Source organism: Bicyclus anynana, chromosome 16, assembly GCF_947172395.1.
Source record: "Bicyclus anynana chromosome 16, ilBicAnyn1.1, whole genome shotgun sequence".
Taxonomy (NCBI): Eukaryota; Metazoa; Arthropoda; class Insecta; order Lepidoptera; family Nymphalidae; genus Bicyclus; species Bicyclus anynana.
Genome location: NC_069098.1, coordinates 5,481,165 through 5,537,928, shown reverse-complemented (window position 1 = coordinate 5,537,928; position 56,764 = coordinate 5,481,165). Strand labels below are relative to the sequence as shown.

Genomic DNA, 56,764 nt, shown 5'->3' with positions numbered 1-56,764 from the left:
ACTGGAGGTGCAAGTGGTACTAACCCGACTGGTTTTGTATAGGTCTACCCGTCTACCATACCTACCTACCTATAGTCTTCAACATATTGAGTTGAAATTTTGGATACTTGTTCAAATTGGATGATTAAGTTGAAAGGATACTTGTTCAAACTTTGTGACGTCATTCCAAATACAACATGGTGATATAGTTATGTCATTTCGCAAATGTCGTTGATGCATACCAAGTCTACTGGAGGTACAAGTGGTACTAACCCGACTTGTTTTGTATAGGTATACCATACCTACCTATATTGCTCACAAACTACCACTGGAGCGAAGCTCATCTTATTAGTCTGTAGGTAAGCTTTGACTAGTCTCGTATACGCTGACGATAATGCAATGATTGCTAAATTCAGTGGCGTATTTTAATACCCATGGCAAGTTCATAGGATGGAGCCCCAGAAAAACCTACTCGCAGCAATTTTTAAATGTTTGATTACGTTAGCTCACACTTTCGGGTAAGGTGCCCTTTGCATTTTGCTAGTCATGCCACTCTGTAGTTACATCACTTGCTTTATTGAATTACTTATGTCTAAAGGGATAGTATGTATCAAACTTCTATTCGTGTCTGAAGTTTTGACTTTTAACACAGCAACCTGCGTAAGTAATAAAACGCCACTGGGATGTTTTGATACTGCACGGCCTTATTTAGTACTACTTTAATATTTTAGTCGAGTACCTACGAACAATTTTTGGGATTTGCCGCCCAAAAATCGTTCGTTCTCGTCTAAAATACTAAAGTAGTCCGAACTAGGCCTTAGGGTGAGGCCAAACGAGCTTAATTTTGTGAGTTATCAGTCGCGTAATTTCGGTTGCAGAAATTCGCGTGTAAGTGTTCAAGTGGCAACTGCTACCGACGACTGTAGTGCCGTCGTCGCCTGCCGCCGAGACGTCGCTGACTGCAGTCGACTGCCGCTGGTTGTCGCCGTCTGCAGTCGTCGGTAGCAGCTGCCGCTCGTGTAAATGAACCATTTTGTATGAAACCAAATACCTACAACAAAAATTACGCGACTGATGATAACTCACAAAATTACGTTCGTTTGGCCTCGCCCTAGTCTGGCACTTAATATGAGTATGTATGTATGTGTTTACAAATAAAAGAAAAAAATAAACCACACAATAAGAAACATTTATTTATTTTTCATTTTATAATAATTGTAACATTCGTGCATTTTAGAATACTGTTATGCTTTCTAAAAGCTTCAATTCACTATCACAGACTATTAAATTTCAATAATGAAATTATTTTTTTATGAAATAAATAATATTGGTACGTAAAATAAATACACAGGCAAATGCAAAACAACCTTAACTATTTCTGTCTTTATTTTGTAATTATATTTAATAAATATATAGAGGTAGGTGATATAAAGAATTTAGCTCTTTTGCTGTTTTTTTTTATTTGACAAATTCTGAGATTCAATACAAAAATTATGACATTTTATTTTACTGGTACGGATTCAGCTTACAATGTTTTAAATCCTAAAAATATTTATATTTTATGATGGAAATATTTTTTAAACAATCTTTAAAATATTTTCAAGTTGCAATTCAACAATTAAGTAGTTACTATGTATATATTTTTATAATACATGTAGGCAAGAACATTAACAATTACCTATTGACATAAACACAGGATACTTACGTGTTGTTTATTATATTCGTAATAGTCTCGATTTGGTCAAATCCTTGGTCTTTAGGATATAAATATATTTAATACATCTTTGTTTATTGAATGTTATGTATTGACTAATAATAAAAAATAAGAGATCGTCGCACCCAAAATTTAACATAAATTGAACATCATTTCACTTCATATTTTTTTTTAATGTGTGAGAAAATATATATTGAAAAAAAAAAAAAAAAACTCGACTCTCCTGTGTACTAAGTCACATACGTCAATACAGTAATATACACTAATTACTGTAGTTAATTTGAACACTTCCTTAGATATAACTCATTCAATTTACATAATTATAAGTATATTACAATGCGTAATTGCGTACATTCTGCGGTTCTACCCTCCTTATACAAATATCCATTTAATTTAGACATATATCAACATTTACATAATAGGTTTAAAACAATATCTATCTACTTTTTACAGCATTTTTATACAATGTTTGTATAATGCACAATACTATGCTTTATAAGTAGACGCATTTGTTATACAGAAAATATATCAAAAATATTATAGATATTACAAAAACATTACATAAATATCGCATTAAAAATTGTGATGTTAATAATGGTAGAGACACATTTCACACATCAATGCAAATCAACGACTAGCCGTGTTTGCACACGGTTATAAAGGTATATTTTCCTAGGCAGGTACTTATTCAATATACCAAAAATAAAAATATAATACTGATATACTAACTATTTCGTTATTGGTAATACCAAAAAAGTTAAAGATTACTACTTACTTGAAGAATTAAACATTTTGTTTCGACTTATCGTTTTGCTGTGTTTGCTCGAGTCTTTATTGTGATGTATCATGTAACTTACAGTATAGATATATATAGATCTTTGGTAAATTCTCTCGCAAAAAAAAAGGATAACAATCTAATACGTCAGTAGGTAATAAAAACATCTGCTGTATCCGTATATATAAAAAAAAATATTGTAACAAATCTAGGTAACAGATTCGCAAGAACATAGTTAGCTAATATATGTTAGTTTTATTTTTGATTTTATGTTGATAAACATTGAATATCGAGTTTGACTTTTAGTTTATTCAAATTTCCTTTAAATGTGGGTAAGATTTTTAGTTACCTATGTAGTATGAGATCTATGCCATTACCCTAATGGCATAGATAGCACACATATCTACTCAGAAATGGATCATCTTCGAAACAACACGATATATCTTTGTATGAAACTCCGTCCTTTAACAAGCGTTGCCAGATTTTTTTGCAATGTCGGGATTTACGAACTTTTTGAGTGAAAAAGGCGTGATTCTTTCGTCAAAAGCGGGACATTAAAAAAAAAATAAAAATAAAAAAAAACAGAAATCTAAATCAAAAGTTTTATTCATTACGAAAAGGTGGAGTTCCAAACAATAGTCTGAGAAGTGTACTACGCACGGTTATTCCCGAAAAGCGGGACTGAGCGGATCCGCGTGGGACATTTAATTTTGATAAAAAAATCGGGACGTTTGGCAACGCTCCCTGAAATGCACACTAATCGGAATCGTAACGTAACCCACTCGCATAAAGATAAGCTCACGAACTGAAACGATACGGTATCGATACCTTTCCGAGTTAATATATCCATTTACTTAAATTGCTTATAGGCTAATCCAGGACTGGATATAATGCTATAAACCTATGGCTTATCGAATCAGGAATGAATTGAAAATAGTATTGAATAAATATTGAACATTTCAAATAGGAAAGTATTACATAAGTTGTATTTGTTTAAAAGGCTTATTTTCTTTCACATAACATTTTGTTAATAAGCTTAATGTACACCCTTCATTAAGTGTACTAATTAAAGTATACCTACCTACCGGCAACGACGTACCGCCAAGCGAATTAGCGTTCCGGTACGATGCCGTGTAGAAACCGATAACGGGTGTGGATTTTCATCCTCCTCCTAACAAGTTAGCCCGCTTCCATCTTAGATTGCATCATCACTTACCATCAGGTGAGATTGTAGTCAAGGGCTAACTTGTAAAGAATAAAAAAAAAGTACAAAGTAACTAAAATAATTAAAATGATAATATGTGAAAAATTAAAATGTGATGTATAGTAATTAGTATAACATAAAAAACATTAGCATACCAAAAATAAAATTAATATAAGTAAAATTTTCTAAGCTAAATTAAATTAATTTATTAATTTTTTTTAACAAGCTGCCAAATAAAATTAAAGTTATATCTATCAATAAGCTTAAGTTTTTAATTTTTATCTATTTTTGTAGTCGAATATTTGAATTGGATTTGTAATCTGAATACTTTTAATCCATGCTCCATACTAAAACTATAAATGCGAAAGTAAATTTGTTTCTGTTACCTTTTCACGGCCAAACCGCTGAATCGATTTGGGTGAAATATGGTTTAGAGATAAATTGGACTTTAGAGCAGGACATACATAATTATTTTTAGAAACGAAAATAATTAATGGTTCCCCCCCATAGAATAAAGAATAATGCAGAATGAGTCTTTAGAAGCCGGTGAAACCTATAAAAAAAAACAAACGTCACGTCTCCTTGACATCCGCATATAAACTTTTTTCATAATTTGTATTTCAAAATTTAACACTAACAACAATTACGTAATTTAATACAATAATCACTAATTGCTAATAAAAATACTCCTTCTTTATTTCTTTAGTTTTTGTGTACAGTTTTTAAAATATTTAAAAACACAAGACGCCATTTTTCTTGAATAATATTGAAAATTACTGATGCGACGCTTCGTGTTGTACTGACTCGAGAATGTATTAGTTTTTGAATTTTATATTTGGAACTGCTACAACACCGTCGTGTTCCGTGAGCTCTATCTGCATATTATTCTTTAATCTGTGTGGTTCCCACAGAATTGGTAAAAAACAGATTTCCAGACGAACTGAGTCGAGAGCGTCCTCTAGTTAAATTACAAAGTCAATCTTTTTCACTTTAATTCTATAAAAAAATATATATAAGCTAATAATTTTAAACTTATTTCGTGGTTGTTCATTATGTATTATTTAAACGGGTTCATACCACGATAAAACGACGAGATTTTTATTTCTGCCCCTAACAGCTGTTTTCACTTCTCATCTCGCAACTTCAGTCCCGTCGTGACCACGATCCATGCAACTGGGTCGAAATATCGACATTAAAAATCTCGTCGTTTTATCGTGGTATGAACCCGTTTAAATAATAGTACTATATACATATATATTTATATATATTACGAATAATAATGAATAATAAGTATAGTCAATTAAGTTGATAATTATATAAATGATTAGTGCACAACCATATTATTAAGAGTTCAATAAGCACTATGGGTTATATTTGAAAGTGATAGAATCTAGACTATATGATAGAGTGCTGCAATTTTATAACATTCTACAGGTACGAAAAATGTGCTTATTTTTCAACTATATTTGTTTGTATTTCATTTCCAGGCATAATTGAATTATTAAATAAAAACATACAAATATAATAATAGCTTACTTTCTTGAATACGTATATGTTTATTAAAAGTAAAGGCCTGCGCACATAATAGAAATGACTTGTTGCTGCATATTACAGAAAATATTTAATAATTAATTAATTTTGTAAAATGTATATGGAGTATACTATACCTGTGGCATATAATAAATTATATTGTGGATTGATTTTTTCAGTATGTTTTTGTCACTTTATACGCGAGGCTTTGATAAATAACAAGTTTTATATTTTAGCCGATAATTTTAATACATAAATAATAGTATCCAAAGATTTGGCATTATTTTAGGACTACCACTATTATAATTTATTTATCAAATATACATTTAGTACCTAATATTGTCACTCATAGACAAGGAGCAATTAAGATCTTGTATTTTGATAATAAAGATTTGGTAATTGTCATTTATTAAGGATTTAACGAGGTTTTTTACTTAAAAAAATATGTTTTAAAGGCAAAGTGTTTTTTTAAATATGTTTTAAACTTGTTGTGGTCTCCTAATACTTTCAGGTCACTCAATAAATAAATATATATTTTAGCTTTGGCAATCGTTTGCCAATATACCATCAAACTATTTATCCCTTTACGTACAGATATGTAATTATATTGTGTAGATAGATAAAATAAACAAAATATATATTTTACAATTTCAAGTTACATAAATGTTTTTGAAGTTACAAAGGAACTGTTTCACACAGCCGTATAAAAGAAAATACTTAAAAAAACTCGTTGAAGTATTATTTAAGTACATTGACTATTTTGTTTTAATTGTGCTATTTATATCTATCTTCGCCACCTAAGGCCCGATACAAACTAATGATTTTGTGTCATACAAAAATTCATTTTATTCATAAAAGCTGTAAGTCTTGTCATCTTTAGTAATAGTTTATATATGTCCACTAATATCACTCGTTTGCGTCGGGCCTAATTTTAATCTATGCATTAGGCACAGGCATCACACATTAAGGTCTAGGACCTAGTAATACCGCAGAGGCCGCACATTCATAAGTGATTGTTTTCGGGGGTAGTTGCATGATTTTCTAAGTCGAGCAATTGTTTTATACGTTCTATACACAGTTTTGAACCTTCGTTCGCTTCTTTGGCCATCTGTAAATAAATAATAAATATTCTAAACGATAATCTTGTAAAATTTATTTTATTTTATATTATCATTCATGCAAAATATACTTCTTCCAGCAGTTATTCGATTATCATAATGTCGTCCACTGCAGGACAAAGGCCTTTTGTAAGGACATCCATGATAATAATATATTGTTTTTGGTTCTAGCGAGGTTATTGCGTATTGAGTACCACAACATCTTACATAATACCTACTTAGGAGATAAAAAATAAAATGATTTTAAAACCCCGTTATTTCCTAGATATATGTTTTCATCTTTCAATATAGCAATTGTAAGGTAATTTTATTACATTTGTATAATAAGGTCTCTTGGTATTTATTTCTTTTGGAGCGATTTTAGAACATTTCTTCCATCTCCCAGATATATACCGACATAGACAACTAGCAATAGACGAATGGAAGAACTTACCAGAGAGAAATTTAAGAATCCATGTGGTAAGCCCTCTAGCACGTCGATGCCGACTTCGTTGCCGAGACCTTTTAGTTTCTTAGCGAACATAACGCAGTCGTCTAGGCAGGGGTCCAGGTGAACAGTCTGAAATTGGGATGTCGACAGTTCTTCAAATTGTAGAGTATGCTAATCATTAGTATCATTATCGTGCTATTAGATTGAATTAAAATTCATCACATTTTTTTGAGACGTGATTACATAAAATTTCAACTTTTAAATATTTTTTTGGCTCGTAGCCAACACGCTGTCGGCCATGATGCCATTCCATTTATCGTTTCATGACGTCACGTATACACTAAACCTTAACCAAACGATTTAGCGAAAAATTTTAGCTTTTTTTGAATTTTATCATATCTGAAATGAATCTCTTATAGGCAGTTTTTATATGATTTTTTCGGGGAAGCACCAAATTAAGTGACATTGTGGATTTTTTGCTTTTACACACACGTCATCATATCCGCCGATGGACGTCCACTGCAGGACATAGGCCTTTTGTAGGGACTTTCAAACATCACGATACTGAGCCGCCTGCATCCAGCGAATCCCTGCTTTTACACGTAAGGGGCACCTATAGTCCGGGGGCTTCGTATCATGGATACTGCTGATACGGCGGTAGCTACGCCCTGGTATATATATATTTGATAAATATATATTTATATATTTGATAAACGTGCGGACGCCCGTGACTTCGTCCGCCCTCTTTAATCCAGCCCTTACAGTAGTATCGCTGTAAAAATGGAGTAACTTCACCCGTTTTCCCAACATTTCCCTTCACTGCTCTGCTCCTATTGATCGTGGCGTGATGAAAAGTATACTATAACCTGCCAAGGAGTATGAAGAACAATTGTACCAAGTTTTGTTAAAATCAGTCGAGTACTTTTTATTACTATAAAGAACATACAGACAAACAAAAATTTTACTGATTGCATTTTTGGCATCAGTATCGATCACTAATCATCCTCTGATAGTTAATTGACCTCTCTACATTTTTTATACAAGTATAGAAGATGGATCACTTAGTATGGGTACAATCTCTAACTTGAGTATCTCAGTATCTCACCAGTATCCTGACAGGAGGGAACTTCTTGAGCAATTGCTCCTCTGCCCAGTACGGAGAAAGCAGCGGGTCCTTCGGCACGGAGAATATGAACTCGTCCGAGGGACTCCTCGCTATCAGAGAGTCTAGATTAGTTCGCACCGCCAACCTGGGGACAAAAACAGCAATTATATCCTACTAATATTATAAACGCGAAAGTTTGTATGGATGTGTTTGGTTTTTTGTTACTCTCGAATGCCGCAACTACTGAACCAATTTGGCTGAAATTAAGAATGGAAATAGATTTTACTCTGGATTAACATATAGGCTACTTTTCATCCCGAAAAAATCCATGGTTCCCCAGGGATTTGTAAAAAACTAAATTTCATCCGGACATCGTCGCGGTCGTCAGCTAGTATTTAAATAAAAATCCGTTCAAGCTTCGCTATGTGCACTTCTTCCCTATCCCTACCCTACCCCTAAATTAATTTGTTACAAAAAATGTTATAAATGAAGAACCGCTCGACCGATTTTGTTCAAAATACACATAAACCATCTACTAAATAGTCCGAACAAAACCTAAATACTTGGTTTGTATAAGCCTGTTCTTAAGTTATAAAATTACAACAGAAAGTGGTATTGATTTTTATATATAGATAGAAGATTCCATTTTTGACATATAACTAACATAAAAGTCAATAACAACCACATTTTTATTACTCCGTAAGTTAAAAAAAACAGATTTTCAACTGGGCAATAACCATTACCTATTGTATGATATCCACGTAGGGTTGCCATTGACATGACATGACATGTCATTTTTTACCTATAATACCAATTATGATCATCATTTACAACCTCAACAGATCATCATCAACCAGCTCACTGAGCACGAGTCTCTTACAGAATAAGAGGGGTTAGGCTAATAGCCCAATTGGTAGACTTCTCACACGCAGAGAATTAAGAAAATTCTCAGGTATGCAGGTTTCCTCACGGTGTTTGGGACACGTGATATTTATTTTCTTAAAATGCACATAACTGAAAAGTTGGAGGTGCATGCCCTGGACCGGATTCGAATGTACGCCCTCCGAATCGAAGGCAGAGGTTTTTTTTTTATTCGTTACAACTTAGCCCTTGACTACAATCTCACCTGATGGTAAGTGATGATGCAGTCTAAGATGGAAGCGGGCTAACTTGTTAGGAGGAGGATGAAAATCCACACCCCTTTTGGTTTCTACACGGCATCGTACCGGAACGCTAAATCGCTTTGCGGTACGTCTTTGCCGGTAGGGTGGTAACTAGCCACGGCCGAAGCCTCCCACCAGCCAGACCTGGACTAATTAAGAAAATCTCAATCTGCCCAGCTGGGGATCGAACCCAGGACCTCCGTATTGTAAATCCACTGCGCCATGGAGGCCGTCAAAAAGGTTATATCCACTGAACTTTTTGATGATAACTCAAGTATTAACAGTGATATTGAAAACTCAAAAGAAGATACTTGAAGAAGATAAAATTTACTAAAAAGAAACTAGTAAAAACTGCAATTGTGACTTAAAAAAAACAACGCCTTCCTCGGAAGTTTATTCCTTGTCAAATGAGGTATCGCTTGTATTTTTCCTTCCATTCCAACGATTATTCGCAGTTTTATTTGTCATTGACTAGACGCGGATTTTGAAATTGCTTTAACTTTCGTGTGCTCTTTTTTTCTTGGTCGATATTGACATTTTTTTATTATTTCTATGTAGATCAATAAGGATAGGAGGCCCACAGGGCTTAATAACTTAACTTGGTTCATTATCAAGTTAGCTTAATCCGGCACTGCCAGGACCTCTGATCCCAACCCACATAGTGACATAGGCCAACCACTTGAGCAACACGGTAATTGGCAATAAGGCCACCATTATGTACAAGTACATTTGCTTAATAACTTAATAAATCAATATACTCGTATCTAACAATAGATCAATGAATGTAAAACAATTCTGCAAATAAGCAGCAAATTATTTAAAATTATGCTTTTAAAGAAAATAATTAAAAAAAAATACCAAATGTATATACTTACTCTTCTTGCGTGGGTCTTATGTTATTTGAACCCGTTATATACGCTAGGCGAGACGACATCGCACTCATTATACCAGTGGCCGCTTCATTTATACTACAGACAGAAAATATACGCACACATCAACACATAACACGCACATACACAATTAAATACAATACACACAAGGACTTGACACATAAAGTAGGATAAATAAAATACAGATTTTACAAAATCCACCATTACCAGCAGGCTTATTCACTATCTTTGACGAATGCTAGTTGACATGTACGAAATTGAGATTCTGTGTGACAAATGTCATCCGGTGCCTATTGGTGGATATCATACAGTATGTAGATGACATTTTGTCAATTGAATTGACGTTTATTTTAACAGGTTGATAATAAAGACCAAAACAGTGAATAGGCCAGCAGGTATACAAAACACATACACAATAACTAAATAAATAATTAGCTATGGTCTTCGAATTCATGGTCGCCTCGAAAATTGATATACTAAGTACTTTTCTTATTAGAACCATATTTTTGAAATTTACTAGTTCTTTAGGGCTCAAATGAAGGATTTTCCATACAAACTTTCAACCCCTATTTCACCCCCTTCAGATTTTATTTTTGCGACACAAAGTATTCTATAACTTTCTTCGTATTATGATCTGAAATCGTCCCAAGTTTCATTTGAATTCACTTAGTAGTTTCAGCGTGATGCCCGATCAACAAAAACACGGACAGAGAGACTAAAAAACAATAAAAAAAAAATTGGCTTCAATATCGATTACATAATGCCCTACAACAAAAATTTTCAAGATGTCTCCAATGTACAGAATTGGACCTTATTATAAATACTAGCTTATTGATTTTAATATTTGCCTCTACGGTTTTTTCATTGCGTAGCATGGCTATTGCGTATTTATTATATCTTTTGTATGTTAAAATGTTGATGAAAAACCAACATTTTGACAAACAGAAGGGACCAAAACAGTTTCCTATGGTAGTTGAAAATAATGAAAACAGGCACAGAAAGCAATTAGCCATTTGAAATAGTAAAAACGGTCACAAAAACACTGAAAGATACAATTTCTAAGACATTTAGGAGCTTCAAGACTTCAAGTTTTACAAATTTTATAAATAAACAATTATTTTTAATTCAATCCATGCACGGATAGCAGTCTGCATAAATCAAACTTTCTAAAGACAAAATAAATAAAAAAATCACATTTTTGTCATACAAAATACTATAGATATTTACAAATGGGTATATATCTACGTATATTTGATACAGTTTTTTGCAATTATCAGTTTCATCATCATCATCAGCCGATGGAATGCCGACTCCTTTAAGGACCTCCTTATATCACGGAAATCAGCATCCAGCATCCAGCGGCTTGAAGTCATTGGTCTCTACCTATACTAAAGCCAAACTTGATGTGGAATGTTTATCAACAAACAAATTAAAAATGAAGGTAGAAAATGCATGCAATTTCATATCCATTTTTTTTATAAAATGTAAATTAAAAATATATTCCTTTACAAAAAAAAAAGAAGGATATTTGCCATATCTTTTGGAAAAGACTATTAAATGTGGGTACGACAATAGACCAACGAGGCGGGGATCGAACCACCACCTCGGTGATGAATCCGACCGCTCTTACCGTTGAGCTATTGAGGGTTTAATTCTAAACATATTTAATTGTTCTGAACTTATTTATCAATATTATTGTCATTTATTTAGGAACAAGATAATTAAAGTTATTATTTGCTGTCACAGATTAATCAATAATATACAGATGGAGCGTAAGGAACACGACGGTGTCGCAGCCGCTCCAAATACAAAATTTAAAAGTAATACATTCTCGAGTCAGTACGACACGAACCGTCGCATCAGTAATTTTCAATATTATTCACGAAAAATGGCGTCTTACGTTTTTAAATATTTTAAAAACTAAAGAAATAAGATGGAGTACTTTTTATTGGTACTTATTGATTATTATATTAATTTACGTAATTGTTGTTAGAGTTAAGTTTTGAAATACAAATTATGAAAAAAGTTTGTATATGTGGTTGTCAAGGAGACACGTGATGTTTGTTTTTTTCTAATGGGTTACACTGGCTTCAGTATGTTGCTTGTAAAGAGTCACTCTGGTTTACTCTGTGTTTGCTGTAAAATGACTAGCCAATTATACCCTAATTATTAATTTGTTTGTTGATAAACATTCCACATCGTGTTTGTCTTTAGTATAGTGGGAGGGTTTAGCAGTTTAGCTTACAAAAATATTATAATACAGTGAATATCTTACCGACTTTTAATCCTTTTTTTGTCTGTATGTTCCAAATCTTGTTTCAAAGGTGTTTCGCCAACCAATGTACTCGAATTTTCCGACTCCGGTTCCCTAAATTAATGAAAGGAAACATTAAAATTAAAAAAAAAAAATCACGCACTACTAGTTACTATTTACATTTGACATTTTGATTTTTTTATTGTATTTACATAGCGGCATAGCATTTCATATTATTTAAAATGAGGCTTAACACAAAAGCAAAGCTGACGGCTTCACTTTTTTTATTTTAACATAATGTATTGTTAAATAAAAAAAAAAAAAATTATAAAATAAAATTGATAAGCACGCAAGCAACATTAAGAATGAAAGCCAAATAAAAATCTATAAAATAAACATATTTTTACTGAAATTGAGTAAATAAAATTTTGTGAAAGACAATTTTAAAAAGATGAGTACCATCAGATTATAATATATATCTCATAATCTGTATTGCTTGCACTCTGTTGCTATAATGCCGTTAGAATTTATATTTACGAGAAATTTTGAGTATTTGGTTTGCACATACTTGTAAATCTCAAACCACAAATATAGGCAAAACTATAAGCAGATGTATCCACTCTCTTACATTACAAAGAAACAGGGTAAAGTTCAGCCGCTCAGTAATTGCGTTTCTGACAGGGCGATGTAACTTCGAACTGGCGTATAAGGTTGTTGAACTGTACCGTTTCAAGGTTATGCCAACTGTTAGCTTTGTAGTGATGATACAAAATAATGAGGCAATTGTAATTGAATATTGTCCCATTCGATCACGCCCTGTCAGAAACGCAATCTCTGAGCGGCCGGACTTTAATGACGACCTATGAGAGAAGGAGGAGAGAAAGAGAAACTTGTATTCTTCGTTCATTGAAAGGTGAGGTCAAGGTGCGTGTTTATGCTCGCAACTCTCTCGCTCCCCTTTATCATCACATTCTCACGTACTGCGTGGACGATAAAGTCTGGCCGCTCAGAGATTGCGTTTTTGACAGGTGGGTGTTGTAACATTCGATCACGCCCTGTGAGAAACGCAAACTCTGAGCGGCCGGGCTTTCACTTTAACTCAATTAAGCAGTTTTCCCAAAGGGAACTACTCTAGCTTAGGTACACACTGTGTATTTACAAGGATTTACTTCTCTCACTAGTGGGAAATCAAAACAAAAATGCAACAGAAAAGGGCGATAAATCAATCAACTGAAATAACTCTTGGAAATCGATCAAAATGGACTATGCACTTAGTTCGACAGCAATTTCAAGACTACACAAATGCATTTAACGTTTGCCAGCAAAACCAGGCTGCTTGTATTAACTGATAAACTAACAACGAAAAGTTATAGACCACAGAATTAAGTAAATTTGAAAATTCCAATTCCGTAATTTTGTTTGCCAGTTTAATTCGTTGTTTGAATTTCAACCATCAGCTGCGACTCTCACTAGATGTCACCTAACTTCAAGTGAGATATAAAAGTATACCTTTAGAATATAGAAAGATAGATTAGAAATTATCAAATAGAATTTTTTAAATCATCTCATCTTTAGGGTTCCAATTACAAAAACGGGTCAACAAATATTTGGTTTAATTTGTCTTGCAAGCCACTAACTAACTGGAGTTAGGTTGTGTTGGTTAACTATCGTATCTCTGAGAGGGTTTTAAGCCCTTAGTCAAGCGCTATTTGTCTTGCAAGCCACTAACTAACTTGAGTTAGGTTGTTGGTTAACTATCGTATCTCTGAGAGGATATAAAACCCTTAAAAAGCGCTACAATTATATCCGGGTGTTGATGTACCGTCTATACGTGAACTCTGTAAAGTTACAGCACTGTGACATTGTCCGTTTTACATTTCAATTTTAGTTCAAAGTTCAAATTCTAAGACGAGGAGTATGATATACCGGAATCGCAGCCCTCGCATGCGAGGAATAACATATCAATAATAAGAGAAATAGACAATTTTCAGCCGATGGCGGCACAACCACAAGTACCGCTACCTCTCTTTGCGTTTGAACGAAAGACTTGGGACTGGGAGAACTCCTTCAGTATCTCTTCATTTGGTCGTTTGCTACGGCCCCTGGTCACTGATTAATAGTTTCAAGATGAGATTGACCAAGTCTAGAAAGGATATCCTAAAGACAATTATATATAGTACTAGCGGACGCCCGCGACTTCGTCCGCGTCAAACTCGATGTAAACTTTCAACTACCCTTACCCCTACCCTACCCTTACAATATTGGTTTGTAGTACATGCTATGTATCAGAGATGGCGCTGTATGTGAAAAAAGATTTTCCCGCTTCTCTGTTGAAATTTTTCCTGAATTTTCTTTGCTATAAACCTCACGGAGCCCGAGATCTTTAAAACGAATGCAAAACCGTGGAAATCGGTTCGTCCGTTCTGGAGTTATAGCGTCAGAATGGAAAACCTGACTTATTTTTATACAGTAGACTAGTATTTTTAGACACCACATTTTGTGAGCTGCCAGCAGTTAGTTTATCAGTTAATAGCACTAGTGCCAAAATTACACAGGAATGGCTGCACTATCCACGTTCACGTCAATGGGTACCTGTGGGAGAGGTCTCGTTTGTTTGGCTTAACGATTGGGAACCGTCGTCCCTCCGAGTCCGTATCGCTGTCGAAAACGTACCGCTCAAGGAAATCTGATACGTACTGTTGCGACTTGTCCTCCGTTGGTGTTATACCTGCCAACAAAGTGTTAATATTGATTTTTTTTTAACATCACCATCATAGTTAGCAACCCATTATCATTAGCACGAGTCTCCTTCAGAATGAAAGGGGTTAGGCCAATAGTCCACCAATCCAATGCGGATTGACAGACTTCACAGACGTAGGATTTCCAGACTTCACACACGCAGAGAATTGAGAAAATTCTCTGGTATGCAGGTTCCTTACGATGTTCCTTCACCGTTTGAGACACGTGATTTTTAATTTCTTAAAATACACATAACTGAAAAGTTGCAGGGTCATGCCTCGGACTGGATTCGAACCCCGCCCTCCGAATTGGAGGCAGGGGTCATATCCACTGGGCTATCACGGCTCTTTTTTATTTAACAATCCGATATAATTAAACGTACAATTAAAACAATTAGATGTTGAGAAACATGTTTTTTAGCCAGCATTTAAATTTTCGTCTTCTGCGAAGAGTATCGAATATGTGGTCCAAAGAGTAGATACAGCTTCGATATTTATTTAAGAGTTAAATATAGAAGAGAAAAATTTCTTCCGTAAGTTAATCTACTCATTTTTCTTTTCTACACTTATTATAGTTATTTTTCGCATTAAATAGACGGTTCTCGACGTAGATAGCAACAGATTAAAAATCATTTCCATTTCCATTTCTTCGATCACAAACTAGGGTCAACATTATCACTAGATGAAGATATTATAACAATGAGCTCCCCATGAATCTCGAATCTTAATTCACGGACATAACGAAATCTCGAAAACCGCACGTACAAAAATGATAAATGGCAGCGAGGTAGTTTATAGTAAGTCCGCCAAATTTTGCGACATGGCCAGAATAAGGAGGTCTAAGAGAAGACGAAATTTGAGCAGTGTGATCATGAATAAACATTTTGTTCATGGGCCCAAGTACCGTTATCAACTCCCTGCGCAGGGAAGTTGAAGATTAAGTGTAGGTACTTTACTTTTTTTTTATTATTAATCTGCTCTTTATTTTTTTACTATTAATTCTTTGCTCAATATTTTTCTTTGTTAATTTTTGCTTTCTTTATTAATTTATTTTTTGTGATAATTGTTGTTTATATTGTTTTAAAGTGTGTTTTTTTTGCTTACATCCTAAGTATTTCTGTGTCTACTGTACAAAATGAAATTATCGTAGTAAAAAGATGTTACCCGTAGCAGTGTGTTCGCTCTGAAGCGACGCAGCGCTTATGGTGGTGTCAGATGACTTCCTTCGTTCGCTGCCAGACTTGTGCGCCTGCAGCTCCGCTAGATCCGACGGGGACACCTCTTCGAATGATGACGGACCTTCGCTTATGCCTTCTACAAGTTAATTCAGAAGTTACAATAATACCTTAACCATAACTGTACACATCTAATCGAAAATTTAATCAAAATCATTAGAAAAAAACTGACGGACACTATCCATGGACAATTTAATTGTTCAGTTAAATTGGTCAGCACGGGTAGTAAGTCAGACGAATTTGATGAATTTATTTAGTGATCCGTCAAATGGTCTAGGAATTTGCCAAATATCGCTTTTTATCACAACATACAAGTACATCTCTAAGAAACCATAACTACAGTCAGACAGTGATAAAAAAGGTTTTGCAGTATAAAAACTAAACAATTACGCATCGCATCCCACGGCTTGGGCTATCTGCTAAACGTGAAAAAATAGGTATAATTTTATTCTTATTGCATATTTTAAACACAAAAAAAAATATCCATGTTACCAACCTTGTGATGGGCTAACTTTAAGAAAGCCATTTCCTTCAACTGGCGTCGTTGCGTTCGACGAGGTAAGCTCTTTATTTGAGCGTTTGTCATCTTTGCCACCTTTAGCGTTTGGACTCGCATATGCTAGAAAAAATATTAGGATCATCATTTTAAATAAATAAGATTAAGGGCTTGTTTCTCTTCTTGAAAGTGTTGGATAGTATAAACGTCAGATTTGTCACTTTCTTGCTTTGAGACAAGAGACAAAGACAATATTTGTGAACAAGCTAAAAGCTATCCGTCACTAGTTAGAAGGTAAAGCAGGCCCTAAAGATATTTCGCAGCATTTTATGCTGAGGTCATTTACTTGTTTTTTGAAAGTTAGACCTACACCCTAAGGACGTCGTTGCATTTAGGTTGTGTATCTTTCATAAGCCTCAATAGCTCAGCAAGGCCGGACTCATCACCGAAGTCGTGGTTCAATCCATGCCCGCTGGACTATTGTCGCACCCACTCCTAATACATCTTTCCATAAGTCACATAAGTCTTTCCCGACTAGTTGGAAGGTAATAGGAATATTGGTCATATTTAAAAGAGGCAAATATTATTTAAAACAATTGATATTTCATTACATTTAGGATAAGGAATTTTCATTTGTTTTAACCTTACTATAATTTTTCGGGGTTATAAAGGGTACTTTCGCAATATCTGTATCTAAATTAACGAGATAAATATTTCAAATGTGCGATATGAAATGCGGCAGAACCAGTAAAGTGACCACACGTCGTCTCTGCTTCCCACCTAGTAAAACACAATGCTAGTATTTGTTTTTAATAAAATATTTCAACATATGCGGGCTACAGGACTTCAGGTTTTGCCTGTGCAGTTTTGACTGTACAGTTTATCTAATCGAAATTTCATTCGAAAAAACTGTACAGATCTTAGTCTGCGTTTTAACTCAACTCAACACGGACGTTTTAACTGAAAAGTTCAAATGTACAGTTAAAACTGCAGGTCTGCAAACCGCATTAGAAATCGAAATATATCACACCATTTGGCAGTTCTCTTTTGTTTATTCGGTGGAATAACATTATGAAAACAAAAGATTTTTTTTAAATTTACCTTTAAGGCACCTCATCATAAATCCAAAAGGCAGTATGGGGTCCATCAGGCAAAGTAACCTTGCGGGGCTCGGTATGAAGCTGACTAGCAATGGGGCATACGCCATGAATAAACCATCAGGCGGTCGTAAGCCGGCACTCAATATTTTCAGCGTACATCCCGCTATTAAATTAGCTCCTGCAGAATCACCGGCGAAAACTATTCTTTTACCTATAAATAACAATAATCTGCTTAAAATCAGGAGTATAAGTAATGGAACTGTAAAATATAACTATTGCTCCAGATGTTAGACTGTGAGACTGTGTGGTTTCAGATCAAGAGGTTATCGGTTTGAATCCTAGGTAGAATGAGATATTGAATTTTGTGCAATCTAAGAAATTTTCAGTTCAAATTCTCAGCCCAGATAAAAGATATAATGTGTATATTCAACAAGTTTCTGCTATTGAAAAGATCTGATTGTTAAAAAAATAGTGTAAATTTTGTTTAATAACTTGGCTTGGCACCGCTTTCAAACTAACAAAAAGATAAGGCGAGTGTGTACGGATATGTTGGAAGGGTAAGGCCCAGACGAACGTTCTTAGACCAAATCTAGGACATTTTAAAGGTCAGGTCAAGACAAGAGGTCCTAAACCGACAAATTTGTATGAAAAGATTGATCAGAATGGAAGAAGCAAGGGAGATATGCCAGAATCGTAGTAAGTACATAATACAACAATCGCATACCCCTATGGGAATAAGGAGTGATGGTATTAATGTATATAGATTCTCTTCATATTATTATATTTAACGGTGACTTACCAGTTGTACCCATCTCTTTGAAATGGTTAATCATCCAACAATAAGCGTAGAAAACCTCCTCCAAAGCCCTTGGGAACGGTGCCTGCGGGGCCAGACTGTAGTCAACCGATAGGATGGGCATGCCAAGCTTGGCGGCCCAGTCCCTTAGGTATGTTTCATGGGACTTTGAGCTTTGAGCCACGAACCCTCCCCCATGGCAATGGAAGAGGATGCCATCTGACGCTGGTAACGATGATGTACCTTCACTCACCTAAATAATACAATAACTGTTATTAAAATGAAAATACTATGTACAAAAAAATTCAACGTTGTTACTAAAGATCTAAGCCCCACCCCCCTCCCCCTCTCTATGCCGAGCTTTGCCAAACGACCTCCACAAGGTGGTTGGCATCAAGCGGTGGGATGCATAATGGATGATGATGATGACTAAAAATGTATTGGTAGATGCCATTTTTATGTAGATGATGTCTTCGCCAAAGTATTAGTCTGATTTGAAGTTGTAACACACTGCAGTAGGCAGATAACAGCCCCACTGTTTTTGTAGTCATACACCGTTGCCTACTCCAGCCTTGTGTTGAAAACTTACAGAGTGTTAACTAGTTTTAAAAGACGTCTTAACCCTACGTCCATTGGTCACAAGTCCGGGACTTCGCTCAGTATTTTTATCAGCCACTCGAGCGTTTAATGGTGGGAATTGTTAGACCTGATAAACTTTCGTTTGCTCATTAAATCCACTTCTGATGTCAACTCGCTTCCGACACATGCGTAAAGTAGTTTTATTTCAAAAAGTGTCTCACCATGCCAGCTCGCTTATTAACACTGATCAGTCTAACGTTCAGTCCCTGCAGGCCTATATGTACGGTGGGCGGTAACACGGTCAGCTCTTTGCCCTCAGTAGTGTTGACCACGAGCGGCTCCGGGGCTATTGTGAACACTTTGTTCACGGCCACCGTTGACGACATTAGACTGGGCACCCGCTTCATTATTTCTGTAAATAAATAAATAAATATATTTAAACAATATACACCGAGCCTTAAAGAAAGAGTACAGTATAGCCTGTTTTAAAATCAGCTATCTTAGTTAGCCCGCGACTTCGTCCGCGTGAAATTCGATGTAAACTTTCAACTACCCCTACCCCTTAAATTGTTTAATTTTTTTCTGTCACAAGAACGTTCTCCTGACAATAATAAACACATAAAAAAAAATGTGAAATCGGTGTCAGCCGTTCACGCGTGACAGCATGACCAAGGACCAATACATGGATTCATTTTTATATATATAGAATCTAGATATTTACATACTACACATAAATACTTATACAGGGTGCTGGGGAGTATTTCCCATAACTTCACGATGTTGTTGTATCCACTTATAGGAGTCAAACTGCTTAACTAATATTTTTTTAACTAAAAAATATTTTTTTTTTATGTTTTTATACAAAGTAATTCAAATAATTCCGACAATTCATGTAACACATGACTTCATTCAGCCTTGGATTTTAAAATACGTAAAACGTGACTACACCATAATTATAAGTATGCATTTTCACATTTTAAAATCTATTTACAAAAGAAATATTATTTACCCCAAAAATATTAATTTCAGAACACATGTTCCTTGAACATCTTTAATTAATTTTCGGTAAAGAATATAACCTCAGAGTTATGGGAAATACTCCAAAGCAGTCTGTATAATCTATACTTATATTATAAAGAGGAAATATTTGATTGTTTGTTTGTATGTTTTGAATAGGCACCTACTGAACCGATTTGAAAAATTCTTCTAAATCATTGTTGGAAAGCTACACTATCCCCAAGTGATATAGGCTATATTTTATCCAGACACTGAAAAACTGCGCCACGGCTGTCAAATGAGTATTCTTGAAATTCCCTAATTCCTTTTGTTAATTCAGACAACCCGCTTTAGAGGTTTAGCCAGGCTAACCAACAGCGACTCATTACATAAGATAAACACTAAAGTTAAATATCTTACCACTTTCAGCCAAAAACCAAAACGCCTTGCAGAATTCTATGCTAGCGGACTGTGATATGTTGACAATTCTGCGAGCGCGCATCTCCGGGTCTATCAAATACTGTCCTCCGGTCCAAACTGAACTGATCAAGTTCCCATGGCTGTAGTAGGCCTCCGAGAAGCCGGCCATGCATATCGAGATACCTTTAAGTATACCCCTCATTGATGGTAGAAACTGTAAAAGAATATACCTACATAAAATATGAGTTGTATGGTAAACAAAATTAGAGGTTATATTAAGGGCTCGCGGACGCTCGCGACTTTGTCCGGGGTGTAATCGATGTAAACTTTCAACCATTATTTTACCCCTTCTATTTGAATATTTTCACATGTTTTCTATAGTTTAGTTACTCATTCACTAATCATTTTACAAAGTATAACTCAAAAAAATTAACGATTTATGTTTAAAAAACTTCACCCCTTTTTTAGGGAAGTGGTTAGGGGTTCTTGGATGACATTATTTTTAATATCTTTCTAGTACAACATAGCAATTTTTACAAATGTAAAAATTAAGGACTTTCCATACAATTTTTCATCCCCTATTTTCCCACATTTAATTTAATTTTCACGACAAAAAGTATTCTTTAACCTTCTACGTATTATGGTCTCAATTCGTGCCATCCTCCATTTAAATTCATTCAGTAGTTTCAGCGTGATGCCCGGTCCCCGGCCGGTATGTTAAAAATATACTATGCACAAAAATTAAGGGAGCAGAAAAAAAATCCAAATTTTTGGGGGATTTTCAACAGGCTGTAACTTATACAAAAATGGTCGTACAGCAAAAAAATAAAAAGCAAATTGTAGCTCTAAGTGTTTAGTTTTTGGATCTGAGTTTGAAAATTTTTTTTTGAAAATATTTTTCGAGTAATCATAAGAAAACCACCGAAAAAAAAATTTTCGAAATTTTTTTGAGTTTTTTTTTAATCTACGGACGTGGAAAAAATTTTTTCGACTCAACCTCCATATGGACCGGATAGCTTGTTTATTCAGATTCAATTTCGTTTTTTTTAAATCTCGATACGAGCATTTCTCGCTGAGATATCGATGTTTGAATGGAAAAAGATCATTTTGTCTTTGATTACGAAAATTAAGAATTTCGCTCTGAAAATGTCATAATTTTTATCAAAAATGAAAAAATTTTGTTTTTTTAATTTTTCTCTCAATTCTGTATTAGTGACTTGAAAAATTAAAGAAAAAAAAAATTATGACATTTTCAGAGCGAAATTCTTGCTCCTTTAATTTTTTCAAAAATTCGATCAAGTGGGAAAAAAAAACAGTTGGCTGGATTGAATTGAAACTTTGTAGGGTTTTTGTGGGTATATTGAACAGTAAAAGGCACACTTAACGTCAGTGGTTTCCGCAATATTTTTGATTGGGCGCTTGATTTTCCAAAAAACGACAAAAAGCCCTTTTTTGGATGCTTTTTCAAATTCATGTAATGATAGAAAAAAAATTTTTGTTTCAAAATTCAATTGCCAATCCTTGTAGAGAGTTTATTCAAGTTTTTAAAACCAACCTCAAAATTTCTGTGCAATCATTGGTTGCTGAGATACTGGTAATCAAAGACAAAATGATCTTTTTCCATTCAAACATCGATATCTCAGCGAGAAATGCTCGTATCGAGATTTAAAAAAAACGAAATTGAATCTGAATAAACAAGCTATCCGGTCCATATGGAGGTTGAGTCGAAAAAATTTTTTCCACGTCCGTAGATTAAAAAAAAAACCCAAAAAAATTTCGAAAATTTTTTTTTCGGTGGTTTTCTTATGATTACTCGAAAAATATTTTCAAAAAAAAATTTTCAAACTCAGATCCAAAAACTAAACACTTAGAGCTACAATTTGCTTTTTATTTTTTTGCTGTGCGACCATTTTTGTATAAGTTACAGCCTGTTGAAAATCCCCCAAAAATTTGGATTTTTTTTCTGCTCCCTTAATTTTTGTGCATAGTATACATTGCGCGTAGGGTGCCTAAAAAATTTATTTAAATTTAATTAAATTATTATTAATTTTGGTAGAAGATTTGGTTTCGGTTAAAATCCCCTGTCTGGCACTAGTTAATACTCAATTCAAAACACTAAACAATATGTAATAATAATATAATTAGTGACATATCTTTGGCCTGATTTTACACAAAATCAGCACCTTGCTATCATTCTTATCACACTGAAATAATAAATAAAATGAAAAATAAGCATGTCATTATGTAAATATCTATTGAAATTCAAAATAATTATGTCAAGGCCACAAGTGTTTATTGCTCATTATTTTAATTTAAGTAGTTATTGTTGTTACCATAATTGAGGTCTAGTAGAGTCAACAAAGATTATTTTACGCAACAGTTGGGCTAAAACGATTTATTTTATTCAATAAAAAAATATCCGTTGGCTGTGATCTTTCTTGATGTAAAACGTAGTGTCATCATCATCATCATCATATCAGCCGATGGACGTCCACTGCAGGACATAGGCCTTTTGTAGGGACTTCCAAACATCACGATACTGAGCCGCCTGCATCCAGCGAATCCCTGCGACTCGCTTGATGTCGTCAGTCCACCTGGTGGGGGGTCGGCCAACACTGCGCTTACTAGTGCGGGGTCACCATTCCAGCACTTTGGGACCCCAACGTCCATCGGCTCTTCGAACTATGTGCCCCGCCCATTGCCACTTCAGCTTCGCAACTCGTTGAGCTATGTCGGTGACTTTGGTTCTTCTGCGGATCTCTTCATTTCTGATTCGATCACGCAGAGATACTCCTAACATAGCTCGTTCCATCGCCCGCTGTGTGACTCTGAGCCTTCTTATGAGGCCCATATTAAACATAGTGTAAGTAACGATAAAAGGTATATTGGCTGGTGGGAGGCTTCGGCCGTGGCTAGTTACCCTACCGTCAAAGACGTACCGTCATGTGATTTAGCGTTCCGGTACGATGTACGGAAACCAAAATAGGTGTGGATTTTCATCCTCCTCCTAACAAGTTAGCCCGCTTCCATCTTAGATTGTATCATCACTTAGCAGGTGAGATTGCAGACAAGATCTAACTTGTAAAGAAAAAAAATATATATTTAAAGTAATAAAAGAGTTAAGATTTAATTTTGAATTGTTTGAATATTATATTATTTAATACGTTTAGAAACTACTGGACCGATTTAATTTTTTTACCAATGTTAAGCTACATTATTAACGTGTAACATAGACTATGTTTTATCCTCGTATTGCCACGGGAATGAGAACTACATGGGTAAAACGGAGTTTCATAATTATTTGGTTAAATTATACAACGCAAACAATAATAACTATAATTACTAATTTTAATTTTTAATCGTAAGAAAAAGTAATGCAATCAAGAATTACTCACGGTGTATAAAAATTAACTTATAATCATTTATTTTATTCCTCATTCAATTAATCTCAATCCATTTAAGTGATTATTTTGATGTAATTATAATTTTCTGGCATATTTATTTTCCGACATCAAATGGTATTATTAATAATTATTAATAATAATTCCATCTGATGTGGTATGATCATGACGTGTTTTTCTAACAAGTTTTGTACGTCGTAATTAGCGAGCGATAGTTTACAGAATTATAATATTATAATGTTTGTATTATGTAGGTATTGATTTATTCTCTCTGATTATAATTATTATGCTAGAAAGAAGCTATAGAAGAAGAAGCTACGTAGGAGTTCATATATCTAGATCATACGTATCGGACGCATCGTATCGAACATATTCTTAAGTTTACGATAAAATCCGTTCGATGCGATACGTACCATGTGGATCAGTGGACGCACTTGTATGACTTTCTATGCAAAGAATGAAAGAACTACAATTTGTTTGATGTGATGCGTCCGATCCATGGATGAACCATGAGAGAACAGACCTATTGAAGCAGGGTGAAATAAAAAAAAAAATAACAAAACATGGCAATTTTTTTAGATTTTCTTTAGGTTTTGTGACTTAGAGTGACTAACCTGAAAGCCAAGACATCTCCCATAGAAGCAATACTGATTGATGTTGTCCGCCTGCGAGAAGAGTTCCTCTGGAGAGTGGCCCTCTGATGGGAACAACTCTCCTGGAGGTGCCCAGGAGAGGAGGGTTTGCAGGTGATGTAGACACGTACCCAGGGACGCTAGCAGTTGTCCACAGGACTCTACTTCCCTGGAAATAGAGTGAGGAAGTTTGTTTTTACTGTTGGTTCACTTTGCTATTTAAAAATAAATTAAATTTCCCGCAACATCATCTCCTTTCCCTTATCCCACTTATTACCTTCCTTTCCTCCATCCTTTTACACACTTGTCCTCTTTCACACACTCCAGCCATCTCTTCTTTGGCCTTCCTCTCCTCTTATGTCCTTCCACTTGCACATTCAACATTTTTCTAGTAATATGACTTTCCTCGCTAAGCATTACATGTCCATACCAAGCTATCCTACTCCTCATTTTTTCTGTTACTGGCGCCACTTTCAGACTTCCTCTTATATACTCGATCCTTATTCTATCTATTCTTGTCACACCACACATCCATCTCAACATACGCATTTCGTTCACATGCATTCTTTTACTATCAGTCCCTTTTACCGCCCAACATTGTAACAGTTTGATACTGTGACGATCGCGCTAACGTAAACGCAAACTTCTAAGGAATTGAAACAGTGCCATCTAGTGGCACTACTGCAGAACTGTTTCAATTCCATATAAATTCGCGTTTACGTTAACGCGATAGTAACAGTATGAAAACACCGAAAACTTCCACTAGGCACTGATCTATACAGCACGACAGCATAAATGTACCTCAACAATTTCATAAAACATTTTTAAACTGATGACCTTCTTAATGATAAAGATCTGTGGAAGCAATCGGCTTTGCATATATGCAATGATAATTTTATACTATAGATCGGTTACGTCCCTACAAAATCACCGCAAAAAGTGATCCGAATAATAGGCTACAACACTGAGCGCACACTTGCACAATTTTGTCTTTAATTCCGTTATATATTTATGTAAGTTTTTACACTTCCTGAACACACAACTCGACATTGTCGACCGATATTTAGGTATTAAATAACGTTCGTATTTGACCACAACTATAATAGAGTTGTGTATAAAATTCCTCTTTTGAACTCCTCATTTTTCATGCGCTAGTAAACACATCTAAAAGCTTGCTAGTAACACAGCTAAAAGCTGGAGCTGGAGGTGCAGCAAAATAAGACCACGGTTGAATCTTTCAACATTTTGCAACACTAAAGCTATTAGATTCGAAAATATGGTTCTCGCGTTTACTTTCCATACATTATTATTAAAGAAACTTCGCATACTCGAAGCGAGCGAGACAAATCGCAAGTAGGACACGCGTAGGCATTGTTCCAATCCGATATCAAGAGCATTTTATTCTTTCACAATTAGTACCGATTGTTTGTCGCTATACAGTTTTTGAATTGACTTCTGGCATCGGTTCAAAATTGCCTCATTATTGGATTCTTATGAGCGATTTTGAGTTCGTTGGCGATTTAAACGATGAATTTACGTCAAATTAAATTTGGATCTCCGAAAAGATGTACGAAATATATTACGAGAAGTGATAACCTTCGTTCGTATTCAAATTTTAAACATTCTATTGCGTATTTTATAGGTTTATAGAATAGGCAATGACCATTTTTGTAAATATCATCAGTTTACTTTATTTGGATTCAAAAACAATATTAATTGATTCGTGAAAGTTTGTTGCTCATTTTACATTTAAGCTTAGCGTTTACCTAATAAGAGTGACAAATATGGATATGGCTATAGTTGACCAGTATCGCCAGGAATTCTGTTTTCCGTGTTGTCCTGTACCTATAGATACATAATTATGTAGACTGTAGAGTTCCATACTTGCTTAATACCTACGACCAATGACCTGTTGAACTTTCATCACGACATAATATGTCCGGTTCTTATCAACATTATCAGGATTTTTCATTTGAAACTAATTTTGACAGGGTCAGGTCATTGATAACGAAGCAGACAAAATGTAATCAACTATGCTCAATTGAAAGTTATATTTATATGAGATATCTTAAGGTTAATGGTGAGGAGATAAAGGATGATGACTGATGGTGACAATTTAGTTCCGGTGGGCCAGAACGACAGTTTAATTTAATACTTATTAAATCGAAATAAGGTATATATTTGAATGCTCAGGCAATTTTTCGAGACTATAACAAAGCAAGATAGAGGATACCTCGACGGTGTACGCTGACATGTGCAGGTCTCTGCTGAAGACATCGCCTCATTCATGAGCAAGTTTTCTACAGGTGGTGTAAAACTTATTCAATCGAAATAAGGTATATACTTTATTGCTCAGGCAATTTTTCGGGACTATAACAGATCAAGATAGATGATACTTCAGCGGTATACGCTGACATGTGCAAGTCTTTGCTGAAGGCAGCGCATCATTCATGAGCAAATTTTCTACAGCTAGATGTAAAACTTATTCAATCGAAATAAGGTATATACTTCAATGCTCAGACAATTTTTCGAGACCATAACAGAGCAAGATAGAGGATACCGCGATATATGCTGAGATGTGCAAGTCTTTGATGAAGGCAGAGCCTCATCCAAGAGCAACTTCTCTACAGCTAGATGTAAAAGTTATTCAATCGAAATAAGGTATATACTTCAATGCTCAGGCAATTTTTCGAGACCATAACAGAGCAAGATAGAGGATACCGCGATATGCGCTGACATGTGCAGGTCTTTGCTGAAGGCATCGCCATATTCAAGAGCGACTTTTCTACAGAAACTTATTCAATCGTACTATGGTATAAATATCAATGCTCAGGCAATTTTTAGAGACTATATGTGTGCAGGCCTTTGCTGAAAGCGGCGCCACATTCAAGAGCAAATTTTCTACAGTTAGATGTAAAACAAAGACTCACTTAACGAAATATCCTTTTCGGAAGAGCAAAGCGTCCCTCCCCGTGCAGACTTGGCGGCTCAGTTTCAGTCCGTGTAAAACGCAAGAGTCCACGACCGAGACGAAACTGCGATATCCGTTGCCGGGGGACTTTGCGTCGAAGTCGTATAACGGTGCTACCTGTAACAATATAGTTATATCTTTAATATCTTAAAAATTAAAATACTGGTCAACACAACGTTTTCGCCAAAGTAAACTAAAGTTGTTGGAGTTTGAAGAAGTTCTCTTGTCGCTTTGAAACCTTAATTTTAAGTTTCGACTTTACTTAGGTACCACTATTTAATGATGACATAACTTGGCGTTTCAAATTGTAAATAAACGAATTTTGAATTTTGCGTCACTAAGTCCAGTGTGACAGTGTGTTTACATTACTGTAAAGTTAGCAAATGAGATTTTTTAATAGTTAACGAAAGAAAAATTTACAACATTTTAATTTTTCTACTTAAACCAGCAGGGCTATTCTGTAACGATGTCTTGTACAACTCGCTAGTGTGAGTTTCGACTTCCCCTCTATTTTCGATTCTCTATCTTTCTCTTTTTTATAGTATCGTGTTAGAGATAGAGGTGAATTCTAAACTTGCGATTATGTTTAAAAAACATTGTGAGGGAATATTCCTCCAGATCTAGTATACCGGATATCTGTAGGCATCATGACATATCTCGAGACGAGAGAAAGACATGTCGACCAATAGCGGCGGCATCGAAAATATTAATCTCTCTTTCGTTGCTTTGGAATGAAAGAGAGCAACCTTTCTACTCTGCTGCTATTGGTCGACAACCTGTCTTTTTCTTTTCACGAGAAATGTCGTTGACACATGTAGGCTTACTCGTAGACTCTACCTAGCCTTAAGTGGAAAGCCTTAGCGTATAAGAAAAGAGCACTTCCTTCCTCTTGTTTTTGCAGATGATGCTAGAAAAAAGCAGTCGTTAATATCCAATGTATGGTCATAAATCAATATACATAGGTAGACATACATTTGCTCCCCAAATACGTATTTTTTTTAATATTAAAGCAAATAGTTGCCTATACAACTTTCTTAGATGGAGTTGCCTAGTATACACCGTGCTACCGGCCGCGTCTATAATCCGCCGCGACATGTATGTATCCATTACGATAAACTCTATAGTAATATTAAAAATAAGCTGAAGCACATTCACACGCTATCGAAAAAAAAAATTAAAATTGATGAAAAAACTTCAGAACATCCTGTTTCATTCTGTTTGGAAAGAAGAAGTCAATGAACTTTAACCTAGTTTCAGAAATTTTGTTGTTTAATACCTACATACCTACTATTTTTGATACACCTAGTCGGCGGCAGTGTCTTTACTAGGGCTGTTAATAAAATATCGATATATCAAAATATCGACATTATCACTTAATAGCGATAAGTATTCATTACTAATATTTTTATGGACGATATATCGATAGTTCGATATTGAAACGTAGATATCGATACTAGATATTTTTAACAAGTTTTAATTTTTTATATCCCTCGCAAATTATTTAAACTAAAACATTATCAAACATAATCTACTTTACTTTATTTATACTTTATTACGTTTTTCATATTTTAGTTTATTTAATTGCATTTTGTCGAAAATGTCACTGAAATAAGTAAAACGTAATGTATTCAGATAGTATACACTACTTTACCCTCAGACAAAACTTTAAACATGTTTAATCGTATTAATTTACTTGTCAATTTAGTTACATAAAAAAATAGTGAAGTTTAATAAATACTTAATTGTTAAAAGTTTTCATTTAGCCGAAAAATTTATTTTGAAATTATCGATATATCGAGAATCCGATATTTAAAAAATAGCAAGCCCTAGTCTTTTGCGGTTTCCTTTTTGATAACGCCGCTCGCCGCCTAACCCGTAACTATTGTCGGCAATGTCCAAAAATAGGTACAGGTAAGAAATGTATCTTTCGATCGTTTCTTATAACGCAAGGTCATTGGTTGGGTCTTAATAATTCGATCATTCGGGTCAGGGGTCTTTCGTGTTTTGTGTATCCTTACAACTCGACTTAAAGTATGTAGGTTCGAACCCAGGACCTCCGTCTTGTAAATCCACCGCGCACACCACTGCGCCACGAAGGCCGTTAAAATTCCGAACTGATCGGATTTTAGGTTGCTATTCTGTAGAGTGATGTTGTACGACTGACCGACGAGTATTCAATCCAGATAATTGTTACAAGTCCAATTCAGTGTGGTGAACAAAAATCGTTCGCAGATTATTTGAGGCGCTGACGGCCGCGTCACTCGCTCACGCACAAGTACTGATCGGGTATCAGAGATTCGATCAATCGCGATCGACACAGGTCTAGTACGGGTTAACACCCGTAAATAAAATAAAATTTAATTTAAAGAAATAGGTTAAAGTGAATGACCTCAAAGCTCAAAGGGACCGACGGGCTGCCGACGTGACTGCGGCGAGGAGGTAGGTAGATGTTTGAAAATACAGGATGTTTTAAAATAATCGATTTTTGAAAGTTTATAACAATTGTAACTCCTTGAATTGTACTTTGTTTTTTTTTTAATAACACTGATGGATAATAGACATTGGGTACATTATGTGGGATTTTGGTTTAAGACGAATAACGTAGCGCGGTGTATAATGAAACACCCATGTCATCTTTAAGTGTACATAATAAAGTAAACAAAAAGAGGAAATTATAGTTTCACTGTTATATAATCAAGTATTTGTTATATATGAGCCCTGAGAGCCCAGTGGATATGACCTCTGCCTCCGATTCCGGAAGGTGAAGGTTCGATTCCAGTCCGGGGCATGCTCCTCCAACTTTTTAGTTGTGTGCATTTTAGGAAATGAAATATCACGTGTCTCGAATGGTGAAGGAAAAACATCGTGAAAAAATCGGCTTAGAAGAGAATTTTCTTAATTCTCTGCGTGTGTGAAGTCAGCCAATCCGCATTGGGCCAGCGTGGACTATTAGCCTAAGCCATCTCATTCTGAGAGGAGACTCGATCTTAGCAGTGAGCCGAGTATGGGTTGTTGTTGATGATGATGATGATGATGAAGATGATGATGATGATGATGATGATGATGATGATGATGATGATGATGATGATGATGATGATGATGATGATGATAATGATGATGATGATGATGATGATGATGATGACGATGATGATGATGATGATGATGATGATGATGATGATGATAATGATAATTGATAGAAATTCATAGATAGGTATTCTACACAGCCGACGCTAGTGACGCCGACCAACAAATATCGTGGCTTTTTGGTGGAAAAATAATTTTCTAAATCGGTTCAGTGGATTCAGAGATTACCCCCCACAATACCACACACTTTACTTCTTTATATTATAGCTTGGCAAATTCGTTCGTAACACTCCCGATAGTCCGCGCGGGCCGGGGTGCGTGTAGCAATGAATGAAAAACCCACGACTGATGTACCTCACTTCCCCGCACGCACGATTTCCCACTCGCGCAGTCTTTCCCCCCGTCGCCCGCATATCATGGAAGTGTCATCAACGAACTTGCCAAGCTATAGTTTAGAAGTGTAGATTACATATTGTCTGCCTGTGAATGCCAACTGATTAAACCTTATCTTTAAACACACTTCAATTTATCTTACGAGTATTCAATAATATGGGTACAACTAACCAAAAAACGTGTTTAATTACTATAATTTGATATCTCCTACGTCATAAGAGAAGGTACAAAGATCATAAACAACAACAAGGCTATAAAAATATTTTATTAGGTAACTTATACACGATTATTTAATAGGGGTTAAAGTATGAAATTGCCGTTTTATTGCAAAAGGTTTTTTGAATTGACATAGAATCTTCATGGTTTGAGGTTTTCGAATGAAACTTTTTTTGAAAGCCGATATTCAAATGTTTAATTTTTTAAAAAAAATGTGAAACATTTGAATATCGGCTTTCAATTGTTTTTGTTATTCAATTTAGACAAGAAAGATGGATACTGCGAAAATTCGAGTGATTTTTGAATACGAGTTTCGACGCGGAACTAACGCGGCAGAAACAGCCCGCACTATCAATGCTGCGTTTGGAGAGGGGTCTACTAATTAACGCACCGTGCGATTTTGGTTTAAACGCTTTCGTGATGGAAATTTCGACTTAAAGAATGAGCCACGAGGAAGACCGCCCACACAGGTGAATAACGATGAATTAAGAGAGATAGTGGAAGCCGATCCTAGTCAAACTACCCAGGAATTAGCGGCATGGTTTAACGTTACCTTACCCACAATATTGACTCACTTGCGTCAAATCAATAAAATAAAAAAATACGAAAAATGGGTGCCTCATGATTTGACTGATCTGCAGAAAGAAACGCGTGTTGAAACTTGTGTTGCCTTGTTGACCCGGTACTGAAATGAAGGAATATTGGATCGAATTGTAATATGTGATGAAAAGTGGATTCTTTATGATAACCGGAAAAGAAAAATGCAATGGCTGACCCCAGGTCAAATGCCACAACAGTTGCCTAAAGCAAAACTTACCAATAAAAAGGTAATGGTAACTGTTTGGTGGTCTCAGCATGATGTTATTCACTATAGTTTTCTCCGATCTGGTCAAGCAATAACGGCAGATGTCTATTGTGCCGAACTCCGAACCATGTTGACAAAACTAGCAGTTAAAACAGCCCCGACTCATGAATCGATCTTCACCATTATTGCTCCACGTCAACGCGAGACCTCACACAGCACGAGAAACCATTTTAACCCTTCAGGAACTGCAGTTAGAAACTATTCGTCATCCTCCGTATTCACCAGACCTTGCTCCAACGGACTACCATTTTTTTCGTGATTTGGACAATTATTTACGTGACAAGAAGTTTTCTTCCCAGAAGGCAGTACAAAATGCTTTCACACAGTTTGTGCAGTCTAGATCGTCGGAGTTCTATCGCAAAGGCATTAATGACCTTCCCATTAGATGGCAGCAATGTATAGATAATAATGGCAACTATTTTGATTAAATAAATTTGTTAAAAATTAAAAAATAAACAATTTAGATTTTCAGTACAAATCGGCAATTTCATACTTTAACCCCTAATATTTTAAAAGACTTTTACAAATATAAATAACTTTTTCTAGTGTCTAAATTTCAAAATCGGTTCAGTATATCCAGATTACAATACCACAAACTTGAACTCTTTTTATTATTAGTATATATATATATATATATATATATATATATATATAGATTTATTTTGTATTAACAATGTACACCAGTTTTTATTCTTATGACTTATGACGTCTTTAATACCATTATTTTTAAGTACCTATAGATTAATATTTATCAGATTTGTTGGTATTTATGTAAATAAATAAATTAGGAAAACAAGTTGCACTTTCTACGTAAGACATAAACCTTTTATCAATGACATACTTAATAACACAATATTATTATATAAGACAATAAATGCAGTAAATAATGTTAGATGTATTCCACAGCTTTGCTCACTTCTAAAAGTAATTATTTTTTGTTTGCCACTGGAAACAATTCATTACTTTTTATGTGAATGAAAAGTATGATAAATGTTTTCTATTCCTGACAATGTAAAGTTGCAACAACAACAAATGTTTGCAAGCAATGTTTTATTGTTGTTGTTAAGTACTTTATGAAACATGTTGTAGTTAAACTTATATTATTTTCTTTAAGTAATTTCTTGCAACACAGGTTTTTTTTACCCAGTACAAGCTTGATACCCTAACACAATCGTAAGGCATCGTACCGGAACGCTAAATCGCTTGGTGGTACATCTTTGCTGGTAGGGTGGTAACTAGCCACAGCCAAAGCCTCCCACCAGCCAGACCTGTGCAAATTAAGAAAATCTCAATCTGCCCAGCCGGGGATCGAACCCAGGACCTCCGTCTTGTAAATCCACCGCGCATATCACTGCGCCACGGAGGCCGTCAAAATTTTTATTTATTGTCATATGTACATATCATAATAATATACATATCATAAGAAAAATAAAGGAAAATTCAATTTCAATATAAAAAAAAATTGGTGCACAAGTATAACTAATACTTCACCAGTTTTATAAATAAATAACCTGATATACTAATCAGGTTATTCCCTGATATACTAATCAGTGATTAAATTTCACAAATTGTGGCATACAAGGTGTTGACTACTTTAGCGATGTTTAATTCATTACCAAAAGTCATTCACACTGACCTGTGACTAATTTGCATTATCAGTGCAATAAATCCTCATTATTGGTGCAATATACTTGATCTTGAACATTCATTACCAACGCATGTCAATTTACTGGACATAAAATTTACTTTGTATGTTTATATTGAACATGTGGCAAACTTATCAGTTGTAGAGTTGTAAACAAAGAAACATGTGTATTATTAACACATTACGTTACACATAAATAATAATTCTAGAGGTATTTATAAAATACTAGTGATCACCCACAACATTCTTAACATGGATATTTTAAATCTCTTCTTTTGAAACTTGAATCAATTCAGTCATTATCAACCCATATTTGGGTACTCACTGCTGAGCTCGAGTCTCCTCTCAGAATGAGAGGGGTTAGGCCAATAGTCAACCACAATGGCTCAATGCAGATTGGCAGACTTTACACACACAGAGAATTAAGAAAATTCTCTGGTATGCAGGTTTCCTTACTATGTTGTCCTTCACTTTTTGAGAAATGCACACAACTGAAAAGTTGGAGGTGCATGCCCCGGACTGGATTCAACCTACACCTTCCGGAATTGGAGGCAGGGGTCATATCCACTGGGCTATCATGACTTAAATTATATATGAATCAATCATAAAGCTCTTACCAGCCCCTGAGAAGCTTTGGTTTTGTTGTTAGATCAAGAGTCTGATACAGAATCTTTGAAACAGGGGTATTGTGAGGGGGGTACCTTAGATACTGCTCTACCACTCTGAACATAGAGGACTGGATCTTTTAAAAGTGTTATTATGCTGTGTTATGAATACAATTTAGTTAAAAATGTTAATAAATCATACAGAGAAACATTGGTTTTCATTTATATTTAAGCAGGAAATAAATAAATATACCTGTTATTACACAGAAACAAATTGTTAAATAACAGTTGTAGTTCCTGTATTTGACCCTGTTGTAATGTCATTGTCTTCATTTCTTAAGAATTGTCATAAGTTCTTAGTAGTTACACAATGCTACAGAATTGCATTACGTATGTTAAGAAATTGTTTCAATCATTTGAAAATAACCCTAATTAATTAATTAATTACTATATATTATTCTATTGTTATATATATAATTAGTATTTTATTATAGATGTGAAAGTTTGTATGTTAAGAGCATCTGTGTATTTATTAGGGGTTTTAATCCTTGATATTGTTCTAACTGTACTCCAAGGTTTTACCTCCATAAGTCCAGATGCCATGGTAATAATATAGGAATATATTTTGTTTGTGATTTTCACAGCTATGAATCTAAAATAACTTTTAAAAGTTACAATACAGATGTCATCTCAGGTTTTTACTAATTCTGAATTCTTTATTATTATTATTATTTATATAAAAAAAAAATTTTTTTTTAGGATTTGATTCAGATTTATAGCAAATTATATTCCAAAGTAAGGTGACAAATATTTGAAGGAATTTGCAGTGTTGATACTGATATTTTTAATGTTGAGTGAAATTTATGTTGAACCCACTTACCTTTCGGACGTGGTCGACGAGTGGCCACACTGTGTCAATGTGGTCTATCAACGTCATGAACCCCTGGTACAAACGCTGGCCGTTCTCACTGTCATCCGGTTGGAAGTATGTAGCATTGTTCTGACACGAATCCTTCAGGGCTTCATACATAGCATACGTCGGCGGAGAACCTTCCACGCACTCTCTGGGGCAACACAAGCCCGCCTTCGCAGGTGGATCAGGGTATTCCATCCTTTTAATTTTACCAGTAAATATACGCAAACTACGACTTATCAACCTAAACCCCATCTGTAAATGTATTCCTTAAATTACCCACAGATCGATCACATGAAACAGATATTTAAAATTCAATGTATTTACAAAATATTCCGTGAGCCAATATCATGGTATTTTAATCTTTTAATACCGGTATAAAAATAATAAGTCTGTTATAATTTTAGGTTATTTCAACAGTGCTTTACGTTTAGAAGACTTGATGTTGTTATTCATTGCTATTTAGAGCATAATCACTAACTACTTTTTCCTCAATAGTAAGGTAAACCGATTAAAGACTGACGACTTTATTATACGAATGATAAACATAGATTGATTAAATGTCACTCGCTGTCGCTCGGCCACATATCTGTCAGACGAGACAGAATGACAAAACAGCAGCTGATGTAACATAGACAATAATTAATCTGAGTAGAAAATAGAGTAGAATTTGAGTAGAATCTATGAGTATGGCTACGTTCCACTAAGCGATGAAATCATGAAACACTCCTGCTGCAGCCGTTCCACATTATAGATGTAAATAAACCGATTTAAAACGTTTTAAATAAAATTCTGCAGTTTAAACCATTTTAAACGGTCTAAAACTCGACTACGAAAATAAAATAAATATGTTTGATTAAGGGGTAAATTGTGGTATCTGACATCGTATTTCGTTTTAATGAGGTAGTTAAAAAATCAATGAAAAGTACGTACCTGCCTACATTACCCAGTATACGTAACATATGTATCTACATATTATGTAGGTAACATAGTATAAACTGTACATATTAATTATATTAAATATATCACGCACACATTACTTATATTTTAGATTATGGGTAAGCTAGCAGGCAACGTCGCACTTTCTGTCGCCTGGAGGTGACCAACGTAACACGAGAGTGCAAGAGTATGAGTTTTGTTTTAAACCGATACAATTTGATTAGCATCGTTTTATATCAAAAATAATAGTTTATTTAGTAAGTATACGAAATAATTTGTTAGTATATCACATATGCTCAAAAAGTCTAGAATTCAGAGTAGTAATGCCAGTTTAACAAAAAAAAAGAATTGATCTGTGGTAATATTTCATATTTGATTTGAATTTTGACGTCTGTCGTCTGTCGTCTTCTTCATTTGTCGTCTGTTTGACCAGGCCCTCCCAACCGTAGAATAAAAAATGAGAATCCTCCATCCTTTACTAACAAAAGAGAGAGATATCTCCATCCTTCTCCTTGTTATGGGCTGAAGTAGATGGTGGCCATGCCTATCTCTTTCACCTGTACACTTAAATAAACTTGCACACTGTTACAATTCTAAGTATCGAAGAACTGATGTGATTGGTCAAATTTACACAAAGAAAAATAATAGCTTTTATGAATGAAAGAGAAATGTGTTTAGTGTTTATACCACGTGTGTAAGATTGTTTTGAATTTGTTGCCTCGTGCCTGCGCCGCCATTGTAATTTTACAGTGCGAAAGATTGGTTTTGACTTTTCAATAATTGAAATCATTGAAATTCGCATGAGCGCCGCTGGAATTACTAATAATAAGGATAAATCTTTCTTGTTAATTAATTATCTTCACTATTTAAATAAATTTTGATTAATAAAAAGATATACAATGTAGTTCGATTCGTGCTTGGTTATTGATAAAAGTAATTTTGTTTTAAATTAAAAATGAGGCAATGTGTTATTCCCAAGTGTAAAACGAGATCAAATTACGTGCTGTACCTTTTACTGATAGTGATAACACTAGATGGGAGGCATGGTTCATCAATTGTCCAATATTACGGAAATATACTCGTAGGCAGTTAGAAAACGTTAAAATTTGTGAAAACCACTTTCTACCCAGGTATGTAATTATCATAGATTGACAAAGGATGCTATTCCTACTTTAAATTTAGAAATTACACTATCTACTCCTAATCAACCTCTTCAATCTGATCCAAATACTATTTCACCACCATCTGTAATTTCAAAATTTCTAGATTTTTTTTCCATTCATTGTAATGAATTCCTGTACAATAGTTGACCATATTCCATCTACTTTTACATTACATACAGACAGACATCTTCAAACCCATTAAATTTCAGAGAGTCAGTCTGACAGTGGTAAAGAACAGTTTTCAATATTGTCTCCGGTCAATGTTATTGAAAATTCCAATTTACAAACTGATGTTGAGTCTACTTTACAGACTTCAACTGCGAGTCAAGCTGATTCCATACCTGCTAATTGCGAGTCTGCTTTAGAAAACATACCAGTGCACGTTAGGTGCATATACCAGACTCAAGTCATGTAGAAAGCTAGATTTTGTTCATAGAGTTCCGGAAGATAAGTTTGAAACTCTTTGTAAGAAAAATTCACGTCAAGCTAATAATAATCATTAAAGAAACAACTAAAAAATAAAACTCAACTTAACAGATTAAAGGCTAAATATCAATCTTTAACTAAATTAAAACTTTTTGTATCAAAGTATCCCCTGTTAAGTCATTTTGAAAAGGTATTAGTAGACTCACAATTAAGATTATCTGGTGTTAAATTCAGAGGTGCTAGATATATCTACCAATGATGAAAAAATTTTTGCACTTTCCTTATCTAAAATTAGTCCAAAATGTTATACTTTCATAAAGGTGTTATTCAAGGTTTTGAGGATATAGGAGGTGGTGTCAGAACAAATAATGTTGCTGATTAAGTTTTAGTTTTTATGCTGTGTGGGATATTTTCTTCTTGGAAACTACCTTTAGCTTTTTATTTTGTCCGAGATGGAATTAAAACTTTAAATTTAAAAAATATTCTTAAAGAACTTCTTGATGCTATATTTAAATCAGGATATGGAGTGAGATGTACTGTCTCAGATCAAGGGTCTGTTAATGTTGCAGCAATAAATTCATTAATATCTGAGATTTACTTATTAACCGTAATAATAGTAATGATCCTGATAATGTCTTTTATTATATATATAATAATAATAAAATATATCACATGTATGATGATGTACCACATTTATTAAAATGTTTTCGAAACAATTTTCAGAAAAAAGACCTACTTATTGGTAATCAACGTGCACAGTGGTCCATCATTGAGGAGCTCTATGCTACCTATGGTGAAGCCGGACGTGCAAGAACCACAACCCTGACGGATAAACACATTAGACCAACTTCTTATGACAAGATGAAGGCAAGTTGTTTTAATCCCTTTTTAATACCTTTAAACAAGCATTCCTTGTGTATATACAAGCTGAATCTCTGAAAAAGTTCCAACAATTTAAATGAAATTTAATATGCAGGGGTTTCGGAGGTTTACTGTTAGTAGGTGAGCCAAAAAAAATTTGAACAAAGCTCACAGAGATATTCATATAATGCACAAGTATGAGACAAATATTTTAGCATTCCATGGATTCATGGTGATCCTCTCGCATCTTCTATGGTGTACAGATACAGACTAACTACATAGCCATTTTTAGTCAATTCATTTGTTATACTACAGCCTTTTTTAATGAGTACTGTTTACCAACAAATAAATTAGAAATGAAGGTAGATAACACATGTCTTTTTATAACTTATTTATTTTAAATTATGTATGGTTTGTTTATAAAGAGTTATATAAAATATATTTACCATATCTGATTGTTCTATGGTAATTAATCAAATTTATTTTCATTAATTTAAGAGCAAGTTAATTATAATTATTACTAGAGGACACCCGCAACTTCGTCCGTGTGAAAATCGAAACACACTTTCAACCCTTTCGCCACTTCTATGTATATTTTCATATGTTTTATATCACACCATCACACTTAACGAAGATTTTGTGGGTAAGTGTGTAAGTATGTTGTTGTATGATGATGAAGATTAAGGACAGTTAATGGAATTCCTCAACAGTTTTAAGTAGCTACTTTGTGATTGGGTTTGATTAATTTGTATTGATGAGGAGTTTTCACCTAGATGGGTTGTGACTGTCATTAGGGGTCTGGTTAGGAATACGAAAGACACTTAACGGAACTCTTCAACGATTTACAGTAGCTACCTTTTGTTAGGAATTTAAGTTGTGTAATCATGTCATCTCTTTTTATTTTTATTTATTTATTTTATAACAATATTTATATTAGATATAATAACATCACCATTAGGTAATGACCAGGATTTCTTTCTGGGGCACGCAGGTCTGAGTCTGACACCACCAAGTGTCTCCTGCTACTAAAATTTCTCTTAACAAGTTCAGTGCCACATCACACGACGTCGCGTGAAACGGCCTTTTACGCTGAGGCCGGTAACGCGACATCCCGTGGTGATGACTAACAATCTTGTACGAGCTATAGAACATCAGCTGTATCATATTGGCTTTTAGTATTTATTCGGCCACTAAAGGAAGAAATGAACTTTTTTGTCTCAGACATTCTTTTTGTCATTCATGTGGTTTTTTCATAAACGAAAAAAACGAACAAAGTGATTCATAGGTAGAAAATATTATAATGTTATTTTTCAGTTTCGTGGGAACGTTAAAGTTTTGAAATCGAATCTACTCAGCATTAGAATTAAAATCTACGAGTTATCAATAAATACTCTGTGAATCTTTACTTTCTAAACATACTAATATTATACAGGTAAAGTTTGTGGGATTGTAAGGGTTAATCTCTGGATCTACTTAACCGATATTCAAAATTCTTTTAACACTATAAAGCCTCGTTATTTGTGAGTGTTAAATGCTATAATTTATCTCCGTATTCTCACGGGAACGGGAATTACGCGGGTGAAACCGTGGGGCTAGTCTATACTAATATTGTAAAAAGGTAAAATTTGTGAGGTTTTAGAGGGTAGACTCTGGAGCTACTGAACTGAATTTAAATATACTGTTAATAATAGAAAACTACATTATTTATTAGTATTATAAGCTATATTTTATCCCCATACTCCGAGGAGAAAACCGCAGAGCGTCTGCTAAAAAAAGTTTGAGGAATTGTAAGGGGTTATCTCTGGATCTACTAAACCGATTTTGAATATTTTTAACCGACTTCCAAAAGGAGGAGGTTCTACGTTCGGCTGTATGTATGTTTTTTTTTTTTTTTTTTTTTTTATGTATGTCCAGCGATAATTTCGTCAATTATGGACCGATTTTGATAATTCTTTTTTTGTTTTGAAGGGTTTACTTCCAGGGTGGTCCCATTTTTTTCATGTCAGGATCTGATGATGGCATCCTGGAGAAATTGAGGGGAACTTTCGAAAGTTGTAGAGACGGCTAGTGCGTTTGTTAGTGTTTCCATAAGATATTTTAAACCACTACAACTTTATGAAGGTTTGGAGTTGGTCTGATGATGGAGCCGAAACACAGACGATGGAACTCGTCAACGATTTACAGCAGTCACCTTTTGTTTGGGCTTGATTAATTTGTATTGATGAGTACTTTCCACCTATATGGGTTGTGACTGTATTAAGGGTCTGGTGATGAAGACGAGGGACAGTGAAGAGAACTCCTCGACGGTTCACAGTAGCTACCTCGTGTTTGGACTTGATAAATTTGTATTGATGAGAACTTTCCATCTAGATGGATTGTGACTGTATTAAGGGTCTGGTGATGAAGACGAGGGACAGTGAAGAGAACTCCTCGACGGTTCACAGTAGCTACCTTGTGTTTGGACTTGATAAATTTGTGTTGATGAGATCTTTCCACCTAGATGGATTGTGACTGTATTAAGGGTCTGATGATGAAGACGAGGGACAGTGAAGAGAACTCCTCGACGGTTCACAGTAGCTACTTTGTGTTTGGACTTGATAAATTTGTATTGATAAGAACTTTCCACCTAGATGGATTGTGACTGTATTAAGGGTCTGGTGATGAAGACGAAGCACAATGAAGAGAACTCCTCGACGGCTCACAGTAGCTACCTTGTGTTTGGACCTGATAATTTTGTATTGATAAGAGCTTTCCACTTTGATAGGTTGTGACTTTACACACGCAGTAGGTGTGCTAACACTAAAAATAAAAAAATAAAAATTTTAATAAAAAAAATTCAACCGACTTCCAAGTTTAAAAATAACTTTAACTAAAAAGCAAAAAATAACATCCTACCTATGTGCTACCTTCTGATCAGTTTGAAGGCGGTGCCAAGCCAGTGTCGTGTTTTAATTAAAGCTGTTTCTGAAAGAACCACAGAAATTTTGTAGTTAAAACGTGTTTAATTCAAACATCACTGTCTTGGCACCGCCTTCAAACTGATCAGAAGGTAGCACATAGGTAGGATGTTATTTTTTGCTTTTTAGTTAAAGTTATTTTTAAACTTGGAAGTCGGTTGAATTTTTTTTATTAAAATTTTTATTTTACCAATAAAAAGCTACGTTATTTGCGAGTGTCGTAGGCTATTCTATCCACATATTCTCTCGGAAACGGGAACTACGCGAGTAAAACCGCGGGGCGTCTTTTAAAATATTATAATGAGGTAAAGGTATTGTAGGGGTAATCTCTGGGTGTACAGCACCGATTTTGAAAAATTTTTATACCACTAGAAAGCCACGTTATCTGTGAGTGCCTTAAACTATATATTATCCTCATACTCTTAAGGAAACGGGCATTACATGACTGAAACCGCGGGGCCTCTACTAAAATACTATAAAAAGGTAAAGTTTTGGGTATTGTAGGGGGTAATCGCTTGATCTACTACTACACCGATTATGAAAATTATTTTAACATACTAGAAAGCTCCATTATTTGTTAGTTTTTTTTCGTATTTGAAATTTATATGGGACCTAATTCGAAATATATTTTTTTTCATTATAGTTCCTTTCTAACAAAACAAAATTATCAAAACGGACTGCTCAGGATTGTGATGTTTGGAAGTCCCTACAAAAGGCCTATGTCCTACAGTGGACGTCCATCGGCTGATATGATGATGACGATGATGATAAATTTGGAAAAAAATCCAACTCTATGGTTAGGAAAACAGGGGATGATTGAGTGTATACCCATTAATTGTAAAGTAAAACTACGCAGAACTTTCTTATAGTGAAGTAGATTTTGATTTTTGATTTGGCTAGGCATTTCACCCAAGCACATAAAACGCGCTGCCTAGGCCCACGCGCCTAATTATACGGTTTGTTTTAGGGCCTCCGACCGTGGCCGCCGCATTATACCCAAGCACATAAAAAGCGCAAAATCCGGCCGCGCACCGAATAGCTCAAAGCAAAAGCGGGACCGGAGCGGAAAAATAGCTCACAACGCGTTCTGGTCACAATAAAACATCAAATGTCGGTCTGTCTGTCTGTGTGTATGTTCGTTATAGGAACAAAAACTGCTCAACGGATTTTAACGAAACTTGGTACAATTATTCTTCATTCTCCTAGATATAGTATACTTTTCATCACACTACGATCAATAGGAGCAGAGTAGTGAAGGGTAAACGTATGTAGGGAAAACGGGAGACGTTACTCCCGTTTTCGTAAGAAGAGGTTTAAGGGTGGACGAAGTCGCGGCCATCCGCTAGTCTTCTAAAATAGTAGATTGTTATACAAGGGGCTAAAAAGACCCATTATATACGAGGTATTTTTAGGGCCCGAGACGTAAGGCGAGGGCCGCCTAAATAGAAACCGAGTTTATAATGGGTTTAGCCCCATGTGTTACACTCTGCTTTTCACTACGATTGCGAGAAAATAAAATAGTTTAGTACATGTTCAATGATTTATTTTAATTGAAAATTAAATGTACAAAGTCTACAATTTTGGATATTAAGGACAATGCTTTTACCCGGTAACATAATTTCCGACTACTGTGAAGATGAATAATGAGTATGTGAGGTAAACGTGGGAGATAATAGTTTAAAAAACTCCTTTCGTAAGTGAATCCATTCGTTGTTGTTTTCTCCACTTATTAAATTTTTCGTAGGTATTCGTAGGTATCGTAGGAAAGTATTTAAGTAAATGCGTTTCGACTTTGATGGTAACAGATTGAAGATTTCATCCATCTCCAAATTAAGATCACCATTCTCACTAGATGAAAACAACAATAACAATTATTGTTGAAAAATATGTAAGTTATGGTCACAAATTTACAATGAATTTCTGTAAAAAATCAAGTGTGTATTATTCGCGCCAATTGTTTTTAAATTCCCGCTTTTTAATTTTATTTTTTTCACATGAGAAAAAGGCAAAGGTATTACACCGTAAAGGATGTCCCATGTCTTCAAATCTCGCTATATTCGCAACTCGATAAAAATGAAATAAAAAAATAAACGCATTCCACAGACAAGAACGGTGCATTTTATTCCAATTTAAAGTTTTTTATTTATTTTCCAAAACAATCGGGGCCTTACCTATAATGATTCTATTTTCGAATAAAACCTCCTCCGTTTTATAGTAGGCTAGTACTTAGCTAGTACTCGTAACAGACAAGAATTAAAAAAACAAAATTACTTTAGCCCCTAGAGGCTAATATGCTTGTTTAGCCCCGCTGTGGAGTGGTAATATAACAGTGTTTTTGAGCAAGAGTAGTGAAATAGTAGATTGTTATACAAGGGGCTAAAAAGACCCATTATATACGAGGTATTTTTAGGGCCCGAGACGAAGGCGAGGGCCGCCTAAATAGAAACCGAGTTTATAATGGGTTTAGCCCCACGTGTTACACTCTGCTTTTCACTACGATTGCGAGAAAATAAAATAGTTTAGTACAATATTCAATGATTTATTTTAATTGAAAATTAAATGTACAAAGTCTACAATTTTGGATATTAAGGGAGATGCTTTTACCCGGCAACATAACTTCCGACTACTGTGAAGATGAATAATGATAATAGTTTAAAAAACTCCTTTCGTAAGTGAATCCATTCTTTGTTGTTTTCTCCACTTTATCTGGGTAGGTATTTAAGTAAATGCGTCTCGACTTTGATGGTAACAGATTGAAAATTTCATCCATCTCCAAATTAGGATCACCATTCTTACTAGATGAAGACAACAATAACAATTAATGTTGGACAATATATAAGTCAACGTCACAAATTTACAATAAATATCTTAAAAAAATAAAGTGTGTATTATTCACAGCAATTGTTTTTTAAATTCTCGCTTTTTAATTTTATTTTTTTCACATGAGAAAAAGGCAAAGGTATTACACCGTAAAGGATGTCCCATGTCTTCAAATCTCGCTCTATTCGCAACTCAATAAAAATTAAATAAAAAAATAAACGCATTCCACAGACAAGAACGCTGCATTTCATTCCAATTTTAAGTTTTTTATTTATTTTTCAAAACAATCGGGGCCTTACCTATAATGATTTCATTTTCGAATAAAACCTCCTCTGTTTTATAGTAGGCTAGTACTTGGCTAGCACTCGTAACAGACAAGAATTTAAAAAACAAAATTACTTTAGCCCCTAGAGGCTAAAATGCTTGTTTAGCCCCGCTGTGGAGTGGTAATATGACAGTGTTTTTGAGCAAGAGTAGTGAAAAATACTTTATTAAAGTTTATTTTTTACTAATAGAAATGTGGCAATACGTTAAAAACACGAATCACGCGTCTTCGCGTGATGAATATATATTTAAAAATGTATAACCTTTTGTATTATTTTACCGAAGATTCAATATAAAAGTATTATTAGAACAAAAAAATGCAAATTAACGGCTTTTTAAGCAACTTAAAAAAAAATGGAGGCGGTTCTCAATTCGACACTTGTTTTTTCTTAACCAATTTTAAAAATTCTTTTTTGTTAAAAGATTATATGTTTTTCCAGATTGGTTCCATTAAATTTTTATGACAATCGTTTCAGTAATTTTGTTTGTTTTTTTTTGTTATTTTCAAGTCGTTTTGTTAAAAAGATTTTATTAATGTTGGCCATTTAGGTAATTCCAAGATTTTGGTTTGGCAATGAGGCAGAACTTGAACCTAGTACCTCGTGATCCGCACGGGCTAAGCACTGGACCAACGAGACAATAACTATTATTTTATTCATACTATTGTACAGTGTTAAATGTTCAATTTTTAACCAAATTTCATTTTACATTACAGGTCAACCATGCAGAAGTATTCAGCAACACAGTCTACATCTCTCTATCGATGCATTTGAAGACATGCGAACGATTTAGAATGGACCATAATTATAGTGTCCCACCTATTAACATTGATAATGGCTTTTTCACTGCTGAAATAATATTATTCATGAACAATTTGTTTGATAGCCTTAATGGTGGTGGTCATAAAAGTACCAGTTTACGTAATGCTTTATCTTTAGAATCAGATCACTTTCAGTTTTGGAATGAAGCAGTGAAAAAACTACAATCAATGAAATTTGATGCTACAGGCTCAAGAAAAATGAGGCCAATTTCATTACGTAACTTTTGTCACGATATAAAAACCGTAAAGATTTTAAAAACATTTCAGGCGTTAACTTCTTGAGTCTTCAGCAATTAAACCAGGATCCCCTAAAATTTTTTTCACAAATCAGAGGTCATGGTGGCTCTAATACACACCCAGATTGTCACAATTTTATTTCGTCATTTAAGACATTGTTAATTAATGATATGACATCTGATAGTTCTATATATGCAAATTGTTCTTGCGATAAAGATAAAATGCTCGGTTCTCTCAGGAGTTTAATTAATAGACCAAAAATAGATATTCAATGTATTGATGTATTGACACATCTCAACATCAAAATTTAGATTTCATAGATACTTGTATTCCTTCCGAAAACGTTTTTCAAACTCAAGTTGTGTTTTTGCAGGTGCAATTTGCAGATATTTATTTTCAAAACTAGATAGTGCAGACTGCCAAAGTTGTAAAAATGCACTATTGTCTGATGTAAATGAACCATTTCACTCTTTAATTGAATCCAGAGAATATAATGCAAGTACCAGAATTTTTTATCATCCGTCTCGTAATCTTTTGAGTCTTGTATGACAATGTATTTATTTAATTGAAGAAATATTGCCAAAAATTTGTAACGTTTACATTTACACAGATTTAATTAACGTATTTAAAAATCGGCTCGATACTTCTTTCTTATCTTGTGACAAGCATAAATTGAATTTTTTTAACGCTTTTTGGTTGTTTGTCATTAGAATGCAAGTCAGACAATGGTGTATTAATTTTAATAGGAAGATGCACAATGTAGATACTAGAAAGAAAGGAAAGGAAATGGAAGATATGCTTAAAAATAAAGTAAGTTAAGGTGTAGCTATAGATCTACACACCACCAAAGTCTGTAATTTTTTCATACCGTATTATTCATATTTTCTTAACTTTGAATTTAAATTAAAGATTATTTTTCATGCTATTTATCAGTCTTTCAAATTTCCATTTTGAATTCTTTCAAACTATTACTTTTGTAAGAGTAAGTGATTAGGTATTTGTATTCTATTATTATATTTATTTTTTGTTAGACTATTATTATAGATTTTTGTTTGTTAAGAGTTAACTCAAAAACTTACACTACTGATTTTAGAAATCCACTCTTTACTAGAAAGCTACATCTGTAACTTATACAGGGTGCTCGGGAGTATTTCCCATAACTTCAAGGTAAGGTAGGAACCGAACTGCATAACTAATATTTTTTTTAACTAATAAATAAAATCTTTTTATGTCTTCAAACATTAAAATACGTAAAACTTGGCTACGTCATAATTATAAATATGTATTAATGTATTATGTACGTCATTATATAAATTTATTATTATGTATTAATTTTCGTTAAAGAGTAACCCCAGAGTTATAGGAAATACTGCCAAGCACCCATTATAATCAAAACTACTATTCCGGTAAAACCATGGTCAAGTCTGCTAGTAATATACATATAATTAAGTATAAGTCCTAACAAATCTGTGCCTCCTGTGATATCCTGTTCTTTTTGTACTTTTAATTAGAAATCTTGCTCTTTGTATTACATTCTAATGTATATTGTAAAAAAATTGCTAAATTTGTAAAAAAAATGTTTAATATTGAAACAATGTGGGATTTCACAGTATTATACGTGCTTTGTGTTTTTATTGTTTTTAAAACTATAATTTTGCAAAACTCACAATCTTTGTTTTGTATGACAATAAATTACATAATTTTAATTAGGTTTTTAGGTAACCTTACTTACACTTACTTATTTTTATTATAATGGTCTCTGATCCGGCATTAGAAATATATACCCTCATATGTTTTTAGTGATGATAAATAATATTTACAGAGACACATTATAAAGAGGTTGCCTATTATACTTAAGTTAAAATGATTGTTTTATAATTAATATTTTACAAGGTCAAGTAAAAAAAAAATAGTAAAGAACTAATATTATGTTGATTCTGTTACACTGTTCTATCTCAAATTTATTTGTTTATTGAATCCTATAGAAAAACAATATGTAAGTGATTTTCCACCAGCCTAAAATTTGTATGTACACAATATTTGTAATTTTGGGGATTGTGAATGATAATTACAATTGTAAATAATGTTTTTTTTTAAAGAGCAACCACTGAGTTTCTTGCCGGCTCTTAGTAGAATCTGCCTTCCGAACCGGTGGTAGAGTCACTACGCAATTAACAGACAATAACAAAATAAATAGATTTAAATATATTAAAGGCTTTTCTTTTCCTTAAAATCTAACAAGTAAATATAAATTTAGGTGCGCTAGTAGTGTAAGAGAAAACCGGAAATTTCTAAAATCGGTACATTAAAAAATCTTCAACAAGTGTGTGTGTTCAGCACTAATTTCTCTAATTACGATTTTTGCACATCCCTAATTTTACTACGATTTATATGCATGTGTTGAATTAGAAAGAGATAGGACTTTCCCCCCACATTTAATTTTTTCCCAAGTGTAAAAGAGAGGTCCGAGAAATTTATGAATGACATTTTTATACACACATACAAAATTTCTAACCAGCACAAAGCTTTGTTCTGAGTCAGAGGTCTGCTTCATTTGTGGTCTGTGTGTTTGACGTCTGACGTCTGCGAAACAAAGTAATTTTTCTGCTTTGAATTTTTCACATTTTTTTAAAATACAAAATAATGTACATAGAGTTATAAATAAAACTTCAAATTCCCAATATGGATAATTGTTCCATGCAAATAGACGACACTCCAGGACCGGAAATATGTGAAAAAGAACCTGATATTCATCAAATAGTCGATGTGCCGGTTGAAAATACTGATACACCTTTTTACGAGTACCCTAGTCTTTTTACTAGTAAAACCTTATTAGAGCTGTGTAACTCCTCTTGGTCCCGAACTGCGAGTGCTAAGCAGGACGTGCAGCCTTATCTACGTGGCTGTAAATGGTCACCAGATGGGACCTGTTGCTTAACTGTAGTTAACAACGATGGAGTTCACATTACAGAGGTCCCTAGGGATCTGTATACAGGGACAGTTAGTCCTACTCGAACTATTGACGTGCTAGATTCCACCATACACGTGAAAGAGGCAGGTCTTGTGTATGATTTCTGCTGGTACCCTGGAATGAATAGTTGCATACCAGAAACATGTTGGTAAGATATTTTTAATGACCTTACAAAATAAGTCCTAGTGTGTTTTTGTGTAATTTTTCAAGTAAAACCATGTTGTGGATAGTTATGATGGTGGATTATGAATATGTATACAAGCCATCTGAAATACTTAAATTAAATGTAGCTAACACAGGAAATAGTAGAATATAAGCATGATTTGGTAATAAACACCTAATAAGTATTTCCACAATTTAGACTTCTTTTATTCTAATTCTTGTATGATCTAGTTTCTAGTTTATTAGAAAATCTTAGATAAAAATTACCCCAATCACATGGTGCAACTGCTGCTAATTAAGCCATATAAGCCAACATTCACACCCACTATTACACTATTAAAGTCATAATAATTTGACTGAGGTTGGTTGCATGTTCTTATTAACACAGTGCTTTCTTCTCTCCATGTAATAACCACTGTCAATAACATCATAAAATGTGCAGTCCCTTAAAAGCTATCTTAAGTTTACACTGTATTTTATGATTATTTTATAGATATGATAATTTTACAATATGAAAATTGTCTCTGATAATTTGATGAAAGTTCATGGGTTTATTTAGAGTTAATTTATATGGAAGTTGATAAATAATAAATACACTATCAGATGCCGCACAGCTTTACCTACATAGTACCCATTTTTGTGGAAATACAGGGATACAAGTAAAAGTGCCTGTGACACTCATAAATAATATTATTGGTAAAGAATTTCAAAAAAACAGTATATCCAGAGATTACCCCTTACAACCTCACAAACTGCCTCTTTATAATATTAGTATAGATAGTATAATGGGTGTAACAAGGTGTAACAGGCAGGGGGAGGGACAGCTATGAGATTGTCAATATAGTGTCCCACCGTCGGTTTCAGTTTCGGTTCAAAATTAATAATGGGTTGGTTTTGCGAAATAATGGGTTTCGGCTGAGAACTGGGCGAAACTACAGCCAAAACCGAAACCGTGGCTGAAGCATTCTGTTTCAGTTTTGGCTGTAAAAATTGGTTTAGTCAGACAGTATCATATGCCCATGGATAGTATAAATTAATATCTTCATTACAGTTGGCTCACCACTCGTCAGAATGCTCCGGTACAGATGTGGGATGCATTTGATGGTTCTCTAAGATGTTCCTACAGAGGCTTCAATGCTGTGGACGAAATGGAGCCAGCGTTATCTGTCACATTCACAACTGATGGCACAAGAATCATAGCTGGTTATAAGAAAGTGCTGAGAACTTTTGATGTTGACAGGTATTAAATTGTTTTAATACTTTGGCATGAGAGGTTCTTCATCATTATCAACCCATATTCGGCTCACTGCTGAGCTTGAGTCTCCTCTCAGATTGAGAGGGGGTATCATTTGCGTACTATCCATTAATTACAGGACACCTTGTATATTTGAGGGATAATAATTGAGTTAGGAATCTTATTTTAATATATTACTAAAGCAACATAAGGTTGTATATTTATTATTAAACTCTGTTTAAACTATTCAGGCCTGGAAGGGATTTTGCTGAACACAAGACCAACTCTCCTGCATCTTGTTTTGCAACTGACAGTAATTTGCTGGCGATGGGCTCATGGAATACCACCATAACTCTTTATAATATGAATGAAATTGGAACTTATAAAAGTATTGGAAAAATGCATGGGCATTCAGGTAGATTTATCATATATATTTTATAAACACTTTTTGACAAACTCTGTGGTGCAGTGGAGTGCGCGGAAATTTACAAGACGGAGGTCCTGGGTTCGATCCCCGGCTGGGCCGATTGAGGTTTTCTGGACTAGCTCTGGCTGGTGGGATGCTTTGACCGTGGCTAGTAACCACCCTACCGGCAAAGACGTACTGTGAAGTGATTTAGGGTTCCGATACAATGTTGTGTAGAAACCGAAAAGGGTGTGGATTTTTCATCATCCTCCTAACAAGGTAGCCCGCTTCCATCTTCGATTGCATCATCACTTATCATTGGGTGAGATTGTAGTCAAGGGCTAACATGTAAAGAATAAAAAAAATATTTAGTAGAATTTTTTCACTTGATGGAATAACACAAATAAAATTAAGTAAATATATAATAAAATTTAAGAGATCGCTATGAAACAATATCCTTTTTTATTCTACTTTATTAAAGTTTTGTGTGTTAGATTAAAAATAAAATTAAAAAGTTTATTTATTGAGTAAAAATAAAAATAACTTTGATATTAAGTTTTTGACCGAAAATGCTTGTAAACTAAGCCTAATTGAAATAAATGAACTCTGACATTGACTGTAATAGGGTAGTTGACACTTTTTTTTAATGGTCTTAAATAGTTCATTATCAATCTATTTTTTTAAGCAGTGTTTTTGATGTTTGGAAAATTAAAAAAAATACGTGATATTTAAATTAAGTATTATATAAAATTCTTAACTTCTTTATTTGGTATTGATATATTACGAACCCTTATTCCATGTACTTCATGAAATTAATATTGTTTGTATTAAATTTGATATGAGTCAACTACCCTATTCAAACATGAAAATTTACCTTGCAGGTGGTGTTACACATTTAAAATTCACACCAGATGGACTAAAACTAGTATCTGGCGCGAGAAAAGACCACAGACTTCTCGTATGGGACATCCGATATTATAGGAAACCTTTAAATATACTTACTAGAGTAGTGAAAACAAACCAAAGAATATATTTTGATGTATCACCCTGTGGTAAATATTTGATAACCGGCGGTACCGATGGAGTGGTCAAAGTTTGGAATGTTGATACAGTTAATTGGAAAGATAGTCTAGATGTCACTGATGTTGACAAAGATAATTCTACTTTTAGGGTAAGTGTGCAATTTTTTGGACTACAAGTATCATCCGTTCTAGCCAATGATAATTTTATACTATAGATTTTTTTTTAAAAGAATAAATGCCATATCTTTTTTTTTAAAAGAATATTTGCCATATCTTTTTTTTATTATGACCAATATTCCCATTCCCCTCCAACTAGTCGGAAAAGACTTATTAGGAGTGGGTACAACAATAGACCAAAGGGGCAGGGATCGAACCACCACCCCTCAGTGATGAGTCCGACCGCTCTTACCGTTGAGCTATCGAGGCTTAGATTGAGTATGGGTTGGGTACTTAATATATACACTGTATATAAGTATAACATAAACAATTACTTGTAGATATTGGATAGAAGCAGGCGTTACTTTGCGGAAGTTCATCATGATTATATAATGATTTATTTATTTTGCTATCATCCGCGAAAATTCGGCGAACCCATGCGACAACGTCACCCAGGTCCGACAAAATACTCTCTACGTACGTTTCACCCCGAAACCGGAGCATCCTCAGGAGATGTTGACTCTACAACGTGCAATAATAAATAAATCATTATATAATTACTTGTAGCTTAATTTTACTTTTTAACCGACTTCCAAAAAGGAGGAGGTTCTACGTTCGGCTGTATGTATGTTTTTTTTTTTTTTTTTTTTTTTTTTTTTTTTTTTTTTTTTTTTTTTTTTTTTTTTTTTTTTTTTTCGTAATATTTTTAAATCTTAGTCCAATGGAAATAACACTAGAAAATCCTACCTGGTCTCCACAGTATGGGTCACCTAGTGAGAGACCAACTACTACTTAGTTTTATAATAATATTTTTTGCATATAAAGATATTTTTTTAATATTTTTTGTTTTGTAATTTCGTAATCCGGCTTACCACCGGACAATTTGACCGTCTTTCTGAGTGACGTAATAAGTTATTGTAGTTTTCCTTTTAAACCGACTTCCAAAAAAGAGGAGGTTCTTAATTTGAGTCTATTTTTTTCAGTTTCCACTACACAGAGATTGTTGTAACAGTATATCAATACATCCAATAAGACCGATCCTAGCTACCGGTTCAGGACAATATCATCTCCACGATCCAATATTGACACCAGAAGATGGGGTAAAGAAGGAAAATGGACAAAGTGACATTACCATAAATGACAAAAATGCTAATTCAGCTATAGACAGTGATATGAAATATTCGAGTGTGTCCGAAAACAGTTTAGTGTTTTGGTGGATCGGTGATATGACTTAAACACTTTTCAATAGTTTTAAGTTTATTTAAATAGCATTGTAAGTAATTGTACCTAATTGTAATTGTGTAAAAAAAAGATGGAAAATTAAAATGTGTCTATGTACTTATATATATATTTTTTTAAGTACAACAGAGAGAAATCCTGTATGAAGAACTCCTCCATAACATCCTCTCTCCTCTTCTCATCCTCTCATCCTCCTCTTTTCTAATTGCTTTGTTCTCCCTGTCCATCCAAAATTATATAATTTTTAGAAATGCGCCGACTATGGCTTTAGCCGACTAGCCGACTTGCAAAGATGCGCTAGCTGGTTTAAGCGCAAGCCTTCGAATGTGTTTCGTTTATTTGGCATTGTTTTCTTAATGCCAAGCAAGCGAAGGATTATAAAATTCGAAAAAAAGAATCCTGAGCGTCGCGCTCGCGAGACATTCCCTTTGAATGTACGAGAGGAAATTAAATTTGCTGTCGTGCACAACAAATTTTTTTATCTCACTACAGCGAAGAAAATGTAAGTTTTGTAATCTAAGTAGTTATAAGAAATCTCAATTTGGCAATATATAGGTATCCTTTGTAATAACTCTTTAGAGGTAAAATTCATATTATATCCTCCACTCATGTTTTATAGTTGTTAATTTATCACAATAATACAAATAACATTTTTTACTTTTTCCCTAGAAATGAAAGGAGCCAAAGCCGATGTCGCATTTAGTCTGGCGCCGCCGCACTAGATGCATCCTTTGTAAGATATCCTACCAACAACAAAATATATAATCAATAATACAACAACAAATATAATCAATACTTCCATACAAATATTATAATTGCGAAAGTATGTGTCTTTTTACAGCCAACCCAGTGAACCGATATGGATCAAATATGGTATAGAAGTAAATTGGGCCTTGGAGCAGAATATAAAATACATTTTTATAACGGAAAAATCCATGGTTCCCGCGGGATTTCTGAAAAACAGAATCTCACGCGAGTGAAATTGCGTGCGTCCATTAGTTTCTCTAAAAAACAACCTGGAAATTAATAAAGGGACCTACCACCAGGATTAAAAATAGGATATTAAGGATGGCGTACTAGTTTATGAAAGTAACTACCTTTTATCTCACTTGCTAAAAAAGGTATCTTTTGCTTGGCGAATTCTATATGCAGGAAAATAAATAAGTTCATTTGAAAGAAGACTCGCAACCGCACATACAATTAATTATTTTCTTTTTTAGGTAAGTATTCTTTATAATTTTAAAACATCTCGATGAACTTGATTGATAGAAGTAATTCTTTTCTTTTTGATTTTTATTAATTTTTTAAAACATGAATGGTCTTGATCGTGTGCAATGGATATATGATTTCTACATAGTAGGTACTACAAACGTTTCTTCGCTGGACTTATTAACTCCCGACGCAAAAAGAGGGGTGTTATAAGTTTGACGTGTTTGTCTGTCTGTCAATCTGTACCATAGCTCCCGAATGTATGAAGCGATTTCAATTTAGTTTTTTTTTATATTAAAGGTGACGAAGTTGTTTTTGTATATGCGAGTGTTCTAAGACATGTTTGATGAAAATCGGTTGAGTTAAAAGTTGTGGGATGTGAAAGTGGGGAAGAATAACCGAATGTCTGCAAATATACTCGAGTGGGATCTCAAATGTAGGAGTAGGAGAATATTGATAAGTTTATCGAGATTGTAATTAATAATTAATTTCATGACATTCGGGGGTTTTTCAAAAGTCTCAATTTTATGTTATATGAATATTTTGCGTTGCGAATGGCAGGTCATTTATTGTGCTCAGCTCATTATTATTATGCTCAGAATTCTTTTTTAACAACTCTCATTTACTCGGTATTCAATACGCGTAGGTACTCACAGAAAACAATTTTTGCTCCCTTGTATAGCCAATTAACTATTACTTACCTAAAAGTAGGTACATATAAGTACTTACCTATAGGGTAAAACATACCGTCAACTTGGGAACCTCCTCCTTTTTGAACTCTGTTAAAAATGGTCATCTACCTACTCATTTTGCAGGTCGTGAATAAGTTGTAAGCCGCTTTTCCAAATTGGACGTTTTGTTCAAACACAACTTGAAGCTTCAGGGAAAGGTAAGTAATAAAATAAACAGAAGTTCACAATTACTTTTGGTGACACGAACGAAAAGTTGTCCGGTATTCGTAAATTAGACCTGATTAAAGTCCAGGGGCCAAAGGCAAATGGCCGATTTAATCTAATTATATATTCAAGCCCCACAAACCGTTTATCGCATTACGAAGTTTGTTTCTATTGGACCTCAAGGGGTGATGAAGTTCAGACCAAAAGTCGTTAAGATAATATTTTCTTCCTTTAATTGCAGTTGGTCAAGTTATCTCGCCTTATTTATGTATTCCACCATATTTTTTGGTAATTATTTTAGAACGGAAGCAATCAGAGTTATTTAAGCTGAAAAATCTCTTAATTTTGAGATCATTAGGTATAGGTAATATTATTAGCTGACGCATGCAACTCCATTGTTGTAAAATTCTATTTTAGCCCTGAAAATGACAGACACAGACTTACATTTTTATATTATAATATTGCGTCGTAAATAGTAATCTGAGACGGATATGACGTCGCTTGATCTCATGGTGGCTCGTGCTGACAAAAGGTGGCGCGACTTGTTTCCGTAAAGAGTGGGGAGTTAGCGAGGGATAGCGATCGGTTGGCGAGAACGACTTGCGATATTAGGTGCTCGTCGTACGGTCGCCTTCATAGCCTTTGGGTCTCATTAGGCGATGCTTCTGCGCTCGCCCAACCCCTCCGGTGTGATCGTCGTGGTCCTGCGTCACAACAGATATGTAGGTAGGTAACTTTGACGGCGTTGGATTTACTAGACGGAGGTCCTGGGTTCGATCCCCGGCGGCTTAAGCCTCCCAACCTGCCGGACCTGGACCAATTAAGAAAACCTCAATCGGCCCAACCGGAAATCGAACTCAGGACCTCTGTTTTGTAAATCCACCGCGCATACCACTGCGCCACGGAGGCTGTCAATTAGTAGTAGGTATATACTTATTTTAACTTCTAATAATATTATACTTACCTATTTTATTGGGTATAAAATAAAATCAGAGGGTTCACAAACCAAATATAGGATCATTTGGATTGTTAATGGAATTTTTCCCCTTCATTTGTGTTTCAGGGCACGATTTACTTGTTTATTGTTTTTTTATCACTTCATCGAAAACGAGATCATCGTAAAAAGTTTATCGCGGCATCGATTTACCAATCATCTCCATTATTTTGTCTGGGTCGCAATGAATGGGGATTTTTCAATCGGCTTCAAAGCATGGGTAGGTTGTAATAGTACAACCGACTTCAAAAAAAGGGGGAAGATTTCAATTCGTAATAACAAAAATACAAAATTCTATAACTATCGTGAGTGTTATTCAAATAATAAAACTAATTGATTATGAAACACGGCTAAAACTCACATGTTATTAGGTCGGAGTACGCTCGACTAGTTTCGAACCAATACGGGGCCCTTAGTCATGAGCTGGTTCTTGCAACGCAGCACGATCCAAACTGCGAAGCGGCTGCGCGACGCGCAACTGCTCGCATCGCGCGCTGGGAGAGTGAAGGTTCCGTTACACTCCGACGGTTCATTAGTGTCATCTTCATTAGACTCGTCTTTTTGTAAGCAAACCTAACTAACGCTATCTTGTTCCAAGATCGTTGTATGTGACAATGAAAGGAATAGCGGTTTCCACGCTGTCGGCAGCAACCATCCATGATTCTGATTAAAATTCGGGTG

General features: G+C 34.5%; 2 protein-coding genes across 4 annotated transcripts; one reads left to right on the top strand and one right to left on the bottom strand.

The window, feature by feature from the left end:
* Positions 1–1,147: 1,147 nt before the first annotated feature.
* On the bottom strand, positions 1,148–35,830 carry LOC112051309 (hormone-sensitive lipase). Of its 3 annotated transcripts, none has more exons than XM_024089898.2 (16): positions 35,575–35,830; positions 35,215–35,502; positions 27,486–27,643; positions 24,538–24,724; positions 20,523–20,736; positions 19,328–19,518; positions 18,531–18,780; positions 17,733–17,942; positions 16,632–16,754; positions 16,065–16,214; positions 14,755–14,890; positions 12,184–12,276; positions 9,894–9,986; positions 7,856–8,000; positions 6,754–6,879; positions 1,148–6,310 (listed from the first exon to the last, which is right to left on the bottom strand). In XM_024089898.2, the coding sequence occupies exons 2-16, from the start codon at positions 35,500–35,502 to the stop codon at positions 6,206–6,208; spliced, it is 2,469 nt and encodes an 822-aa protein (XP_023945666.2). In that variant the 5' UTR covers positions 35,575–35,830; the 3' UTR covers positions 1,148–6,205. The 3 variants fall into 3 exon arrangements, with proteins under 3 accessions (XP_023945666.2, XP_023945668.2, XP_023945667.2); XM_024089900.2 differs by having other exon boundaries at positions 14,860–14,890; positions 35,575–35,829; XM_024089899.2 differs by having other exon boundaries at positions 35,676–35,824.
* Positions 35,831–48,348: 12,518 nt separating this feature from the next.
* LOC112051299 (telomerase Cajal body protein 1 homolog) lies at positions 48,349–53,087 on the top strand. Its single transcript, XM_024089885.2, has 5 exons — positions 48,349–48,913; positions 49,979–50,167; positions 50,413–50,576; positions 51,449–51,738; positions 52,729–53,087. Exons 1-5 carry the CDS (start codon positions 48,477–48,479, stop codon positions 52,978–52,980), a joined length of 1,332 nt encoding a protein of 443 aa, XP_023945653.2. The 5' UTR covers positions 48,349–48,476; the 3' UTR covers positions 52,981–53,087.
* Positions 53,088–56,764: the final 3,677 nt, after the last annotated feature.

Bases quoted from the DNA above. Each gene is read 5' to 3' on its own strand.
- LOC112051299 (XM_024089885.2), top strand. From the start codon at position 48,477: ATGGATAATTGTTCCATGCAAATAGACGACACTCCAGGACCGGAAATA. The intron at 50,168-50,412 runs GTATTAAATTGT...TAAACTATTCAG, and splicing joins AGAACTTTTGATGTTGACAG to GCCTGGAAGGGATTTTGCTG. The intron at 50,577-51,448 runs GTAGATTTATCA...TTTACCTTGCAG, and splicing joins AAAAATGCATGGGCATTCAG to GTGGTGTTACACATTTAAAA.
- LOC112051309 (XM_024089898.2), bottom strand. From the start codon at position 35,502: ATGGGGTTTAGGTTGATAAGTCGTAGTTTGCGTATATTTACTGGTAAA. The intron at 20,737-24,537 runs GTTAGTCACTCT...ATTCTTTTACAG, and splicing joins GGAGATGTCTTGGCTTTCAG to TTTCTACCATCAATGAGGGG. The intron at 6,311-6,753 runs GTAAGTTCTTCC...ATTTATTTACAG, and splicing joins GATTCTTAAATTTCTCTCTG to ATGGCCAAAGAAGCGAACGA.